Genomic DNA, 72,089 nt, shown 5'->3' on the forward strand with positions numbered 1-72,089 from the left:
TTTATCATGGCCAAAATGCACCAAACCAGCACCTCTTTCGGACAGTGAGTGGGAACCGGAGCACCCAGAGGAAACCCACTCAGACACAAGGATAACGTGCCGACTCCACACAGACAGTCACCCAAGTTGGGAATTGAACCCGGGTCCCTGGCACTGTGCCACCGTGCCGCCCTGATTAACTGAAACATATTTCAGCACAGTCATAATTCAGAAACCATCGTTAGAACAGGCCTTGGCTTCACTTATGAACAACTGATAATGAGCCGAGTAGAGAAACAACAGAGACAGGACATGCTGTAATGTGGCTGGGACATGGCCTGTTGCAATACAAACAGACGTGGGGGCCAGTTGAACGTAAGCAGCGATATGACATGTTCAAAATCATTTAATGAGGTTTTGCTGTCACTGGTAAAGTAGGATTTGTTGCCACTTCTATTTTTTCATCTGAGAATGTGCGAGTGAGCCCTCTTCTTAAATCATTGCATTCGATATGAGTAAGTACACATACAGTGCTGATAGGAAGGGAGTTGCAAGATTTTCATCCATTGACACTGAAAAAATAGTGATACAGATCCCAGTCAAGACGGTGTGGAGGTTTTATGGGCATTTGCAGATAATTGTGTTCTCATGCATCTGCTGCCCTTGTCATTTTAAGTGTAAGAGTTAATGTGTTTGGAAGTTGCTACCAAAGCATTATTTTGCTCCGATACAAGTTGTATATGGTTCACACGGCTAGAGTTGTACATCTGTGATGCAGAGAGTGAATGTTTAAAGTGGTTGGTGGGGTGTCCATCCAGCCGCCTGCTTTTTACTGGGTGGTTTCGAGCTTTTTGGGTGTTGGTTCAGGACCATACGCCAGGCAAATGGAGAATATTCAATCACAATCCTGACTTTTGCCTTTATATGATGGATAGGTTTGGGAAGTCAGGAGGTGAGTTACTCAACGCACAATTCCCAGCCTCTGACCTGCTTTTGTAGCAATATTATTTACATGACTGTCCCAGTTCAACTTTCCATCGATGGTAATTCCCAGAATGATGATAGTGGGGTTTCAGCTGTCGTCATTCCATTAATGGCAAACTCCCCTACCTGAAAGGGTCATTGGGTGTCACTTGGGTGGCGCGAATGTCACATGCCACTTTACAGCCAAAACCTGAATGTTTTCTAAGTCTTTCTGCTTACGGACACGGATAGCTTCAGTCTCTGAAAAGTTGTAAATGTGCTGAACATCGTGCAATCATCGGTGAACATCCCACTTCTGAGCTTGTATTGAAGCGTGAATATTAGGCCGAGGGCACTATCCTGAGGAGTTCCTTCAGCAAATGCCCTGTGACTGAGATGATTGGCTTTCAACAGCCACAACCATCTTACTCTGTGCTCGGTATGACTGAAGCCAGTGGAATGTTTTTTTTCCCTGGATCCCCATTGACTGCAGCTTTGCTCGGGCTTCTTGATGCCACAATCGGTCCAGCGCTGCGTTGATGTCGAGAGCAGGCACTCTCACCTCACCTCATTAAAGCAGCTATTTCCACTATATTTGGACTAAGCTTCAGTAATTTCTGGAGTGCTCCGAGTGGGACCCAAACAGAGCGTCATTGAGCAGAATACTAGTATTTGTAGTTGTAGCAGCATTGTTATTATTATATGATTATTATTTTTTTATATGATCCTTCATAGTTCCCATTACGTTGATCGAGTGAGGACGCATTGGGCGGTAGTTGGTCGGGTTGGGTTTGTCCTACCTTCTGAAACAGGTCATGTCTGCCAATTTTCACACTGTTGTGTATGTGACCGTGATGTAGTTATACTTGAATAGATTGGCTAAGGCTCAGCGAGCTCCAGAGCACAAATCGCTATTATTATTGCTGAAATATTGTCAGGATCCATAATCTTTGCAGTATCCAATGCTTTCAGCACAGGGTTAGGCCACAGATCAATCATGATCATATTGCATGGCGGAGCGGGCTCCAGGAGCTGAATGGTCTACTCCTATTCCTATCCTCCATGTTATCATGCTGAATGAGTTGACCTCCTTGGAGACTGGCATCTGTGATGTTCGGGGCACCGGGAGAGGCCGAGATGGAACATCTTCTGGCTGAAGATGGTAGCAATTGTTTCAGTCTTGTTTCTTTTCCCTTTTGCAGAGCTCCCCCATCATTAAGAATGGGGCTTTCGTTTGAGACTCCTGCTGCAGTTACTTGTTTAAATGTCCATCACCATTCAGGACTGCATGTGGCAGAACTGCAAAGTTAGGGTCCAGTGTAGTATTTATTGAGGCAGTGCCTTCTTCATGTAATGTAAACCATCAAGGTGCCAATTCCATCTGCTGGCAAAATTCTGCAATTACAGTTACTGTAAATATATCGCTGTCAGGTAGGATTTATGACAGTAATATACAAAGAATTCACATTCATAAATGTAAGATCACATCTCCTTCTGCGGAAAGTGCTCAAATTTAAGGTGCAACGAATTATAGATTAGATGTACGTTGCTGAATAATACAGGTTAAGTTGTGTCCCGCAGGAATCTGTCTTGAGGTCTCAATTATTTACAATAATCATAACGGCTTAGATAATGCCATAAAAAGTCAAATAATCCAAATGGTAGATCAAGGTAGTTTTTAGAAGGCAGAAAGTAAAATTTAGTGGATGCCCAGCGAGATTTGGGTGTTCAAGTGAATAGCTTCTTAAAATGCCACGAACTGATGCAGAAAATAGTCAAGCAGGTCAACGGAATTCTGGCCTTTGTATCTACAGGACTGGAGTATAGGGATGCAGATGTTATGCTGCAATTATGCAAAATCCTGGTTAGAGTCCACCTGGAGTACTGTGCACAGATTTGGGCACCACACCTTTGGAAAGATTTTGGCTTTGGAAGGAGTTGAACGCAGGTTCAGAAGAATTATATCTGGCCTTCAGGGGTTACGTTGCGAGGAGAAATTAGACAAATTGGGACTTTTTTTCTCGAATTCAGAAGGTTGAGGGGTGTTCTGACAAAAATCTACAAAATATTTACGGGGTAGGATAGGGCGGATAATTTTTTTTCCACCAGTTGAAGGCTCTAGAATAAAGGGCCATAATTTAAAAAAAAACAGGGCCAAGTCGTTCAGGAGAGTTGATAGAAAGTATTTCTACACCCAGAGAGTGGTGGACTTGAGGAACTCTCTTCCGCAAAGGCCAGTGGGTGCTGGTTCAATTCTTAAATTTATGTCTGAGATCGATTTTTATATTGAACAGGGATATCAAGGGATATGGGACAAGGGCAGGTACATAGAGTTTGGCGACAGATCAGCGATGAACTTATGAATGGGGGGCGAGTTCGAGAAGGTGAATGACTTGCATCTGCTTTTTGTATTCATTCTTGGGACATGGGCGTCGCTGACTGGTCAGCATTTATTCCCCAGAGCAAGTTGCCCTTGAGAAGGTGATGGTGAGCTGCCTTCTTGAATCGATGCAGTACATGTTCTGTGGGTAGATCCACAATGCCGTTAGGGAGGAAATTTAAGGATTTTGACTCAGAGATTGTGAAGGAACGGCGACATATTTCCAAGTCAGGATGATGAGTGGCTTGGAGGGGAAATTCTGCTCCTCTGTTCCTATGTTGCCAGGTCAGCATCAGAGCATAATGCCTCAATCCATGGTAATGTATATTTGTTCATTTTGGTTAGAAGGAGGAATGCTGACCAGGGCGCTGTTGGAGACAATAGGGCCTTTAATGTTCAGCTCAGCAAACATGGTGCTGGGGAAAATGTATTTGTTCTTCATTCCATCTGAAAGATAGTTGGGGTAATTGTCTCCTAAACCCCCCAGGAAGCAAAGGTGGAGTCTTAAGTTGAAGGAAAATGTGTGTGTCTGTGTGTGTGTGCGTGCGTTGTCTGAAAAACGTCATATTGTTTACAAATCAATTTCACAATGATAACCGACGTCCTTCCATTTAAAATAAAAAATAGACGCAGAGTAAACACATCAATTTCAGAATGGTTTCTTTTTCAAATGTCACCTTTGTTGATGACTGAGAAGGACAATTTTTGAGAGGTTGGCTCTGTTACAAGTGCTGCCCATGAAGCTACCAATTGTGGTTTAATGTTGTCGTTTTCTGTGTCATGAATGAGACCGAGGAGTTTTGATGGAGTGCGACTTTTTCCCAAGTATGGTAGTCCCTGCTCTGCTACCGGTGTTAAATGTCTTGATGAGGTTGACGAGGGTAAAGCTAAGTACATAGGGCATATAAAGCAGATATTTTCCAGAGTCAATCTTCCATTAAAAACACAACATTGTGCTTCATGATAATCCGGATCTTCAAACAGATGAATGTTTTCAGATGTGTCACTGGCAATGATGTATATATATCTGTAGTTGTTGCAGTGTCCTCTGCCGGCTTTTGTTTCCCGGTAGTGTTGTGCTTTTGAATCATCCATCTCCGGTGGAGCGCATCCTATCTTCCATTAAGAAAGAGAAGGTAATAAATGTTCATAGTTGGTATTTATTTTCACCAATTGCCATCCATTCACAAAGTTGCATACTTTTGTTCACCAGTTATCAACCATTCATAAACATTAATATATTTACGTTTTAATTTAAGGGATGTGATCGTTGCTGGCTCGGTCAACATTTGTTGCCTATCCCTAATTGCCCTTAGTAAGCTGGTGGTGAGCTAACTTGGTGAATTGCTGCGAAGCCTGTGGTGTATGTACTCACACAGTGCAGTTACAGAGGGTGTTCCAGGATTTCAATCGAGCAACAGTGAAGGAAAGGCGATATTTTTCCAAGTCAGTTATATGACTGACTTGGAGTGGAATTTACAGGTGATATTCCCAGGTAACTCTTACCCCTGTTCTTCCAAATGGTAACAGTCCTGTGGTTGGAAGGTGTTGCCTAAGGAGTCTTGGTGAGTTCCTGAAGTGAAACTTGTAGATGGTGTATAATGCTGCTGTTGTTTGTCGGTGGTGGAGGGAGTGAGCATTTGCAAATGCTATGCCAGTCAAGCCGCCTGCGTTGTCCTGAATGCTATAAAGCTTCTTGAATGTTGTTTGAGCTGCACTCATTCAAGCAAGTGGAAATAACTCTATTACACTCCTGAGTTGTTGTTTTGTAGGTGGTGGACAGGTTTGGGGAGTCTGAAGGTGAGTTACTCACAGCAAGCTGACCTGATATTCCAGCCGGAGCATTTAAACATCCAGTTAATTCAGCGATTAGCCAATGGTAACCCCGACGATGTTCATAGTGGGTGATTCAGTATCGTAATATAATTGAATGACAAGGAGCAATGGGTAGATTCTCTCTTTTTGGAGATGGTCATTTCCTGGCGCTCATATTACTAATAATCTGCAAATCACAAAAATAAATAAATATTTCACAAATTATTTTCAGCATTTTGTTTGGTACAAATATAATTGCAGTTTATTTATTGTAGTTTATTGAGATTCAAATTTATTGAGGTCATTTTGGCCTTTCTGTCACCAAAGAATCAAATCTGTCCCAGAATTCACTGGGAAGTTGAATTAAATCCGACCGAGGATAATAAGCAGCTACCCAGCAGCCTCTGCGCTTTATTGACACGTAATCACCTCATTATCACACATGAACCCCTGATATATAACTGGAGTGTGTAACCATTTTGAAAGTGACTGTATAACTGAAAGGACGTGTATCTAATGTTATATATAATTTATAATATCTAATGTGACGGTATAGAATCTTAAGATCCAGATTAATTATTCATAGAACAAAGAATCTACAGTGCAGAATGAGACCATTGGGCCCATCGAGTCTGGAGCGACCTCAATCCTACCCAGGCCCTATTCCAGTGACCCCTCATATTAACCCCACTAATACCCCTGACACAAGGGTTAAATCAGCATGGCCAATCAACCTGAACTGCATATGTTCAGACTGCAGGAGGATACGAGAGTACCCGGAGGAAATCCACACAGACAAGGAGAGAAACTGCAAACTCCACAAAGACAGTGACCTGAGGACGGAATTGAACCCGGGTCCCTGGCGTTGTGAGGCAGCAGGGCTAACCAATATGACAACGTGCCGCCCTTGCACACTGACACAGTACTGGAAAGTCATTTACCACTTGGATCTGTCCAGTGAGTTTCACAACATTTCAATTGCCTCATTATTTTTTTAGCCTGTTACCTTCGCTAACTTAGGTGATGATATGTTGAGTGATTTGTTGCACTAGAAAGGGCCATATGTTCCAAATATTACAATCCTCCCCCCTCAACCTAATCCCTCTTTCCATCTTGGATTTGAAGATTCTGAAGACATCGGTGAGGCTACACTTGGAATGCTGTGTACAGTTCTGGTCACCCTATTATCGAACGGATATTATTAAACGAGAAAGAATGCAGAAAAGTTTTACTAGAATGCTACGAGACCTTGATGGTTTGAATTGTAGGGAGAGGCTGGATAGACTGGGACTTTTTCTCCGGAGCATAGGAGGCTTGAGCGGATCTTATAGAAGTCTATAAAATAATGAGGTGCACAGATCAGCTCGATAGTCAATATATTTTCCCAATGGTAGAGGAGTCTAAAACGAGAGGGCATAGGTTTAAGATGAGAGTGGAGAGATACAAAATGGTTCAGAGGGGATATTGTTTCACACAGAGTGTGGCACGTTTCTGGAACAGGCTGCAGAGGTAGTGGTAGAGGCGGGTACAATTTTGTCTTTTAAAAAGGGTTCAGACAGTTACATGGGTAGGATGGGTACAGAGGGTTATGGGCCAAACGCGGGAAATTGGGACAAGCTTAACGGTTAATAAAAAGGGCGGTATGGACAAGTAGGGCCGAAATGCTTGTGTCCATGCTCTCAACCTCTATGACTCTATGACTCGAGTCACCATCAGCAGATGGAAAAAAAATCAGACTGCTCTTAGTTCATTTGTTCCCGATATCTCGGGGATTGGATTCACCGAGAAAATCTGGAAGGACTAAAGGTTGTCGCACAGCATAAAGGTCAAGCACAGCATTAAAGCAAAAGTTAAAGCATACAAAGCGGCAAAGATTAGTGGGAAGCCAGAGGATTGGGACGCATTTAAAAGCGAGGAGAGGACAAGTAAAAAAGCAATAAGGGGGGAGAAGATGAAATATGAGTGTCAGCCAGCTAGTAATATAAAATAAGACATGGAGAGTTCTTTTCAATATAATAAAAGGTAAGAAAGACGCAAAAATTGACATTGGACCACTGGAAAATTAGACTGGAGAAGTAATAACAGGAAACAAAGCAATGGCAGAGGAACTGAATAGTTACTTTGCATCAGTCTTCACGGTGGAAGACACCAGTGGAATGCCAGAGCTCCAGGAGAGTCCAGGGGCACAGGTGACTGTAGTGGCCATCACTAAGGAGAAGATTCTGGGTAAATTGAAAGGTCTGAAGGTGGATAAATCACCTGGACCGGAAGGACTACACCGCAGGGTTCTAAAAGAGATAACTGAGGAAATTGTGGAAGCATTGGTGGTGGTCTTTCAGAAATCACTGGAGGCAGGGACTGTACCAGAGGACTGGAAAGTAGCGAATGCAACACCATTGTTTAAGATGGGAGGGAGGCAGTACACGAGAAATTATAGGCCGGTTAGCCTGACTTCGGTCATTGGCAAGACTTTAAATTCCATTATCAAAGATGAGACCGCAGAGTACATGGAAGGGCATGATAAAGTAGGAATGAGTCAGCACAGTTTTGTGAAGGGGAGGTAATATCTGACAAATCTGTTAGAGTTCTTGGAGGAGGTAACAAGGAAGTTAGATAAATGAGAGCCAGTGGACATGATTTATTTAGATTTCCAGAAGGCCTTTGACAAGGTGCCGAAAAGGGGACTGTTAAATAAGTTAAATGCCCATGGTGTTAAGGGTAAGATCCTGGCATGGATAGAGGATTGGTTGATTGGCAGAAGGCAGAGAGTGGGAAAAAAGGGGTCTTTCTCAGGATGGCAGCCGGTGACTAGTGGTGTGCCTCAGGGGTCAGTGCTGGGACCACAACTTTTCACAGTATGCATTAGCGATTTGGAGGAAAGAACTGAAGGTACTGTTGCTAAGTTTGCAGATGATACAAAGATATGTAGAGGGACAGGTAATATTGAGTAAGCAGGGGGGCTGCAGAAGGGCTTGGACAGGTTAGCAGAGTCGGCAAAGATGTGGCAGCTAGAATACAATTTGGGAAAGTGTGAGGTTACGCGCTTGGAAGGAGGAATGGAGGCATAGACTATTTTCTAAATGGGAAAATGCTGAGGAAATCAAAAATACGAAGGGACTTGGGAGTCATTGTTCAAGATTCTCTTAAGTTTAAAGTGTAGGTTCAGGAAGGCAAATGCAATGTTAGCATTCATGTCGAGAGGGCTAGAATACAAGAGCAGGGATGTACCTCTGAGGCTGTACAAGGCTCTGGTCAGACCCAATTGGAGTATTGTCAGCAGTTTTGGGCCCCATATCTAAGGAAGGATGTGCTGGCCATGGAAAAGGTCCAGTGGAGTTTCACAAGAATGATTCCTGGAATGAAGACTTGCTGTATGAGGAACGGTTGAGTCCTCTGGATCTGTATTCGTTGGAGTTTTGAAAGATGAGGGGAGATCTTATTGAAACTTTCAGGATACTGCGAGGCCTGGATAGAGTGGGCGTGGAGAGGATGTTTCCACTTGTAGGAAAAGCTAGAACCAGAGGGCACAACCTCAGACTAAAGGGACGATACTTTGAAACAGAGATGAGGAGGAATTTCTTCAGCCAGAGTGTGGTGGATCTGTGGATCTCTTGCCGCAGAAGGCTGGAGGCCAGGTCATTGGGTGTTTTTAAGACAGAGATAGATGGGTTTGTGATTAATAAGAGGATCAGTGGTTCTGGGGAAAAGGCAAGAGAATATAGATGAGAAAAATGTCAGCCATCATTGAATGGCGGGAGCAGACTCGATGGACCGAGTGGCCTCATTCTGCTCCTCGTTCTTATGTCTTATGGACTTATGGTCTTATATACTGACACACTTGGAATAAAGGACCTGCTTCGATTTTTGAAGTAATAAATCACAAATATGCGACTGTCGAACAGCAAATTTTAGGACCAGCTATCATCACATCCATCCGTCCACTCACTGATTTCTCAATCAAAACATTCAGGCATCCAACTATCGTTCATCCCTGCATCAACTCAAGCATTCCTTTATTTTTGGGTCGATGGTGGCGTAATATTAATGCCAGTGTACCAGTAATCCAGAAGCCCAGGCCAATGATGTGGAGACACGAGATTAAATCCCACCCTGGCAGCTGGTGGAATTTGAATTCAATCAATAAATCTGGAATACATACTGACAGCGACCAGATAAACCTCTCTGATTCCCCAATGAAGGAAATCTGCCATCCCTACCTGGTCTCATCAGGATGTGACTGCAGATGGACAGCAATATAACTAACTGGGCAATGCCTTCTGAGATGCCCTAGCATACCACTCAGTTCAAAAGAAATTAGGCAAAGGGAATAAATGTTGGCCTTTCCAGAGATTCTCACGTCCCATGGAAGAATGAAGTGAAAGAAAACACAAGCATACATGTTTATCTAGTATAAAATATATCACCTCTCTGAATCAACTCTCATAATCTGCCTGTATTTTTCTTAATATCCATCCATCAATGTTTTGTTGTGTTGGAGAGATCATTATTGTTGCTAACAAGGTGCCGGAGAAGCTGAATACTTTCTTTTCAGAAGAAATGGGAAACATTCATAGATGTTTGCAACTTAAAAATAATTAAATTGCCTCCAGTACTGTTGCTGGGTAGATTTGTTTATAAATAGGCCCCATTGACAATGCTGAGAGTTTGACGTTGGCTTGCAGCCAAGTGTTCAGTACTGAGGAAACAGGTTTTTGATTTACTGAACAAACACCCTCAGATGCTTCCTGTAAATATTTTTGGGTATTTGGCAGCAGGCTGGACAGTTGCCAAATACTGCGTAGGACAGATTAACGTGAATCTGTAAGGATAACATGGGACTTCGTCAGTTATACAATACATGTCTTATTCCCAAAAGAAAGGCACATTTTAAATGTTTTTTCTTCGAAGCAAATATTTTAAATGAATGCACTTTTCATTATGTGATTAAAAAGTATCGGAAACTAGTCAATTGACTTGATGCTATTTCATTTGTATAGCTTCCAATGAAATGTCCTTCCAACAATTAAAGCCTCTTTATGAACAACGTATGCTGATGTCCCCAATCCCTCAGTCCCATGAGATCAGTGTAAAGGCACAAAAATGAAAATAATTAAAAGTAAAAGAAAATCATATATCTACCTTGAACAGCAGGGATTTCTGGAATATTCTCAATGTTCTGCACCTCATTAAAAACTTATACCTGATGTATAACGTGTTCTTTTGTCCAGCATAATCTGATTTCAATTATTTAACAGTCCCTCTCATAACTGCCAATGAGTGAAGAAATGACCAGTTCATAACCTGCTTCAGTGAAAGATAAAATATTTATTCTTGTGATATTGTGCATTATGCCGCAAAGTCCTGATATCCTGTGTTCCCAATACCAGCTGCTCGCCAATACAATGATCTGTCATGATTTGGATGCTGAAGGAGAACTTTCCTGATTGCCGTGTCCGTTCTAATTCATTAGCTTCTTTGTCAAAAGTCAATGTCAATTTTATGTTTCTCTGTCAACTCAATGCTTAATTGTAAGTCAAGAAGTTTTCTTTCACCGTTAATTTTCACAGGGTTAAGGAGCTGTTGGGGAAATATATGGTGTAACATTGTATCAGATACGGAGTTTATTTTGTTAATTTATTAGTGGGCGGCACGGTGGCATAGTGGTTACCATTGCTGCTTCACAGCATCAGGGACCGTGGTTCAATTCCCGGAATGGGTCACTGTCTGTGTGTAGTCTGCACATTCTCCAATTGTCTGCCTGTTTATTCCCATTGTCCAAAGATATGCCGATTAGGTTGATTGGCGATGATGAATTGTCCCATAGAATCAAGTGAATTAGCAGGGATGGGAATAGGGCCTGGGTGGGAGCGTTGTCGGTGTGGGCCCGATATGCTCCTAATGCACTGCAGGGATTCTATGGATATGGGTGCCGCTGGCTGATCAATATTTATTGCCCACTCATTGTCGAGGGCAGTTGAGAGCTAAACACATTGCTGTGGCTCTGTAATCACATGTCGGCCAGATGAGGTAAGGACGGCATATTTCCTGCTTGAAAGGACATTAGTGAACCAGATAGGTTTTTACACAATCGACAATGATATCATGGTCATAAGTAGATTCTTAATGCCAGACGTTTTTACTGAATTTAAATTCCACCATCTGCCGTTCCGGGATTCGAAGCCGGGTCCTGAGAACATTAGTTGAGTTTGTGGATTAATTGTCCAGCGATAAAAACGCGAGGCCACTGCTTCCCTTCTTCTTATATCCAGTCCCAAATTACAATGATAGCTATCCACACCTGAAACACAATCATCCCAGCATTAAGTTACATAAATCGATAATAATTCTTCTAATGAATTATATTTCGCTGTAAAGTGTTAGAGACACAGAATTATTGCAAATCAGACTGACATCTTTACCCTGATAAGGTAATGTCATCTGTGTATGTCCATTCCCTTGTGAAGGGGTGACGAAATAAAGGCACTTAATTTACAATGAAATTGTTTCTTTTCTCTAACAGATGCTCAAATGCAATTTCACTCTTGGACTAGCAGAGACATGACAATGGATTTCACTGTTACTCCCTCGGTGTCAGTCTGTCTCTGGAATGTTCCAGTGTCAGCAATCAATTCACCGGGAATAGTCCTTGGTGTTTTTGATATATTTTATTTGATTTCATTTGACTTATTATTATCGCATATATTAGTACACAGTGCAAATTATAGTTTCTTGCGCACTATACAGTCAGAGCATAACGGATATAGGGAAGGAAGGGAGAGAGTGAATATGTAATTTTGCAGTCATAGCTGTTGTGTAGAGAAAAATGAACTTAATGCGACGTCGGTCCATTCAAATGTCTGATAGCAGCAGGAAATAAATTGTTTTTCAGTCGGTTTATACGTGTCCTCAGACTTTTGTATCTTGTTCCCGATGTAATAAGGTGAAAGAGTATGTCTGGAGTGCGTGGAGTTTTATTTTCATAGGATCTTAGATATTTTTACAAGTGTGGAATCGGAGGTTGTGTTGAGCCAGCGAGAGGCAGAAAGTGGGCGCCCCTGAAACTCTTTGAGACTGACCTGCAAAGCCAACGCATTCAATGTTGGCAGAAACTGGATGGTCTGGGTCCGACAGGTCCCTGAACAGTGTTTACAGTGTCTTCTTCAGTACGATAGTCTTGGGTCAACCTACAATTCCTCCGCCCCAGGATTCAGGATCAATTTACTCCGCCCAAAGACACTTCAAACAACGTCAAGAGAAAATGCTGGAAAATCTCAGCAAGTCTGGCAGCATCTGTAAGGAGAGAGAAGAGCTGACTTTTCGATTCCAGATGACCCTTTTGTCAAAGCTTTGTCAAAAGGTCATCTGGATTCGAAATGTCAGCTATTTTCTCTCCTCACAGATATTGCCAGGCCTGCTGAGATTTTCCAGCATTTTCTCTTTTGGTTTCAATTCCAGAATCCGTAGTAATTTGCTTTTATACTTCAAACGACATCGTCTCTTTGGAAATAACTGAAAACCGAAGATTCCTATCTTTACCCTGTCTGTTCTGCCTCGACTCCAATTCCACTATGATGAAAATGACTCTTAGCCACTACTGAAATTGCCGGGCAGGCCATCCAGTTGTATCAAAGCTGCTATGGAAAAACAAATAATAAAATCATCCAGAGGGCAGGTTTCAACAAGGTGGTTCACAACAGCCTTCTCAGCAGGGACAACTAAATGTTGGCTTTGTCAGTGATGCTCACATCCAGAGGATCAATAACAACAGTGTAAAGTGCTGCCGATTCTGGAAATCTAAAACTAAAGTAACACAAATGCTACTCAGCAGGTCAGTGTACATCAGCAGATAGAGAACCAGATTCACATTTAAAATCGATGCCAGGATGCAAAATCTCATTGATTTAATTCTAAAGAGCAAGGCTGTTCTCCCCAATATTCTACCTTAATACTGATTCTTCAAACAAAATCACAAATTTACTGGCAATTTATCACATCTCGGTTTGTGGGAGTTTGTTGTACGTACATTACCTGTTGTATTTGCAACGTGATAGCAGTGACTAAATTCAGCAAAGGTACATCAGTGAGTTTTAAGAACTTAGGGACTACATGAAGTCGGGTAAAGGGTTCTGTAAATGTAAGCTCTACCAAAATGAAAGTTGTAATACGTTGGAAGTGCTGAGAGATTAATGCGAATATATTCATTCCTCTGCTGATCATAGCAGCATAGAATCATAGAATCCAGTGCAGTGCAGCAGGAGGCCATTCGGTCCATCAAGTCTGCAGCTGCTCTCCAGCAGAGCATCCTATCCAGGCCCAGCCTTCACCCTATCCCGACAACCTCACATATTCAGAGGCTAATGTCTCTAACCTACACATCGTTGCACACTAAGGGGCAATTTAGAATCGCCAATCCACCTTGGGCCTGGGAATGATGCCCTGCTGGACAGCTGGTTCGGACTTGATAAAGCGATGGTCTCCTTCTGCACTGTAGGGATTTTGTGATTCTACGTTGCTCATCCTTGGACTCAAAGGAGCAATTTATCGTACCAATCCACCTAACCTGTACATGCTTGGACTGTGGAAGGAAACCGGAGCACCGGAGGAAACTCACATGGACATGGTAGAATGTGAAAAACCACACACAGTCACCCAAGGTTGGAATCGAACCCGCTTCCCTGTCACTGTGAGGCTGCAATGCTACTTGTATCACTTAGTGATAACCACACTGGATTTTTTATTCTTCCCTCGTGTGAGTCTGATCACTAATTATGACAGGAATATTTCACACATCAGTTCTATTTGTTTTAGCTTGTCTAGTTGAAGCAATTTAGATCATCAATCAAATTAACATTCAATGGAATACCAGCCTGTTCACAGATACTTTATTTATTGTGACATCAGAATTTTCAGAACAAATTCTTATATAGAATGTATTTATTCATTTAATTAAATAGCATCTGCTGTAATGTATGTTAAAAAGGTTTCTATTCATTTTGAACCAACTGTTAATATTCTTAAAATAACCGCTATTTTGAGTTGAAACGAATGAATAAGTGACGGTTTATCTGTTTTTGCTGCCATGAACATTTCATTGTAAACAGTGAGGTATTTATGTAAATAAACACAGAAATAGAAATCCCAGATTAGATTGTTGACTGACAAAGAGACAACAAATATTTCCCCACCAACACAGCACAGAAATAGAGACAAACATGCAAATTGATCAACGGATTCCAGAAATGATTGTTTTATACATTAGTTATTCATCAATTATATGAAGAAAAAATATCATGACAATATCTATGTTAAGAATTAGCAAAGAATCCCTCTGATCCCGAAATGTGATAACACGGCAAATGTGTTCATGGAAATTCCCTGTGTTTCATCTCTCTCTCTCTGTCTTTCTCCTTCTGGTTCTAAGTCTTGTCTCTTCACGATAGTTCATCGTCTTCCCTCCACAATCTGAATTCAATGTTGCCCAATGTATTCTCTCAGACAGAGTAGTAAGGAATGCAACGCAATGAATTGGAATCCATGAGGGAGATTTACTCTAAAAGATCTCTTGAGCATTCTATGATCTTGGGATATTGTATACATTTCCCTCTGTATCTAACCTGTGTTGTACCTCGTAACAAGGATTCGATGTGGCAGTACCAAAGAAATTTTCCCTGTATTTATCCCTGCCCTTGGACTGTTTGACTGGACAGTGTAGAGGAATATTTAGTCTGCATCTAAACTCACGTACCTGCCCTTTGAATGTTTGATATTACTTGTAGAGGGATATTTAATCCGTATCTAATCTCTGCTGTACCTGACCTGAGTGTATTTTATGGGACTGTGCCGAGGCATCTTCCCCCTCTACCGAACACCAATTCAAACTTGCCTCCCGATTCTCTGATGGAAAAATGCAGAAGTGGTTTTACCGAGAAGAGAGTCCCTGGTCTGTATGCCTTCATTGTGTTTGAGCAGACTTTGTAGAGGGAGTTTCACTCTGTTTCTAGACAATCTACCTTTTCCAGGAATGTTTGATTTTGATAGTGAGAGGGAGGTTCACTTTGTATCTAAATCATGCTATTCCTGCCTTGGGAGTGTTAAATTTGGCAATGCATGGGGGAACTTTACAGCTAACCCCATGTTACTCCTGTCCTGTGAATTTTTGATGGGGCAGTAGGCCGTCTCTCCAAATTTCATGGGGGTTGAACCAGTCTCTTTATTAGACAGTAAATTTACCCTGCGTCAGCTTCTATTATATAAGGTCATGCCTCGGTTAATGTTGCACTAGACCCGATCTCTACACATATTAAACGAGATGCTTTCTCTGACTATACTAAATTAGACCTTGTCCTTGTTTATATTATGCATCACCATGTTTCAGTTTATTTCAAACTAGACGCTGTGTCAGTTTGTATGAATTTAGACCTGTCTGTTTGTATTAAAATAGATGGAGTCTTATTCCTGCACTTGACCTTATCCACGTTTATATTGCATTGGACATGGTCTCAGTTTTTATTGCACTGGACAATGCCAGTAATGAGGAAAGTGTTTAGGGGGACACAATTCTCGGCATCCTCCTGAACATGGAATGTTATGAGGTCTTGAGCACTGGAAAAGAAGCAGTGTTATCTGAAATCTACTTCTGCTGACTGCATTGAAAATGGATACTAAGACCTGTATCGCATGCACTGTCAACACAGAACAAAGAACAAGAAAAGTTACTGCAGAGGAACAGGTCCTTCAGCACTGGAAGCCCACACCGTCCAAATACTGTCGATCCAATACTGCCTGTTTCAGAATCCTGCCAGAGACCACTGTTTTTCATCCAACATAATATCTCTTCTTCTCGTAGAACCGCGGAGGAATGCAGACATAATTCAAATCGAGGCAAAGTTAAGTGCAGGCATGACACTGACACAGTCTCGTGAAATATGTACAGGGTCAGGATCAAATATTACTGAACCAGAGAGTGTGGCTCGTGCAATATAAACTGATTTCTAGTCAAGCAGTGTATTAACAGAGACAGACTCTAATTTAACATAAACGGGGTCCTGATCCAGCAAAATAGAAATGGGTTCGCTCCGAGTGCCATGTGGGGATGTTCAAAGGCCAAATGCTGATCTTTTCAGTGACACCCACATCCCATGAAACAAACATTTCAAAGATATATGACAATGTCGAGGAAAATAAAACTGAGACAGTGTCTAGTGCGGTTTTACTGGACATAGGAGCTTGTGCATATAAACTGATGTGGAGATGCCGGCGTTGGACTGGGGTGAACACAGTAAGAAGTTTAACAACACCAGGTTAAAGTCCAACAGGTTTATTTGGTAGCAAAAGCCACACAAGCTTTCGGAGCTCTAAGCCCCTTCTTCAGGTGAGTGGGAATTCTGTTCACAAACAGAGCTTATAAAGACACAGACTCAATTTACATGAATAATGGTTGGAATGCGAATACTTACAACTAATCAAGTCTTTAAGAAACAAAACAATGTGAGTGGAGAGAGCATTAAGACAGGCTAAAAAGATGTGTATTGTCTCCAGACAAGACAGCCAGAGTTTCACTGGCTGTCTTGTCTGGAGACAATACACATCTTTTTAGCCTGTCTTGATGCTCTCTCCACTCACATTGTTTTGTTTCTTAAAGACTTGATTAGTTGTAAGTATTCGCATTCCAACCATTATTCATGTAAATTGAGTCTGTGTCTTTATAACTCTGTTTGTGAACAGAATTCCCACTCACCTGAAGAAGGGGCTTAGAGCTCCGAAAGCTTGTGTGGCTTTTGCTACCAAATAAACCTGTTGGACTTTAACCTGGTGTTGTTAAACTTCTTACCATATAAACTGAGACAGAGCCCAGTAATGAATGAAACTGGACCTAAATTTCTTTAGGCTGAGACGGAGTCAAGTGCATTAATAATAATTACTAATAGATACAGGACAGTGACAGAGTCCAATGTATTAGTAATGATTACTGATACAGTACCTAGAATGATGTAAACTGAGACAGAGCCCAGTTTATTTGTAATAATTACTGGTACAGGGCCTAGACTGATACACACTGAGATACGGACAATGCAGCAATTAGGAGGTATTGCAAAATGCGATTATAGCTGAGACGTGACATAGTCTTAAATAAATAAACACATGGACGGGTGCAGCTTTAACGTAAACAGGATCTAGTTTATCAAAATCTAATGAACTATTACCATAATATCTGTGACAGAACCATGTGTCATGCATGAAGCAGTTGCTCCAGTTTAGTATGCAGTGGCAAATGTTCTGAGGCAGTAAGAATCGAGACACGGCCTCTTGTCAGATCAGCAGAAGCATGGCTCAGTACCGCCATAACTTAGAAATTATAATAAAAACAGGGCCTGTCTCTCATTTCCGAACACCTGTTATTGAGCCAAGTGCAGAAAATAGCTTAGACATGACCTCCTCGAATATGACCCAGGCACAGCCTACTGGAATAGACAGAGGCAGAAGCTAGTTGAATATAGGCAAAGATATGGTATGTTTAAAATTGTTGTGATTTTGATGTCACTGGGAAAGTCAGCTTTTGTTGCCAAATCATGAATTCTTTTGAGAATGTGGTGGCAAGCTTTGGGAAGCTGGTGGGTGGGGTGGTTTTCGAGCCAGCTACTTTCTCCAGAATGACATTGAGCTTTTGAGTGGCACAAGTCAGGCAAGGAGAGAATAGTCAATCATCTGTGTCGGCACAGACTTGGTGGGCCGAAGGGCCTGTTCCCGTGCTTGACTGTTCTGTGATATTTGTTCATACTCCTGTCTTTTGCCTAGTAGATGATGGATAGGAGTTGGGAATTCAGGAGGTGCGTTGTTCACAGCAGAACTCCGAGCGCCTGACCTGCTCCTGTGGCCACATGATTTAAACGTCTGTCTCCGTTCAGATTTTCACGAATTGTAATTCCCAGGATGTTGATAGTGGGCGAATTCAGCGATGGGTAATGCCATTTAATGTCATGGGGAGTGGTTTGGAATCTCCCTCATTGGAGACTGTCATTGCCTGCCACTTGTGGTGCATTAATGTTCCTTGTCATTCATTAGCCAAAGACTAAATGTTTTCGAAGTCTTACTGCATATGGACACAGACTGTTTCAGTATCTGAGGAGCCGTGACTGGTGCTGAACTTTGTGCAATCACCTGTGAAAATCCCACTTCTGAACTTTGATAAAGGGTGAAGTTTGGGGCTTGGTCACCAACCTGAAGAATTCCTGCTGCAATGATTGGCCATCAACAATCCTTTGTGCTCAGTATGACTCAGGCAGTGGACTCTGTTCCCCCTGATTCCCATTGACTGCAGTTTCGCTCGGGCTCCTTGATGCCTCAAACGGTCAGACGCTGCGTCGGTGTCAAGGGCAGGCACTCTCTATTCACCTTTTTAATTTATTTTTTTTAATCCAAATTTGGACTCTTTCCAAATCATTTCTGGAATCGAGTGCTCCTTGATTGCTCCCAAATTGACCATCTTGGTGTGTGTGTGTTGTGTGAAATACATCGTGTTTTATACAAATTAATTCCACAATGATCACTTGCATCCTTCCATTTCCACTACATGATGGACACACAATAAACACATCCAATTCAGATTGGCTTCCTTTACATATGTCACCTTTTCTAATGATTGAGGAGGCCAATTTTTGAAAAGTTAGTTCTGCCACAAGTGCTGCCCATTAAGCTACCATTCGTCATTGTGTGTTATCGTTTTGGTATCATGAATGGATATTAGGAGCTTTGGCGTAGAGCCAGTTATCACCAAAATCCTGTATTCCTTGCCCTGCTGACGGTGTTGAATGACTTCGCGAGATTGGCCGAAGTACGTTAAAGATATGGACACATATGGAACATGGAGAAGTTGTTGGCTGGAGTAAATGTTCCAACACAGTCACTACACTGCACATCAGGAACACCCGGTCTGCAAGTAGATGATGTATTTCAAGTGTGACCCCAGCAAAGATCTTACCCGTGATGTTATGACTGAGGTATGTTGGTAGTTGTAATAGTCTCTTCCATCGGTTTACTTTGCAAAAAGTGTGATAAATTTGAATCATGCCTGTCTTATGGAATGATGGGTGCCATGGTGGCACAGTGGTTAGCTCTGTTGCCTCACAGTGCCGGGGCCACTGGTTTGGTTCCGGCTTGGGTCAGTGTCTGTGCGGAGTCTGTACTTTCTCCCCGTTTATGCGTGGATTTCTTGTGGGTGGTCCAGTTTCCTGCACAGTCCGAAAAGGCATGCTGGTAATGTGTACTGGCCAGGCTAAATTCTCCCTCAGTGGACCCGAACAGAAGCTACAGTGTGGCGACTCAGGGATTTTACAGTGACTTCATTGCAGTGTTAATGTAAGCCTACTTGTGACATTAATAAATGAACTACAAACCTTAAATCTTCCAGCAAATAAGGAGAATGTCATAAATGTTCAGAAAGATAGTAATTATTTTCACCAATGACCATCCATTCGCAATTTAATAAATGCATTCACCAATTCTCATTCATTCACAAAGGTTAGTCTATTTAAAATTACTTGATGGAAGGTGGGCGACTGTCTAAGCTATAATTTAATAGAGTCAAAGTTTCGAGTCGGGATGACCCTTTTTTTTATTTGGGGGAAATTGAAGAGGGTGAGGACATTGGGAAATGATGAGGTGGAAAGGGATTAGGATATAGTTAGCGATTGAGATGTTGATTAAGTTCGTTAGCATGGAGAAGTTGATGATTTTTGGGATCGGTATGTAAATTGATGAAACTTGTGTGTGGCTCGAAATAGTGCATATAATTAAACAGTATCTATTTGAACTATTCCCATTTCACAGGAAAGTTATGCAGCTTCTCTGACACCTTGTTAGAAACAATGATGATCTCTCCAACGCATCAGGAATTCTCTGCCGAAGCGTCATCCAGACTCGAAACGTTGGCTCTATTCTGTCTCCACAGATGCTAGTCATGATGTGGAGATGCCGGCGTTGGACTGGGGTAAACACAGTAAGAAGTTTAACAACACCAGGTTAAAGTCCAACAGGTTTATTTGGTAGCAAAAGCCACACAAGCTTTCGGAGCTCTTAGCCCCTTCTTCAGGTGAGTGGGAATTCTGTTCACAAACAGATTTTCACTGGCTGTCTTGTCTGGAGACAATACACATCTTTTTAGCCTGTCTTGATGCTCTCTCCACTCACATTGTTTCGTTTCTTAAAGACTTGATTAGTTGTAAGTATTCGCATTCCAACCATTATTCATGTAAATTGAGTCTGTGTCTTTATAAGCTCTGTTTGTGAACAGAATTCCCACTCACCTGAAGAAGGGGCTAAGAGCTCCGAAAGCTTGTGTGGCTTTTGCTACCAAATAAACCTGTTGGACTTTAACCTGGTGTTGTTAAACTTCTTACTGTGTCCACAGATGCTGTCAGACCTGCTGAGATCTTACAGCATTTTCTGTTTGTTTCCAGTATTTCCTTCTATACAACTTTGCTTTGAATAATTTATTGATATTAACATTTATTGACACCTTTTTGTCACCAAGGATAAAATCTGTCCCAGAATTCAGTTGGAAATTGAATGAACACAGACCGAGTATCATGAGTAGCGACCCAGCAGACTCTGCGCTTTAAACTCCTGAATCATAACTGGTGTGATGATTTCCAAAGTAATCATACTAATTAAACCACCTGCACCAAATATGATTTTACTGAATCTTTAAATCCCGATTCATTATTACACAGTTTTGAGAAATAATGTAACACTTGTAGTTCCAGTGAGTTTCACAATATATCTGTTGCCACATTATTTATTTTACAGCTTGTTACCTTCACTAATTTGGGTGAGGGCATGGTGAGTGATTTGCTGCACATGTTTCAAATATTACAATCCTCCCTCCTCAGCCAAATCATGTTCCCTCTTTCGATCTTGGATATGAATATTCAGCATCAGCAGAGAAATGAACCATCCGTGCGGCAGGAAAATCCCCTCTTCTTTTCGTGAGGATCAGCTTGCTAACTCCCTCGAAAATCGGGTTTGATTTCACCCAGACCTTCTGGAAGTATTGAAGTTATTAGACTGACAGAAATGGAAACAAGGAACTGTTTCAATTTATGAACCAGTCAAGTACAAATATGGGAATGTGGAACAGCATCTTTCAGTTCCATTTAACAATGCATCCATCAATCCGTTCACTGATTCCTCAATCAAAATATTCAGGCATCCAACTGATATTCATATCATTCATTCAACGGTCATTCATTCCTGCATCAACACAGTCATTCATTTATTGTTTGCGCAGATGGTGACGTAATATTAATTTAATTGGCCCAGTGATCCAGGGACCCAGGACAATGATGTGGGGACAGGATTTAAATCGGAGCATTGCAGCTGGTGGAATTTGAATTCAATTAATAAATATGGAACAGATACGAATGGCGACCATCGGACCCTCTCTGATTCCCCAATGAGTGAAATCTGCCATCGCTACCTGGTCTCACAAGGATGTGACTCCAGATGGACAGCAAAATAGCTGACTCCTGAATATCTTCAGAAGTGGCCTAGAAAACCACTCAGTTCAAGGGAATTTGGGAAAGACAAAAAGTGCCGGTATTTGCAACCAAACATCCCATGGAAAGATAAAGGGAACGAAAATACAAACATACATGTTCATGTATCGTCTCTCTGAGACATCTCTCAGTTTGCCTGTAATTCTTTCTATCCATCTATCACCATATCCTGATGTGTTGGAAAAATCATCATTGTTGCTAACAGGGTGCCAGAGAAGCTGCATGACTTTCCTTTCATTAGAGATGGGAAAAATTCATCTAGATTTACAACTTTTAAAAATTAAAGTGCCTCCAGTACTGTTGCTGGGTAGATTTGTTTATAAATAGGCCTCATTGACAATGTGAAGGGTTTTAAGTTGGCTTGCAGCCAAGCGGTCAGTACTGAGGAAACAGGTCTTTGTTCTGCTGCGCAACGCCCCCAGATGCTTCCTGTCAATAACTTTGAGCATTTGACAGCAGTTTGGATTGCTGCCAAATACTGTGTGGGACAGATTAGCGTGAACCTAAATGGACAAAATGGGATTCAGCCACTTAAACAATAAATGTTTCATTCCCACAAGAATGACACATTTTAAATCGTAATCATTCTAATCAAATATTTTCATTCAATGTCCTGTTCATTATATGAGTAAATAGTATCGCAAAACAATAAAGTGACCAGATGCTTTTTCATTTGTATAACTTCCAAGTAAATGCCATTCCACTAATTAAAGTCTGTTTATTAACCACTTCATGAAATGCGAGAGAGAGATGTTGATGGTCCCAATTCCCCAGTCAATTGAAATCAGTGCAATGGCATAAAATGCATCGAAATATAATATGAAGAGAACAACATAAAACTGACATGAACAGCGGGAATTCCTGGAATATTCTGAACGTTCTGTATCGCATTTAAACAGCAGCGTCTCTTGTACCTGATTAACACCCTATTCTATTGTACAGTATAATCTGATTCCTGTTCTTGAAGAGTTCCAATCATAGCTGCCAATGTGTGGAGAAATGATCAGTTCATAACCTGATTCAATGGAAGATAAAACATTTATTCTTGTGATATTGTGCAATGTGCCGCAAAGTCCTGATATCTTGTGTTCGCAATACCAGCGAATGTTAGACAGCCGGTGGCCGATAGAGTGACCTGCAATGATCTGGATGCTGAAGGAGAACTTTAATGATCTCCGTGTCCGTTCCATTCATTAACTTCTCTGTCAAAAGTCGAGGTTAATTTTATGTTTCTCTGTCAACTCACTATTTAATTATCAGGAGGGCGGGATTCTTATTATTTTCAAAGGGCTGTCTTCAAGATTGGGGTCGTTTGACAAATATAAGGAGAAACATTGTATTGTGTGAGAGTTTCTTCTCATCTCCAAACCCAAATTGTACAGTGATAGCCATCCACACTGTAAATGCAATCACTTTGTTCATACCTCCTCATTTAGTTACAGAAATCGGTAAAAATTCTTCTGATAAATGATGCTTTATTATTGTAATGTGACAGAGACCCGGAATTGTTGACACGTAGACTGACGGTCTCTTTATTTTCCACAAATGTTATTTCATCATTTTCAGATTTGTGTTCTTCTTGGGGGCGTGGTAATAAAATCACCATATTTACAATGGAATTAGTTATTTTAAATAAAGAAATGATGAACTGCAATATCACCATCAGAAATAATGGAGACAATACAATGAACATACTCAGCCAAACAAATATCCCGACACAGATAAAATGTCCATTTTAATATTAACCGATTGTAAATCTGGAAGTCCATTCTGTTGGGGTGTGGAAGGTGGGACCTGGATCCAGTCGCCGCCTCCAGCAGGGAATCAACAGGCGGCGCCTGGAAAGCCGCCCCCTTCTGCCGGCTATTTAAATACCGCTCACCAGACCGGAATCCAACAGTCCGGGAGCTGGTTTGTTCACTGAGTTCCTGACACAACCATTTCCCCCAAATCACCAGAAGGATGAGGTCGGCGATTTCTCTCAGTTTGTTGCTGACTTTCTTATCCGGTGAGTAGTTTTTTTTTCATTGTCTAAGTCTCCCAGTTACTGTCTCAGTTTTAGTCCATCTCTGTAATATTCCAGAGTCAAAAATCATTACACCAGGATTAATCCTCGTGTTTTTTGATCTACTTTTACAGGTGTCCAGTCGGAGGTTGTGTTGACTCAGCCAGAGGCAGAGACCGGGCGTCCAGGAGGCTCCCTGACACTGACCTGTAAAACCAGCGGCTTCAGTCTTAGCAGCTATAGCATGCACTGGATCCGACAGGTTCCAGGACAGGGGCTAGAGTGGCTGCTGAGGTACTATAGTTCATCTAGCAACAACTACGCCCCAGCAATTAAAGATCGATTTACTGCGTCCAAAGACACTTCAAGCAACATCTTCTCTTTGGAAATGACGAGGCTGAAGACCGAAGACACCGCCATCTATTACTGTGCAAGACACCACAGCGAGAGGAACTAGGGATGGACCCGAACAAGAACAGCTCGAGAGGGAATTCAGCAACTTCCATCATAACCTGAAGGTCAGTGCTTGTTTTAAATGTAGTATTAACGACAGTGACCAGAACAAAAACACAAACCGCTTCTGACAAACCCAACTTAGTGAAAATTAAACATTAAACCAAGAAAACACACAGACATAATGGGCTGAGCTTTTCACTCTGTTTATATTTACTGTTAACAGTTTCAGCAATTACACACCTGGATATAATGCTCGTTTTAATATTTCTGATACTTGGAGGAGATGTTTCTAGATTGTGTTTTGTGAACTGCTGCATAAATTGTAAATTACATCGAAATAATGGTCTATTTGAAGTGAATATTGAGCGGCAGTACTGAACAGAGACTGAGTGCAGTTTTTGTGCGAGTGTCTGTCACTGTGATACAGCAGTGGGTCACTGTGCTGAGCACAGCGACATCCTCATACAAAAACCTCATGGAAAGAGATTGCTCAAATTGGTGATCAGTACCACAGCAGGATTTTCAAAGTAAACGAGGCTTCAGTGAAATAATGTGTGGAAGTAATATTAGTTTGTGAAAAGGTATAAAAATCTTCCCATAAAATCTATATTTACCGATCTGCTAAATCGACACAGAGAGTTTAAAAGCATTCCGATCCCCTTTATAAATACAATGACCAGGACAAGCTGAAATATCTCACTCATTCGCTCGTGGATGAGGCAGAATCAGATTTTTGAGACAGCAGTGAAATTAAACAGTTAGCAGTCGGGCACAGTATTTGTCATGCTGTGTCTCACTGTGATACAGCAGTGCACAGCAATTACTGTCGATACAAAAACCCCTCAGCATTAATTGACCGAGACTGGGGCAGTGCTCTGTTTTCCAATCCAGCATTGTTTACAGTGCTGTATTATTTATGTCCCAGCACTACACAAATAGCGAGAATTAATATGGGAAATTTATGATAACTATTTGATTATCAGTTGGTGTTTTCAATACCTTGATCATGTGATCCTCTATGAAATATAAAACATTAAGGTTATTTATGTAGAGCGAACGGTATCCACCAGTACAATAATAATTTCATGAAAATGCAGTGATTTGCTTTCCCTCTGGCTTGTGACTTTTTAAAATACTGATGGATTTCTGTCTATTTTGTGCAGAGATGGTTATTGTATGACCCAGCCTAGAGAATGTGACACTGTGACGCCATGGGCTACTGGGGACAAGGGACCATGGTGACGGTGACTGCAGGTAAGAACCATGCATTTATTTAGTCAGTGTTTTATTTGAGTTTTTGTTTTATACTTTTTCTCGATTTTATTAATTCATTCGTTCAATGTAATGTGGTTTGGTGGATTCTGTGCTGAAAATCTTTACAATGTTTCATGTGATCCTGCTTAAAATGGGGGTTATAGAATTCTACTGTTAATTGACAAAAGGTGATACTGAGTGATTCAGTCTCTTGTTGTGATTTGGTGTGTATCTGCTGAGGACATTGTGTGGCTGGGTTACTTTAAATTCCTTCCTTTTGTTAAGCAGTTCGGCGTTTCTTCAATGTTTAATCTCGGTGACATCTAGTGGCTGCGAGTTGCACCATCTACTGCACAAGTGTTTGAAATCTAACCCAATATTAACAAAATGTGTTAAAGTTTCTGCTTTAATGTTGCAAACATGTTCCGCTTAATCACAATCTGGTTTTGTTATGTAATTGTTGTGCTCATTTTAATTATTAGTTGCTTTGGTGATGGTTAGATTGGCTGGATTTTAAATTGAGATTTTCTGCCAATGTGAAATTTGATTCTGTTGCAACTGTTTGTAGAATTGAGCTGCTTCTGCATGAACCGGGGTTCAGTCCCTCAGTGCTGCGTGTTTCTGGTGAGGAGGTTGGCTGTCTGGGTGACTTTGAATAAGTAAAATTTGTGAAATGGTTCGGAGATTCTGCATTGTTTACACTCGGTGACACTGAGCTGTTACACATTTTGTGATTGAATACAAACAGTCTGCGGGTTTTAAACTACTTGACGTGTGCCTGCAGACAGAAATTAGGCAGGCTTTATTGTATTTGTATTTTTTAAAATCGTAGCTGATAATTGCAGGTTAAACCAAACCACGGTTTATGCCACTCATCCAAAACATAGTTTGCCACTGCATTCACAATTTGGGATACATGCCATGTTTAACCTCGGTGGCATCTGACGGCTGCAGCTTTTACCCACCCAATATTTTAATATGTTTGAAATCTGTTTGAAATATGACACAATATGAATAGAATGTGGTAAAATTTCAATATCAATTTGTTGGACATATTCCACCTCCTCGCAATGCTATTGCTCTTATTCCAAATTTCTGTTTAGTTCAATCATTCATATATTTGGTGACGAGCTGTTTTGCCGGATTGAATATTGAGATTTCCTTGCAATCATATTTTTGATTTTGTTGAATGGATAATTGAGTTGCGTCCCCGTGAAACGGATTCATTCCCTTATTGATGTGTTTTGGTGTGTTTCTGTTGAGGAGGTTCTGTTGTTGGGTCACTAAGAAGGTTTAAAATGTGTGAAATGTTTTGGTGTTTCTGCATTGTTTAAACTCGGTGGCACTGAGCGGTTACACGTTTTCTGGTTAAATGCAAATAATCTATGAGTTTGAAAATCCTTGTAGGGAGAAAATAAGCAGGTTGTGAAAGAAATAAAATAAAGGTATTACAGCATTTTTATAAATTTTAACTGACTCTTAGAAATTAAAATAAATCATGTCTTACAACGCTCAATCGGACACTAAGTGGTTGCTGTTAAAACAAACTTCTCATTAACAAGTTTGATAATAAAATTAATATAAATCAAACTGTTATTAATCGGTAACATAACTACATATTCACAAAAGATTACTTTCTATTAATATCATTTCGCATTAATCGGCTTTAATAGTTCTGCTGTGCTTTGCATACAATTAACATGACCAAAAAGGTTTCTCGGCTGAAAATATTTTGTGGTAATTCCAGAAACAATTTCAATGATAACATGCTGTTTCCACAGCAGCGCTCAGTTCAACAAGGTACTTTGCATTAATTGTTATATCCCCGATGAGGTTCGCATTCACTTAAATATGAGTTTGGAGAATAATTGGCAATAAAACGCTATTTGGAAATTTTTGTGCCCGATTATTACATTGTTTCTGTGCAGGCGCAGCATTCCTTCCAAGTAATTTGTAGTTGGATGCAGAGGTAATTAATCACTAATCTCATCTCAAAATTTGTGAAATGGTTTGGTGTTTCTCAATTGTTTCTGTATTGTTTCAACTCGGTGATCCTGAGCGGTTACACTTTTTCTAGCTAAATGAAAAAAACAAACTGCGTTTAAAGATCCTTGTCAGGATAAAACAAACTGGTATCGGAAAAAATAAAATAAATATATATTTGAGCATTTTATTCATGTTAACTGATGCTTGCAGATTAAAGTAAATCATGAATTACAATTCTTACTGTGTCACTGTATCTCTGTTAGGGACATTACACTACACTGGATCTGTTATATCTGATGTGCTCATTTTCAGAAAAAAAAATATTTTTTCCCTAGTTTTCGAGATTTGAGATAGACAGGGAGAAATAGTTAAAAGTCGAAGGGAATTTTGAAATGAATATCAGTTTAATTTAAAAGAAGTTATTGATTTTTGTTGTTGTAGTTTGAAAATTGATCAATTAGAATCCCACAGTTTGAATAAATTTGACAGAGTAAACACAGTTTTCTGACAGGTGGAATTCGCTAACACTAAACAATTGTTCATATAACGGTGTTTGAATTGTCGTAAGGTGTCAACAGAAACTGGCTAGAGATTTACAATTTAATACTTGAAATTCAAATAATTAATTTTTTATAATATTATAATATTTTTATATTAGTAATATTTGCTCTGCATTTAATAATAACATCCTGTCTCCCATTACTGCTGAACATAGAATAGAATTATTGGATGAATAAATGACAGAATAGAAGAATTGATTCTATTTGAGCATTATGTTTAATTAGTATTAAATATTATACGAAGAAAAAGTCTCGACTTATTTTGTGCATCATGTTTCAGTGTTGCAGAGGATTTGAATCAATTGTCCTCATTGTGTTTTTCATTGTTTAATTCAGAACTTCTTAATTTAAACAATATGTTCAGTAATTAAATTATATGGATGGTCCAAATTATTAAATCTAGGAAGCAGCTTCATTGACCTCAAACTGCCAGGCCGTTACAGTGTATACAAATTCAGAAACATGCATTCTTAACACGTTTGCAGGTTATAATAGGGCATTTGGAGTAAAAGTGGAAATGAAAAAACATGACAATGTTATTCGATTGAAGCAAATGAATTACAGATGTCTGAATCTTTCCATTCAGTAATTTGAAGTTTATTGTTTAAGGTTTAATTGGAACCTAATTACGTCACAATGTTAGAGGCAGGGAAAGTTTTGAATGATTGAAAACTGATTTTATTTCGGAGTACAAATCAGCTAACAGGAAAAGTAACCGGCAATTAACAAAACAAAATATAATATTGGTGCCAATTAATTCAAAACAAAATACCTTGAATAATGCACGGGCGTGCAAAGTATCATCCCGTTTCAGAGAATGTTTAATTGTATCGAAAATGAATTCAGAAACAAAACCTTTCTTTCATCAGCTATGCTTAGCTCGATAAGGTGTTTTACCTCGAATATTTTGTTGATTACATTTAATTAAGAAATTAGGTCGAATCAGGTAATGATTGTCAATGTAAATGTTTCTTGGTTTATTTAACCCTTACTGTGTCACTGTATCTCTGTCGGGGACATTGAACTGTCCTGAATCTGTTATTTTTGATTCCTAATTTTCAGCGAAATTACATTTTTATATAGTTTTCGAGAAGTGAGACAGACAGAGAGACATAATTAAAAATCGACAGGAGTTTTGAAATGAATATCAGTTTTATTTAAAAGAGGTTATTGATTTTCTGCTGTAAATTGATCATTGATCAATTCGAATCAAACAGTTTGAATTAAATTGACAGATTGAACATACCTACCTGCTGGGGAATCGATTGTTGCACCGTTTGTGTCTGTTCTGTTTCTGCGCGCGTGGTCACTGTGTTGGGACAGGAAACTGCCTGACTGGTTGTAAATCTTCTGGTTCCTTCTGCTGTATTTCAGGGAGTGAAATTTGATTTATTTCTTCAATACACTTGTATCAGTGAGAAATGTGGCAGTTTGACTTGATGTTTGACTCGGCGTCTCAGAAATGAGATCCCTACAGCATATTGTGACCACCAGAGAGAGCAGAAACGTCAGATTGTAGAGGGAGAATTGGGTGATTTTTAACCAGTGATGAACCGGCCTTGGGAATGTTCGATGAGCAAATGCAAAGTGAGATTTACTATATTGTGCTCCGTAGTAAAGCAGTCCATGACCTGTTTGGTATGACAGTTGAAGGGTCAAATTCATTTGCATCTTATTTTTAATCTTCTAAAGGCATTTTAGAGTCATTTGCTCGGCCAGAATTTTTAATCATCAATAACTGTTCCTTGAGAAAGTGTTGATATGAAGCATCCTTTGAATAACTGCAGTCCATATGCTGCAGGCATCCGCCGTGCTGTTAGGCGGAAGTTCCAGGATTTTGACCCAGGAGGAACTGAGGTATTGTTTCAATGATGTGGAGAGGCCGGCGTTGGACTGGGGTAAACACAGTAAGAAGTTTAACAACACCAGGTTAAAGTCCAACAGGTTTATTTGGTAGCAAAAGCTACCAAATTATTTTGCTACCAAATAAACCTGTTGGACTTTAACCTGGTGTTGTTAAACTTTTTACTGTATTGTTTCAAGTCAGGATGGTGTGTGTCTTGGAGGGGAGCTTGCAGGTGGTAGTGTTCATATATGGCTGTTGCCCTTATCCTGTTAGGATATAAAGGCAACGGGTTTGGACAGTGTTTACTATGGAGCCTTGGTGAGTTGCTGTAGTGCATCTTGTATATAATACACACCGCTGTCACTGCTTGTTAGTGATGGAGAGAGCGAATAGGGTGAATGAGGGGGCGGATAATCTTGTGGGTGGCTTTGCCCTGGATTGTGTCAAATTTCTTGAGTTTTTACAGGTTTCCCTCATTGAGGAAAGGGGAAATTATTCAATTGCGACTGATTGCGAAAGATTTAAATGTTTTTCCAACTCTTGGCCCGCGCTCCGTATTGTGCTCACTTGTCACTCCCACTTACTGTGTGAATGGGTGAGTGTGTGTGGAGTGAGTGGCTTTTCCAGACTGAATCAGCCAGATAGAGACTTATACACATCACACACTCTCACACACATAAATACACACATACACACTCTCATATGCTCTCACACATGCACACACACACACACACACATACATACTCACACTTACTTTCTCTCTCATAGGGTATCTCTTACACACCCATACACATTCTCTCTCTCACGTTACACATACACTCTCTCAAATACAAATACATACATAGTCTCGCTCTCTCCATCAATCTCCCACACCCCCATACACAAAAGCGCTCACATCCCCACACACCCACCCATTCTCTTTTATACAGAGACACACACTCTCACATAAGCACAGTCTCACACTCTCGCACACGCACTCTCACATGCACTCTCTCTCCCACTCTCTGTCACACACGCTCAAGCTGTCTCACATTTATTCACACGCTCTCTCACAATTCCTCGTGCACACGCATCTCTCTCTCTCTCTCACACAGACGCACATACTTCTTTCTCTCTTGCACACACTATCTCACACCTCTACATTCTTGATCTCACACACTGACTCTCTCACAAACACTCCCTCACAAACATAGACACATGCACACACTCTAACACACACTCTTACACACCGACACAGTCTCTCACATAAGCACAGTCTCGCGCACACATTCTCTCTCTCTCACACACACACATGCACTATGCCTCTCACATTCCCTCTTCCGTACACTCTCACTTCGTCTCACACACATTCCCATGCCCTCTCTCTCTCTCTCTCTCTCTCTCATACGAACACTTGCACATGTATTCTCTCACACAGGCACATATTTCTCTCTCTTTCACACGCTCACTCCCTTAGACATTATCTCACACATGCACAATCTTGCTCTCAAACACTGTCTCTCACAAACACCTTCTCTTTCACACGCACACAATCTCGCACACAGTTTCTCCTTCTCTTACACACGAACACACATGTATATACAATGTATCTCTCTTTAAACACTCCACCTATCACAGACACATGTTCTCTGAACAGTCAATTCACTCACACACACTCACGCATTCACTCTGTCTAAGTTTCACACTTTTTCTCGCTCACACACACTCTCCCCGCCCCTCCACACACACACACACATACACTCAAACACATTGCTTCTATCTCCCACACAGATTGTACATATCTTTCTCACTCACACGCCATCCCATGCACAGTTTCACACACTGATGAACATATTATTTTGCTTTCCAATAGGCACTCCCTCTCACACACACTGTCTTTCACATGAACACAACACTCTCCCACACACATCACCTCCCTCTCAGACACACACACTCTCTTTCACAGACATCGTGTATCTCATATAGACACACTCCCTTTCACATCAACATACACACAATCACACACAGAAGTACTCTTCCACACAGACTCCCCACACACACTCTCCCCGCCCCTCCACACACATACATTTTCAAGACACACTCTCACACACAAAGAATAACCCTTCAAACACACATTCTGTCTCTCACACACACATTACCTCACACACCCTTTCTCTCACGTGCACTCTCCCCTCTTGCAGGCACAGCCCACTGTCTCACACATGTGCAAACACAGTCTATCACACACAGGCACCCTCACACACACATTCACCCTCTCTCTGTCTCTCTCTCTCTCGCTCTCTATCTCTCTCTTTCTCTCTCTCTTTCTCTCTCTTTCTCTCTCTCTCTCCCTCACACACACACACACACACACACACACACACACAAACACTCTCTCACACACTTTCCATCCCACATACGTCAGAGTGTCTGTCCTTGACATCATAGAATAGAATCATAGGATGCTACAGTGCAGAAAGAGGCCACTCAGCCCATCGAGTCTGCACCAACAGCAATCCCACCCAGGCCCTATCCCCATAACCACATATATTTACTCTAACTAGTCCCCCTGACACTAAGGGGCAATTTAGCACGGCCAATCTACCGAACCCACACATCTTTGGACTGTGGGAGGAAACAGGAGCACCCGAAGGAAACCCAAACAGACACGGGGGGAACTTGCAAACTCCACACAGACAGTGACCCAAGTCGGGAATCCAACTCTGAGGCAGCAGCGCTAATCACTGAGCCACCGTGCCACCGCCCCCACTCCCCCCCGACCGCCCTCCCGCCAGCCCCCCCCCCCACCCCCCCCCCTGCCCCCCCCCCCACACCCCGACCCCCCCGGCCCCGGTAGCATTTGAATGAGGGTGGGATCAAGGAGCCCGAGTAAAACTCAAGTCAGTAAGAATGGGCGGGAAATTCTTCTCTGTTCGGAGTCATACTTAGCACAAAGCAACATGGTATTGGTGGTTGGAGGTCAAACATCTAAGTTCAGATTTCACTGCAGGATTTGGGCAGGGGAGTGTTCTGGGACCAACAATCTTCTACTGCTTCAACAGTGACATTCCATCCAACATGAGGTCAGAAGTAGGGATTTCCATGAGTTACACCAGACACAAACACCCAAAAAATAAGAAGGGAATTGGCTGAGACCAAGGCCGCCTGGCTCCCCAATACTGGTGTAAACTTGGTGTTTGATTCCTGTGCGACCCATCCTAGTTTTGCTGTCAGCTTCCCTACAGCTCCCTCAGTCTGACTATTTGTTCACTGGTACGTGTTTCTTAAAGAAAGGCACCGACATTAAAGCAGCTACCCGGTGATCTACCCTGCTGCCTGACTTTACACAGCCCTGTTACAGAAAGCTGATCAATGTGGAGAATCGGGAAAAGATCGATGGAGAGGAAGAGGAGGATGTGGCTCACTGACTCTCTCACCCTGGCCCACACTTTCTGACTCACCCTCAATCTCTCATCCTCACTCAAAGAACTTCACTCCCTCACCCTCACTTACCCACCTTCCCTCGCTGACCCACTCTCACTCATTCATCCCCACTCACTCATCCCAACTCACTCATCCCAACTCACTCATCCCAACTCACTCACCCTTGCTCACTCATCCACCCTCACACGCTCAATTTCACACACTCAACCTCACACACTCAACTTCACACACTCAACTTCACGCACTCAATCTCACGCACTCAACCTCAGAAACTCACTGATCCTCATTCACCCCGGGTCACTCACCCTCACACCCTCACTCACTCAAAATCACTCACACACATTCGCTCTCTCACTCTCACCCATCCTCACTCACTCACCCTCATTCACTCACATTCACATCTTCATTCACTCACCAGCACTCACTCACTCACACTCACTCGCCCTCACACACCCTCACTCACTCATCCTCATTCACTCACTGTCACTCAGTCACCCACACTCACACGCTATCACTCACTCAACCTCACTCACTAACCCTCATTCACTCACTCAGAGCCTCAGTCACTCACCAACACTCATAGTCACCTTCGTTCACTCATCCCACTAACCCACCCTCACTCACCCAGTCTCACTCACTCTCACTCACTCAGCCCACTTACCCACCCTCACTTATCTAGTGTCACTCACTCTCACTCACCCTCACTCACCCCACTTACCCACCTTCACTCATCCAGTCTCAATCACTCTCACTAACTCACCGCCCTTACCCTCCCTCACTCATCCCGTCTCACTCACTCTCACTCACCCTCATTCACTCTCCCCACTTACCCACCCTCACTCACCCAGACTCACCCCCACACACTCAAGCTCAGTTACCCTCTCTCTCTCACGTACGCCACCTGACCCATTTAAACTCACTGAGACTCACGCACCTACATTCACTCACACACCCTCACATATTCACCATCACTCAAGTTCACCCACCCTAACTCACAGATCTTCAATCACTCATCCTCAGTCAAACGCCTTCACTCACTCATCCTCACTCATCCACCCATCCGTATTCATTCTCCCTCACACACTCTCACACACCACCCTCAATAACACACCCTGACTCACTCACTCTCTCACCCTCACTTATTAAGTCACATTCACTCCTCACCCTCATTCACTCGCTCTCACTCAACCACCTTCACTAACCTTCATGCATCCTCACTCACTCACCCTCATTCATTCTCTCTTACCGACACTCACTCACCCACCTTCACTCACCCACCCTCTCTCACACACCCTCATTTACTCACGCTCTCTCACCCTCACCCACACTTACTCACTCACCCTCAATCACTCATCCTCACTGAAAGAACTTCACTCACTCACCCTCACTTACCCACCTTCCGTCACTCACACACCATCACTCATCCACTCTCACTCCTTCAATCACTCACCCTCACGCACTCACATTTTCTCACTCACACTCGCTAAACCTGTGTGTGGAGGCCTGCAGCGAGAGAGAAGAAAGATCTCAAGCGGCAGTTTGGTGTTCAAATGTGGGAGCTGCCCTGCGAATATGGAGAGCTGGGGGGAATCCCTGGGGGCTCAGGGCCAAGGACAATGGCAAAGAGCCGGGGAGAACAGGAGGCGTGCTAAAGGGCAGAGAGCCGAGGGGGAAGGGCAGAGAGCCTGAGGAAAGGGACCACAGCCGGGCAACAGGGCAGAGAGCCGGGGGAAAGAGTAGAGAGTCAGGAGAAAGGGCAGAGAGCCAGGAGAAAGGGCAGAGAGCCAATAGAAAGGGCAGGGAGCCAGGTGAAAGGGCAGAGAACCAGGAGAAAGGGCAGAGAGATGGGGGAAAGGGCAGAGAGACCAGGGAAAGAGGAGAGAGCCAGGATAAAGGGCAGGGAGGCCGGGGAAAGGACAGAGAGCCGAGGAAAAGGGAAAGCGAGCCCAGAGAAAAGGGCAGAGAGTCAGGGGGAAAGGCAGAGAGTCAAGGGGAAAGGGCAGAGAGTCGGGGGAAAGGCTACGGAGTTGAGGGAAAGGGCAGATAGCAGGGGGAGAGGGCACAGAGCTGGAAGGAAGTGTAGCGAGCCAGGTGGAAGTGCGGAGTGCCGGGTGAAAGGGGAAAAGAGCCACAGGGAATGGCAGAGAGCCAGGGGAAAGGACAGAGAGCCGGGGAAAATGGGCAGAGAGTGGGTGATCGACAGGCGAAGTGAGGAGGTGCAAAATAGAGCGAGCACCACAACCAGATCATCTGTAATCTCGGTGAATAATGGAGGAGACGTCAGGTCCCGAATGGCCAACTCTTGCTATTAATGTATGACCCTTCAATTAGTCAATGTTGCAATTATTTGAATTTGTAATCACATTTAGAGCTTCCTGGTCATTCAGTATGTATTCATTCCGGAGATATTTTTGAAGCAAAGTCACTAATCTTCGTTTTGTGGATTGAGGGACAGTGAGTTGGAGAGAGGAAGGGGTATATGTCAGTTTGAACACAGCCAATTTCCAAAACTACAATGTGGAGATGCCGGCGTTAGGTTGGGATGGGCACAGTAACGAGTCTGACAACACCAGGTTAAAGTCCAACATGTTTATTTGGAATTGCGAGCTTTTGGAGCTCCTTCATCAGGTGAGTGGATGATATGAATGAAGAGACAACTTCTTCATCACAAAGTGCTGTTGTTTGAGAAATAAATAGCAGTTGCAATAATGGAGAAAATCTTTGCTCTTCTCTGTTAATCCAATGAATGATATGTCATTTTGAGGAGCAGAATGTTTTTCTTTCTAATCTGATAGAGGTGGAGACAGGGATATGAGTTTCTACAGAGATGACGGATCTCAGATGATAGAAATAACAGAATCACAAAGGTGGATGTACGTTTTGATCGGGAAATATTAGGATTAGTTCATAATTCTAGACAAAGTTTGAGATAGAAACATAGAAAATAAAGCAGGAGTAGACCATTCGGCCCTTTGAGCCTGCTCCGCCATTCACTTTGGTCAGAGCTCATCAATATCCTGATCACACCTACTACCCATATCCCTTGGTCCCTTTAGCCCCAAGAGCTTTATCTAATATAGAAACATAATGGTAAAAACAGGTTTGATGACTTAATAAACGCAAGTAAGAGTCTAACTTGTTCAATCGACTATTCTTTCCCAGCGACACCGTCTCCGCCCACTCTCTACAGCCTGGTCTCCTCCTGTCAGCAACACAACTCCGCTGGCTCCATCACCTACGGCTGTTTGGCGATGGACTACTCTCCAGATGTCACCAAACTGACCTGGAAGAAAAATGGGCAGCCGATCACCAATGGGTTTAAGACTTACCCGTCAGTGAGAAACACGAAGGGAACCTACACCCTGAGCAGCCAGTTGACCATCACCGACTCAGAATGCCCCAAAATTCACTGTGAGGTTCGACACAGCGGCTCAGTCAAGAGCATTGGAATGCAATGTAAGTGTTGTGGAACCTGGGAAAGACAGGGACGCTGTGATTGAACTGTATAAGGCTTTAGTTATAACTGATCTGTAGCACTCCGAAAAATTGGAATTGTGCAAAATCCAGGTAAGTGTCTACTGACTGAAAAGTTGCTCAGAACCAGAGGGCCATAGAAATGTTACTGTACAGAAGGAGGCCATTTAGCCCATCATATCTGTACTAGCCAAAATGGAGAACAAATAAACTATCCAGTCATTTTCAGCCCATTTTCCAGCCCTTGCCCTGTAGCCTTGCAGGTTAAAGCACTCGAGATCCAGACCCAGATACCTTTTAAATGAGCATGCTCCCTGGTAATTGAGCCCTCCACTTGGGGAATGAATTATTTCTGTCTACATCATGCCTCAGCCTCCTCTTTTGCTGAGGAGAACAACCCCTCCCTATCCAATCTCGCCTCATGGCTGCAATTTTCAGGCCCTGGCAACATTCTTGTAAACCTCATCTCTCTTCAGAGTCATTATGTCATTCCTGCAACGTGGTGACGAGAACTGTACAGCAAACTCCAACCGTGGCCTAACTAGCGTTGTATGCAGCTCCATCATTGCATCACTGTTTTTGTATTCAATACCTCACATAATAGAGGAACTAATCCGATATGCTTTCTTGATCAATTTGTCCAGCTGCCCTACCATCTACAAGGACCTGTGGACATGCACTCTAAGGTCTTGCATTTCCTCAATCCCTCTTAACCTTCCAGTTTATTGCCTTGCGTTGTTTTCCCTCCCTAAATGCATTGTGTGGCACTTTTGACGGTTGAATTCCATTCGCCATTTCCCTGCCAATTCAACCAAACCATGGATATAATTCTCAAATCGGCAGCGATGGTGCTAAAATAAAAGAACTAATTTTAATTGTTGTCAATTGAATCTTCAAGTAACGTCTAAACATGTGTTTGTTGAAGGCGACACCACCCCAGCCGTTATCCGCCCAACCGTTATCCTCACCGTGAGTTCCAGAGAAGAAATCACAAGCAGAAAATTTGCAACCATCGTCTGTTCAATCATCGATTTCCAGCCAAAGTCAATGACGGTGAAGTGGCTGAAGAATGGACAACCCATGGATTCAGGAATTGTCACCTCTCCCGCCTGTGAAGTGAATGGGAACTTCTCGGCCAGCAGTCGGTTGACAGTCTCCGCTCAGGAATGGATCAGCAAAGCGGTCTATACCTGCCAGGTCACTCATCAAGAATTCACTCAGAGTCAGAACATCAGCGGATCTCTGGGTAAGAGACTCAAACCGAGGATAAAATATACCAATCCGATGTTAATCAGAATTAGGGGTCTATTAAAGTTAGTACAAAACACAGAACAACTTCTAATTTACTGGCATGTGGTTTGCTGCATTAGGACAGTGCCCCATTCAGAATTTCATCACAACAGCAATTTTTGTTATTCCTTCATGAGATGTGCATTTATTTCCCATCCCTGAGGTCACTTAAGTGTCAACCACGTTGCTGTGGACCTGGAGTCACATGCATGCCAGGCCAGATAAAGACAGCAGATTTACTTTTTTGAAGGGCATTCGTGAACCAGGTGGGCTTTGACAACAACGGCTTCATGATGATCATTTGACTTTTAATTATAGATTTTTATTGAATTCGAATTTCACCATCTGCAGTGGTGAGATTCGAATCCGTGTCTCTTCAATTAGAGTCTTGTCCTCGGTCTCTTGGATTACAAGTCCATTGACAATCCCACTGCCTCCCCTTGAAAGAGTGTTTCTTTCTATTTTGAAGTAACACAGTGAGCGAGATGGCCTTGATGTCAGCTTTTTTCCTGAGACGGCTGGTAAGATTTGGAGAAACAGTTGGTGTTGGACTGTTTCACAGGTCACAGCGTAGGGCTAAAATGTTGGAAAGTGCATTCACCCTAATAATTAATCAATGACAAGTGCTGTGTTCCTGAGTTGGGGCATGGTTGGGAATGCTGCAATGCTGATTCATGAGAATGATACCGCTGCTAAAATATTTTAATAAAGAGAATAATTTCACAGAACAAGCTGGTTTTCCATCGTCTATAGAAGTTTAAAGGCGATACTTAGAGGTTAATATCACGAAAGCGACTTTTTCTGCTTTAGGGTGAATACTGCTGTCCTGCTTCTGAAGAGGGAACTTGGGTTGATTTTCATTTGTCATTTACAGATCCTTCCCAGTGCCATGATCAAACAGTGACGATACAGCCACCACCAATAGAACAGGTCCTACTGGAGGCAACAGTGACCTTAACCTGCATCATTTCTAATGCTCCTTATGGAGTCAACGTGTCCTGGATCCGAGACAGGAAGTATTTGAAATCAGAGATTGCCGAAAAGCCAGGAGCGGATCCTGACAGCGTGGTCAGCAAATTAAACATCTCGACAGAAGCCTGGCTGAGTGCGGCTGTGTTTCACTGTGTGGTGAGCCATCAGGATCTACCGACTCCTTTAAGAAAATCCATCCACAAGGAAACAGGTGAGCTGAGAGATTGAAGCAATAAATGCGTCACTGTGTCTATTTCCAGTGTCAGTGTACTGGTCAATATTCAGTATTCAGTGCATTAATGGTGTCCCCTGAGTGGAAACTCCACTAACTAAAGACTCTGGTCCTGCAGATAGTTTTACGGGGAAATTTGATGTGTTGATGAATGAAAAGTGAACTGAAGGCGATGTTATTGGATTTAGATCGAATAAGGAGGGAGGAGCCTGATGTGGAGCATGAAAACCAATAAAAAAGCAGATCAGTTGGGCCGAAGAGCCTGATTCAGTGCTGTAAACTTTCTGAAACTTTCCCAGTCCAACCCGCTGAGTTATTTGAGAAAACAATTGCGTTCACCTCTCCTCCAAGCTGGAAGTCAAAAATGGAAACATTTAAAATCGAAAGCGAAGCACATTTTTCTGATACCCAGCCAGCAGTTTCATTGTCTCCAGAATCCTCCAGTTTATTGACATTTATTGTACTTTTTCTGCAGATCCAAATCCGCGGGAACCGTTCGTCTCTGTCCTCCTGCCCTCGGCAGAAGAAGTCTCCGCTCAGAGATTCGTCTCCCTCAGCTGCTTAGTGAGACGTTTCTCCCCGCGAGAGATCTTCGTCAAGTGGACCGTCAACGACAAGCCGGTGAATCCTGGGAACTACAGGAACACCGAGGTGGTCGCGGAGAGCGGGAATAGCTCCTTCTTCATGTACAGCCTGTTATCCATTGCAGCAGAGGAGTGGTCCAGCGGTGCTTCTTACTCCTGTGTGGTGGGACATGAAGCCATCCCCTTGAAGATCATCAACAGAACAGTTGATAAATCCAGCGGTAAACCCAGTTTTGTGAACATTTCCCTTGCACTGATGGACACCGTTAATTCATGTCAATGAGAATCATTCGCGAACATTAAAAACTTCAATAAAAATAATAAAATATTTTTCCTCTAACGATAAATGAAATAGCCAAACGCTTAATTGATTGTTTTTCAGTTTTACTTCCATTAGATATCTTTGGTTTGAGTCAGATATTTTCAGGTCTCAGGCCCAAGTCTTGTTGAACCAGTGCACCCAGCTCAGATACACCCTGTGTTCGAGACAGAGTAGAGCACATTCATTACAAGATTCTGCAAAATATCTTCACCGACTTTCCTCCCTGAGGAAAAATCCGACAATTTGAACATTTCTGACAAACGAACACAACATTTAGATCTCGGTGTTCCTGCTTCTCTCGTTGTCCATGCCTTTACGCATTGATGTCATATTTAAGCTGCTGCACACACCCACTGGAGTGAGGGTCACACAGAAACATGGAGCAATAATCCCCCCATCAGAGAGAGGGAGAATGAAATTGTGAACATACCGGATTCCTACTCACCCAATAAAGAGAGGGGAGGAGCAGTAGCTAACCCATGTACCATCACTTCCTCAATGAAAAGAGGAGGAATGGCCTTATTTAATCCACAGTACCTCCACCTCCTCAGTGGTTAGAACCATCAGGGACATTGCTTCACCAGGTAGAGAGAGGGAAACTATGAGCTCACTCTCCTCACTCTCCCCAAGTAGCGTGTTTGGAAGGGAACGGCTCTCTACTATAAGGACTCAGTTGTCAACAGTACAAATTAGCTTCCGTTTACTTGCTGCAGATTTTGAAGTATCATTATCAAAGTGTCATTGAAGTATATAATACACATATACTTATATATATATATATATATAAATATTATATATATATATATATATCTATATATGTGTGTGTGTGTGTACTTATATACATATATACTTATGCAACATAATTTAAAAATGTTGCCACACTCTTGTTCCTGTTAATCATGTGCTGGAATTGATTTCCCAGAATACAAATTTAAACAAATAATAGAATCCTCCCCAGTTTTCACTGTTCTGTCACTGAGGTTTCTGAGATGCATCAATGAATTATTTCATTCGCTCTCCTGATATCACCGTGCCACTCACATAAAAGAAATTTATACAGCAAACACTGAAAATGTGCTCCATTATTCATATTGTTTGGATTATGTTCAGTTAATGATTGCCGGTGAAACTTGAAGCAACAGTTAAAAAATACACACACTGACAATACCGCACAGAACTGTCACAATTATAAATACACACATGGGCGTACACATACACACACACACACACAGACACACACACACATCGACACAAATGCACAAATACACGCACAAATACACATACTCACAAATATGCACACAAATGCAGAAAGACACATGTAAATACACACACACAAATGCATGCACATATACAGAAATACGGACAGGCGCATTCAAATACAGACATAGAAGCACACATACACAGCACATACACATGCACAGAACACACAGATGCATGCATACACACAGATACACTTTCACACACCATAGGTACATGCAATACTTGCACAAACGTACACACATGCAGAGAAACAAGAATGCGCACACAAATGCACTCATGGACAACGCAGGCACAAACAAAAATACACACACAAATACACACAGACACAAATACACCCACACAAAAATACACCCATACATAAATACATCCGTACACAAATATACATAGGCACACACACATATTCCCTCTCTCTCTCTCTCTCTCTCTCTCACACACACACACACAGACACACACGGATACATAGACTCGCGCTTGGACAGTCACTAAAACAACAACATACGTAGATAATCAAATATGTACAAACGCACACATATACACATAAAACACACAAGTACATACACATTCACATACTTGAGTAGGTACACAGACCCAAATACAAACACATACATGCAGAGACACAATACAGACAGATACACACGCATGCAGACCCACATAAATACACAAGCACATACATCATCTCAAATAAATACATATATTAGCACACATTCACGCTGACAGGAATATAGATATAAAGACGCACAATGTTATACACATTAACAAACATACATGGAAATATATATAAACAAATTAGCAGACTGCATATAGATGAACAGACTGCAAAACATTTACACGCAAACATGTGGACGCAAACATTAACATGCTCATACAGAACAGAACACCATAGCACACATTACTACACATCGAAACACGAACATACATCAACACACCGTTATAAAGAACTATCAACACGTATATACATGTACTGACCTGTTAACAGACATGCACACAGAAACACACGGAGAGACAGACGCACACAGAAAGGGAAACAAACATTACTAGAGTCACAGAAATTAACACATAGCAATAGGCATAAACACACGTGCGCCCATTAAGAATGGCATTAATACATATTCATAGACTTCACACAATAATAGAGTCATACATACACAATGACAGAAGAATAAAATATACACACAGATGCAGACAACTTCACAAATCAACAACCATAGGCAAATGAACAAGTACCTTAACACTGTTGCACACATATTAACTCAGAGCCAAGAATAATGCAGACCAGGAGATGCTCATGCACACGCACACAAACGCATGATCTTAAATACAAATGGTAGGCAAATGATGAATGTAAAATTTAAAGGTGATTTTTTAATGCACATATCCACAGATTAACTATCCAAATGTACAATGAACAGACAAACACGTTGAGAAGCTGAATTAAGCTCATGATCTATTTCCACCATAAAGAAGCACAGATCGGAAATTACATCCCAACTCTTAAACAACAACATTTAGTTTATAAATCAGTAACCATCTGTGAAAACAATCATTGATCAGTGAACGATATCAGTCATAACATTGTTCAATAAGGGATAGTGGCAAATAGTTCAAAAATAAACTGATACTCAATTAAACATCTTCAGTGTTTTCTGACATGGACTGTCCAAGGAATGTCAATAAAGATCAGGTGTGAAAATAGTTACGGAGATCGGTTACTGAGTGTCCTGAATTTAACAGTAGATATACATTGAAAATTAAATTCGAGATTAAATGAACAGCTTAAAAAGGAGAACGGGGAACATAAAAATAACAATAAGATCACCTGGATAAATAAAGTAATCTAATTTCACTTCCTGGTCTCCGTCCCCTAGACTCCATCGACCGCGTCTGGATTGACGACAATGAGGATGATAACAGCAACATCTGGACAACCGCTTCTACATTCATCGTGCTGTTCTTCCTGAGCATTTTCTACAGCACTGCGGTCACTCTGGTGAAGGTGAGATGATTCAATTCACTCACATTCCAAACTGGCAGAATGGATTTGAAAAAATTCTCAATGTTTCGCTGATTAAAAACTCTAACATTAATGTCCCGCATCATCAACATCTGCTTCATTATTGTATCTTTCTTTTACAGATCAAATGATGGGTTGAATTTTGGAAGCTGCAGATTTCCCTCAGCTGATTATCAAGATCTCTGTATGGATCAAATACAATATCTGCTCTCGGTGACTCTATCAGTAAAATTCTCTCAGTTTATCATTCTGAATCCGTAACTGAGGCAATCATAGACGTTAATTCAGTTTTCAGTGTGAAATGTACGAGGCATTTTTTGTTATAATGTAATTGTGGTTAATAGTTTCCCCGTAGTTTAAAGATCATGTATAAATAAGAAACTTTTCTCGCTCCTTATTCACATTTGATAATTCCTCTTTCTATTAAGGTCCTGTTTTCTCTTTCTGGTGTATGTAACAGATGTACAGATACTGACGGATTCCTTGTGCATCTGTTCTGTTCTCAATGTGAAGCTCGATCGTTATGTTCACTTTTCTAACTTTAAAAGAATAATGTTGCTGTAAAATATTCTCTGAATTTTTAAAATAAATATTGAATGAAATTTTAACCATCTCTGGCTTGGCTTAATTCCGTTCTCCAAAACACGTCAACTCCGCCCCATTTTCCCTATTACACGGTTTCCCCTCTTTCCCAGATCGGGATTTTCCCCAGTCATGTGTGGGATGTGGTTGAACTCAATGCCCTTTCGTGAAAGAGTCACTGCGCCACCCAGTGGCCCATCCGTGTAAATACACCTTCATCGCTGCCTTTTTATGATAAAATCCAGATACAGAATGAATGAATAATGAGGAGAACCGCGGTGATTTCAAGCATAAACTGGTCTGTCACTGACGAGTTTCAGGTAATTCTAAACAGCAAAACGCTCATTCATTCGAGGCCGATGCAGGACAGTGTGTGGCAGAAGATAGTTTCCTATACACTGTCCCTTAAAAACACTATCAGTGTCGCTGCAGCGTGGGTTAACAGAGTGTATCTCTCTATATATCGTCCGATGAAATACTTCCCAGGCAGGCAAACCACAAGCTAGATAGAGAACACAAACAGAACAGATGTGCAAACCATGGGGTGAAACCAAGAGAATGAGGTGTATTTCACATAAGCACATCATTGATTGCAAATTTCCAAATTATGACTAATGTTGTGGGATAATTTGAGATGACCAATACTGTCGTTAACTACAGACAATATAAAACTCACGAGGCAGGTATCTCTGTGTGAGGAGGTCAAAATGAACATTCCCACCGGCTCATTTCCAAAACTGGATAGACACGTGATCCTGAGTCCCAGTACGGTCTATTCTATGTCTAAACATTGAATGTCCCCATTCATAAAGTTGCAAAATGCGTTCCCTCGCCAGAAACTTTTAGATATTAGAACATAGAACATAGAACATAGAACATAGAAAGCCACAGCACAAACAGGCCCTTCGGCCCACAAGTTGCGCCGATCACATCCCCACCTCTAGGCCTATCTATAGCCCTCATATTAATTCTGCAACTACTAAGGTTCCCAGGCCATTGGCTCTCAACTCTTCGATTTGTCATCATACCTTACAGTGACGTGCTTTTGGTTGAAATGAACAATAATTCATTCAATACATAAATTACATTTAAAATATGAGCATATATGTTTTATAATCATAGTTATTTATTTAATTCTCTTATTGCATCCACATATTTGTAAAGTATTTGTTTCATTCCCATATTATCCTTGTTTCAACAATCATTTAACTCTTTGTTTGTAGTGTCTTATGTATTCTGTCAAAAACCTTGTAAATTGATGAATAATTTTCCCCTTCAGTCGTATTTAAGATAACCACATCATCGAATACAAATTTTCAAATTATGACTAGATTGGGATCTTTGGGATTGACCAGAGAGAAAAAAAACGCAGAAGTTTCAAAAAGCTGGGGCCCATTTGAAAAAAATAACTACTTATTTTCCGAGGCTGGGGCCTTCTGATACAGATGTTTCAGCTTCACAATTGGTTAAAACACACCAAGACAGATTTTTTCTCTTACTGCTCCATGACATAAAAAAAGACTCCACTGCCCAGAAAACACACTGACTGTCTGGTTGTAGCCATTAAACGTCTCCCAGTGCCTTCTGTTTCTCGTATGCATTTCTCCCTGATCAGATCCATTGCCCCTGATATTAATTCCCAGAATTCACTGAGCATCACCCTAGGGACCCCCTCTCCCTGTTCTGTTCTCTCTGACACCATCCACCTGAAATCATGGAAATCCTATGGGATCTGCTTTGTTCCCATCTGCCATGTAATGTGCAATACTGGTTTGTAGATAACTTTTCTTCCGTTACTCCTCATATACCATATGTTAATTCTGAATGCTGCTGGATGAGATTGATGTTGTAAATGGCTTTATGTTTCTGACTTTACATGGCAACATATCTAGACCCATGACCATCGGAATAGGTTTTGGGCGGCCCATCCCTGCATTCTCAGTGAACTGCAACTGACCCAAAACATTTGTTTCCAATGCTCTTACTGACGCCACACCCCGTTCACCCAGCAGCACTGTGCTTGCTGAGCTATTATGAACCATTGTCTAGTTACACTTCAATTTCAGTACTCCCTCCATAATGATCCACTACCTCGTTAGCCTCGTCAGCCTCCCCACCCCCTATCCTTGTAATATTCAGCACCCCTACAACTACCTGAAATGGTAACGTACATCTAAATTTGCCCTCCTGTTAATTCCAGATATTAACGATGCATCATTGCAGTTATCATTTTAGCTGCCCGGGCCCTATTCTCTGGAATTCGCATCTTCAACGTATAAGTTTTTCTCTCTCTTACTTTATCTGAGATTTATTGAGATAACGTACTTCTTTGATCAAACATTTAGCACTCTTGAGTTCTATACATTTCTCTCGTTCAGTTGAACGGTTCACCCACACAGCGTGTGTACAATGTGACCATTACAATTTATATTCCTGCATTCTGGTAAACAATTTTTCAATAAACGTGAAGTGCAATATACTGAATTGCGTATTGTCATATTTCATAATGCAAATGGAAGTAATGCACTCTTATTCACTAAACAAATGAGACTTTTTCACCACAAGAAAAATGAGTAATTTCGGCGAGATTCATCTCTTACCTGGGACACTAATAGCAGCGAGTATAGGATAATAAACAGCATAAAGTGGTCAATTCTCTGGCCCATGCGTCGCCTTTCAGAAACTAATTGAATTCTGCAAGTTGCACATGCTATCTGCGCAAGAGCAAAATACACTCTCCTTTATACCAGGTGAGAGTCTCCTGAAGAACAGTTAAATTACAACATCCACTTCATTAATAGGTCGGAGAACAAACAGATTAAACGATGATTTCATGCCTTTCATTTGTTACATTATTAACAAATGAACCCATTGCCGATGTGGGTGAATTGCTGTCTGCAGAATCTGCAGTCCCTCCTCGGCCCACACCGTCCTGGCATCTCCATCAATCAGAACCCCGTTTTATATACTGAGCTGAGGTCCCATCTCTGATGAAAAAGCATCTCTTCCGATCCTACCATAATAACAAAGAACAAAGAACAATACAGCACAGGAACAGGACCTTCGGCCCTCCATGGCCGCGCCGCTCCCCGGTCCAGGATTGAATCCTGAATCCAGGATCCCCGCCCAATTTTCCAGCCTATCTACATCCTAATATCCTATCCACCGAGCTGTCCCTCACAGCTACGATGCTTTGTTCATCACAACCTATTAACTCACCCCCACCCCCCCATTCCAGACCATGTGATCTCCAGGGAGAGGCGAAAACACAGAGTGAAAACCCCAGGGCCAATATGGGGAAAAAAAAATCTGGGAAATTCCTCTCCGACCCCCTGAGGCGATCGAAACGAGTCCAGGAGATCACACTGGCCCTGATCAGAAAATGCTTCCCAACCCTATTCATTTCCACTTCTGCTTTACGAACACCATCTGAATTCCCTGCCCCCGAGACAGGTTCCCAACTATCCGCAGTCTCGCTCTGTACTGGCACCAGCAAGATGATCATAGAATGAAGCCTTGAAACGAGAAACAAGGAACAATTAGCCCGCGCCGCTCCCTGTTCCAAACTAGACCACTCTTTTGTATCCCTCCATTCCCACTCCGTTCATATAGCTGTCGAGATAAGTCTTAAACGTTCCCAGTGTGTCCGCCTCCACCACCTTGCCCGGCAACACATTCCAGGCCCCCACGACCCTCTGTGTAAAATATGTCCTTCTGATATCTGTGTTAAACCTCCCCCCCTTCACCTTGAACCTCTGACCCCTCGTGAACGTCACCACCGACCCGGGGAAAAGCTTCCCACCGTTCACCCTATCTATGCCTTTCATAATTTTATACACCCCTATTAAGTCTCCCCTCATCCTCCGTCTTTCCAAGGAGAACAACCCCAGTTTCCCCAATCTCTCCTCATAACCAAGCCCCTCCATACCAGGCAACATCCTGGTAAACCTCCTCTGTACTCTCTCCAAAGCCTCCACGTCCTTCTGGTAGTGTGGCGACCAGAACTGGACGCAGTATTCCAAATGCGGCCGAACCAACGTTCTATACATCTGCAACATCAGACCCCAACTTTTATACTCTATGCCCCGTCCTATAAAGGCAAGCATCCCATATGCCTTCTTCACCACCTTCTCCACCTGTGACGTCACCTTCAAAGATCTGTGGACTTGCACACCCAGGTCCCTCTGCGTCTCTACACCCTTTATGGTTCTTCCATTTGTCGTGTAGCTCCTCCCTACATGATTCCCACCAAAATGCATCACTTCGCATTAATCAGGATTGAACTCCATCTGCCATTTCTTTGCCCAAATTTCCAGCCTATCTATATCCTTCTGTCGCCTCTGACAACGTTCCTCACTATCTGCAAGTCCTGCCAGTTTTGTGTCGTCCGCAAACTTACTGATCACCCCAGTTACTCCTTCTTCCAGATCATTTATATAAATCACAAACAGTGATTTATATAAACTATAATGTGCTTATAATTGGCGGATCAGTTGACGTGTTTGGCTTCTTTGTTAGCTTTCTGGTGTTTAGTGCTCTATAGTTATACAAAAATTTAAACAGATTTAAAATGGAACAATTTGAAGCAACTATTCGCTAACATGGGAGGATGCATGAGGTGGAGACCATCGCATGCAAATACTGTGCTCTGTGGAAACACCACACCACTTTAGTTGTTCCGATAAACCACACACGTTGAAAGGGCTTTCAAATAGCCGACCATGAATTTAGGATTTCTAGTAAAGGAACAATTGAAACATGGCCTGCTGTATATAAATGAATTTATCGTCAGGGCAAGTAATTACCGATACATAGTTTAGAAGTATTAGCACCAAGTGCAGTGAAAATGGAGACACTGTTGACATAATATAGAAATTAACATTTTTAGTATAATAGTAAACGAGAGAAAACCTCACGAAGTGCGAGCAGCACCAAGGTGTGATGGAGTATGATGGAATATATAAAGACATATTGTCCTCTTACAGTCATATCAGAGACAAGGTCGAGTGAAGTACAAATGCAGTCGTGGAAATTAATTGGCATCGAGCTCTTCAGCAACAAATGATCGTTCTGATGATTGAGCAAGGACCTAGTATCATATAAACGGAGAAATGGCCATGTCAGATAATTGACCTCATGCTCACATGACCTTCCTAGACCTGCTGCAGTGCGTTACTGATGTCCAATGCACATTGGAATAGCAACACTTTATCTTCCGTTTCAGAACACTGCAGCCGCCTGGATTCAACATTGAATTAAAGAACTATGGTTCGTAAACTTCCACCCTTAATTTTAACACCCACCCCCAATATTTTTGGATTGTTGTTTGTTGATTTTCCGCTCCCTTGGCCTGCACCAATACAAGCAAATCCTTCCCCCAACTTAGCCCCCTGCCACTGTTTCGTAAGTTCCATCATTATTTATCTTACCTTTTGCCACCATTAACATTCTTTATCTCTCCATGGCAATATTAGGATTCCCCTTTGTCTTACGTCCAGGATAAATTTGCCCACATTTACGCTGTGCCGAACTATCCATGTTTTTTTCTATTCTGCCCCGCCTCCTCCGCTTCCTTTCTGACAATATAATTTATTTTGTTCTGGCGAAAGATCATTTATATCTGACAGGTTAACTCTTTCTCTCGTCACAGAAACTGCCGGACGTGCTGAGCTTATCCAGCATTTTCGGTTTTTATTCCAGATCTCACAATGTAGTGACTGCGATCATTGAGTCAAACTCAAGAAAGGACTGACCTCGATGTCCGTTGTGCTCCAAATGTCTCCCGACTGCTACAATGTTTTCCTTCTCCATGTTTTATGTCTCTGATAAATAATGATGACATTCGCACTTTAGAGAGGAATGATCTAAGATCAGGAAAACATGATATGGAAGCAGTTTGGTCGAGGTAAAAAATGATAAAGGCAATAAGTCATTTGTGGGCGTGGCCCCCTAAATGCAACTGTATGTAGGGCAGATTAAGAAAGAAGAGATAATGGGCGCTTGTCAGATTGGTACAGCAATAATCATGGAGCATTTCAATCTACATATAGTTTGGAAAAATTAGCTGGGCAAAAGTACCATTGACGAGGAAATAATAGATATTTTTCTGGATAGTTTCATCGAATAAGGCGTTCTGCAGCCAACTGTAAGCAGGCTATATTAGACCTGGAATGGTGCAATGAGATAGTGTCAATTGATAATCTTTTGATGAAAGCACTTCTTAGAAGCAGCGATAATAATACGTTTGCTTAGAGAAGAATGCATCCAAGACTATTATTTTAAACTTAAATAAGGGTAATTATGAGGGCATGAAAGCGCAGAGTGAGCTGTAAAATGTCCTTAAACGATAGATCAATAGAGGTTCAATGGCAGACATTTGTGTAGATATTTCAGAACACAAAATAATACATTCCAATCAGAACGAAAAATTGCAATGGAGGTCTATCATCAATGGTTATTTCAAAAAGTTAAAGACATCATTAAGTGAAAGGAAAAATCAAATTTGTGCAAAGACAAGTAGCACATCAGGAGATCAGAAAGAACATAAAGCACTTAAAATAGTGGCAGAATTATAGAAAAGTAAGGAAACACTGGAGTGCGAGCGACAGCTAGCTATTAATATCAGTACAAAACGTAAGAATTTATATCGAGTTTAACTAAGGATAGAACACCGTGAGCGTTGGTCCATTAAAAAGAGCACCTGGGGAATTGGTAATGGAAAGCTGGGCTATGGCGCATTAATTAAACAGGTATTTACATTGGGCTTCAATATCGTGGACACAAGTAACATCCCATAAATAGCTGTAAATAAGAAAATGGAAAGGAGGGACGAATTCGGGAAAATCAGTGTAAGCAGGAAATGGTATGGAGCAAATTGTTGCGTCTGCTGGCTGACAAATTCCGGGGTCTGAATGGCTTTCACCGTCAGGTTCTGAAAGAAATGCCTGGTCAGATTGTTGATTCGTTTCAATATCTAAAATTCTCGAGTTTCGGGGAAGTTTCTGTTGGATTGGATGATCGCAGATGTAATATATTAATTCAAATTGGAAGGTGGACAGAAGGCGGGAAACCGTGGGGCAGCAAGTATTACATGCGTCACGGGGAAAATGCTAGCAGAGATTATTGAAGACGTTATAGCAGGGCACAATTCAAGGCAATCCAGCAGGGTCAACATGGTTTTGTGAAAAGGACATCATGCTTAACACATTTATTAAAGTTTGTTGAAGGAGTCACATATTCTGTCGTTGAAGGCGTAAACTGTACTTAGATTTCCCAAAGGCATTGGATGAGGGGTGACGTCGATGATTATTGCATAAATTAATAGCTCATGATGTAAGGGGTTACATACTGGCATGGATGCAAGATTGGCTATTAAACCAGAAACACTGATTTAGCATAAGTGAGTCTTTCTCAAGGTACAGGATGTGACGAATGGTGTGCCACAGACTTCAATGTTGGGGAATGAACTTTTTACAATTGATGTAAATGACTTGGATGAAGACAGTGAATATATCGATGCTAAATTTACTAAGAACACAAATATAAATCAGAAAGTAAACTGTGAAGAGAACGTAAGGAGGCTATAAAGTGACATAAATAGGTTAAGTGAGTGAACAAAGCTCTGGCAAGTGGTGTATTATGTGGGCCAATGCGGACTTGACCATTTTTGCAAGAAGAATATAAAATAAGCTTACTATCTAAATGGTGAGAGATTGCAGAGCTCTGAGGTACAGAGGGTTCTGGCAGCCCTGGTGCATGAAACACAAGGAGCTAATATATCGGTACAGCAATTAAGAAGAAAAGGTCGAAGAATATTATCAACGTGATTTGAACGGGTGGAGAATGTGTGCATATGCATGGCAGATGTAGTTTGTTGCGGATAAGTGTGAGGTTACCCACTTTGGCAGCAATGATAGGAAGGCATGTTATTACTTGAATGGGTCTAAATTGGGAGAGGTGGATACACAGTGAGACCTTCGAATCCTCGTGCATCAGTCGCTGAAAGTTAGCTTGCAGGCACAGCAGGCAGCAAAGAAGGCAAATGGTATTTGGGCCTTCATAACGAGAGGATTTGAGCAGAAGGATAGGGATGATTTGCTGCAATTCTGTAGGGCGTCGGTGAGGCCACCCCTGGTATATTGTGTGCAGTGTTGGTGTCCTTATCTGAGGTAGGATATCTTTGCTATAGACGGAGTACACCGAAGGTTTACAAGGCTGATTCCTGAGATGGCAGGTCTGTCATTTGAGTAGAGAAAAATTGGATAGGATTATATTCATTGGAGTTCAGAAGAGCGAGAGGGTATTACATAGAAACTCTTAAATTCTAACAGGATTTACAGGGTAGGTTGAGAAAGAATGTTCCCGATGTTGTTAAGGGTAAGATCCTGGCATGGATAGAGGATTGGCTGACTGGCAGAAGGCAGAGAGTGGGGGTAAAGTGGTCTTTTTTCAGGATGGCAGCCGGTGACTCGTGGTGTGCCTCAGGAGTCGGTGCTGGGACCACAATATAAATTAACGATTTGGAAGAATGAGCTGAAGGCACTGTTGCTAAGTTTGCAGTTGATACAGAGAAAGGTGGAAGGACAGGTACTATTGAGGAACAAGGGGAGCTGCAGAAGGACTTGGACAGGTTAGGAGAGTGGGCAAACAAGTGGCAGATGGAATACAATGTGGAAAAGTGTGAGGTTATGCACTTTGGAAGGAGGAATGGAGTCATTGGTTATTTTCTAAATGGGAACATGCTTAGAAAATGAGAAACACGAAGGGACATGGGCATCATTGTTCAAGATTCTCTTGAGGCTAACCTGCAGGTTCAGTCGGCAGTTAGGAAGGCAAGTGCAATGTTTGCATTAATGCCAAGGGGGCTAACATACACGAGCAGGGATGTACTTCTGAGGCTGTATAAGGCTATGGTCAGACCCCATTTGGAGTATTGTGTGCAGCTTTCTGCCCCATATCGAAGGAAGGATGTGCTGGGCTTGGAAAGGGTCCAGAGGATATACACAAGAATAATCCCTGGACTGAAGCGCTTGTCCTATGAGGAACGGTTGAGGACTCTGGGTCTCTACTCTTTGGAGTTTAGAAACATGAGGGGGCGGGGCGGGGGGGGGGTTCTTATTGAAACGTACAGGATACTGCGATGCCTGGACAGAGTGACCATAGAGAGGATGTTCCCAATAGTAGGAACAACTAGAACCAGAGGGCACAACCTCAGACTAAAGGGCCGATTCTTTAAAGCAGGGAAGAGAGCGAATTTCTTCAGCCAGAGAGTGGTGAATCTGTGGAATGCTTTGCCGCAGAAGGCTGTGGAGGCCAGGTCATTGAATGTCTTTGAGATAGAGATAGATATGTTCTTGATTAGTAAGGAGATTAGGGTTTATGGGGAAAAGGCAGGAGAATGGGGATGAGGAAAAAAACCCAACCATGATTGAATGGCGGAGCAGACCCCATGGGGCAAGTCGTCTAATTCTGCTCCTCTGTCTTATGGTCTTACGATCTTATGCTGGGGAACTCCAGAAATAGGAGTCATAGTTTGAGGATAAGGGGTAAACCTTTAAGAACTGAATAGAGGACACATTTCTTCACCCAAAGGTGGTGAATGTGTGGAATTCATTACCACAGACAGTAGTTGAGGCCAAAAAGTTGTCAGATTTTAAGAGGAAATTAGGAATAGCTTTTGGGGCTAAAGAGATCAAGGGATATGGGGGGAAGAGGGGATCAGGATATTTAATTCGATGATCAGCCATGATCAAAATGATTGGCGGTGCAGACTCGAAGGGCCGAATTACCAACTCCTCCTTCTAGTTTCTATGTTTCTGTACGTTTCTATGTGTTGCAAAGAAAGATGGATATGCTCCACTTGTACAGGGCATGGGTGAGGCCTCATCTGGAGGATTGTGTACAGTACTTGTCTTCTTATCTTAAGAAAAAATGTTAATGCATTGGAAAGCAATCAGAGCAGGTTTACTAAATGGTTACCAGGTGTCAGCGGGTTATGTTATGAGGAAAGGATTGTGATGTTAAGTTTGTATCCACTCGAGTTTAGAAAAGTAACAGGCAACTTCATTGAAACCTTTAAGACTCTAAGGGGCATTAACAGGTTGGATGTGGTGTGGATGCTGCTTTTTTCGAGTTTTGTAGCTGTGCTGGATATTTCTGGGTCTCTATATTCCTCGGTTTGTATATATCTGGGCTCTTGGTTATGTCTCTGTTCCCAATACGGTTGTACTATCCACGGGAGGGCGCTCTTTGATCACTGAGCAAACATTATGGCCTCGTTCTACAGAAAGTGACTATTTGCAGATATGAAAATCTACGGCGAAAAGAAATCCTAACCTATCGCATTACATCTTCTTGGCTCTTTCAATTTTCAGGTCCGGTACAGACAGAGATTGTTGTTTCTGCTTCTGGATTTTAGCCTGGAGCCACGGTGGTCAAAATATTCCTGACTTTGGTTTTTATCCTGAACACAGGTCAGTGAAACTGCAATCTTCTTAGAATATATTGCGATTCCTGTGCAGTTTCCTTTTCCCCTCTCTGGGTGATTAAACTCTTCCTCTTACTCCTCACGTACTGTGCGCCCGCTGCTTATTTTCAAAGATGAGTAACGGTGACTCAGTGTCCCAGTCAGAACCAGGAGTTGAAGCAGCAGAGGGTGAAGATTCAGCAACACCCTGCAGTTACTCTGTACCGAGTTCAGCTAGAGAATATGGCCTGTTCTGGTATCACCAGTATCCACAACAAGCTCCTCAGTATCTGCTCAGAGCCGATAGTTATGGGTATAAGAAGACAGCTCCCGGCTTCGAAAGGTTCAGCGTGAATCACAACCAGAAACGAAGTACTTTTCACTTGTCCATGAAGTATTTGAAGGTGATGTGGAGATGCCGGCGTTGGATTGGGGTAAGCACAGTAAGAAGTCTCACAACAACAGGTTAAAGTCCAACAGATTTACTTGGCAGCACTAACTTTCGGAGTCTCAGGCTCCTTCATCGGATGAGTGAGTGAGTGAGTCATACACCTGATGAAGGTGCCTGAGACTTCGAAATCTAGTGCTGCCAATAAACCTGTTGGACTTTAACCTGGTGTTGTGAGACTTCTTACTGTATTTGAAGGTGACAGACAGCGCCGTGTATTACTGTGCACTGAGGCCCACAGTGAATGAGGCTCCCGCGGGCCTCATACCCAAACCGGGATAGGTCGGCAACCAAGTGTTCGGTGTCAGGAAAACATATGGGTTTGAATTTCATAGAAAAGGTACAGACAATGAACGCTGCATTGAGCCGCAAGTGAGTGGTTTTCCCTCGGTGAGATCAATGATTATCACTGCTGGGAACTCTGACATTTGGCACTCAGATTAATCCTGGATCAAATCCAATCATTTCCTGATCCCATTCACACAACTCTCAGATCTCCCGAGCAAACAAGTTAATCTATTTGTACATTTAAACTTTTTGCATCATGTGACTCTCTGTCAGGGAACACGGTTTAAAAGTGACACAATATCAAAGGCACACTCAGAGTTGTCACAGACTTTCTGGGTTAAAATAGTGACTGACTGAAATTAGTACTTTAACGGTCCAAGAGCGTCCCACAAGAACTGCATCTCGATATGGAGATGGGTGATTACTTTTCCAGCTGTAAGTAAAAGAGCCTCACAACACCAGGTTAAAGTCCAACAGGTTCATTTGATAGCACGAGGTTTCAGAGCGCCGCTCCTTCATCATCGTTCATTAGAGGCACTCACCTGATGAAAGATCGGCGCTCTGAGAGCTCGTGCTACCAAATAAACCTGTTGGACTTTAACCTGGTGTTTCTGAGACTACTTACTTTGCCTACCCCAGTCCAACGCCGGCATCTCCACATCATAACGAAAACAGCAACTATGAATGTTCATGCTCCCTCATTATGCCTGCGCAATAGACTGGTTTAGAATTATTTATTTAACCTTGCACCTTTATTACAGAAAATGATCACCCTCAGGAACAGTATAGACATCCAGTTCGAAGGAAAGCGAGTTAAACCGAGTTAGAAACAGAATGAGTGATTTGTTGTACCTTTTAGTACTTTATTCCGAATCAAGAAAACCAATAAAGTCCAATCAGAGTGACCACATGAGGGACAAACCAGATCCAAGCTGACAAGAAAATAATACAAAGCTCATCTTGGGCTTGATCAGAGAAGATTCAAACTGACGGGATGAGGCATTGCACTCCCTCCCGGGCTTGATCTGAGCTGCATCGTCCCCAAAAGGCCGACGTGGCTTAAAAAAATTGCAGCTGACGCTAGCCTGACCGCTTACACTTGATATTAGCCAAAAGGCCGAGAGTGAACGAGTGCTGTGAGACAGAGCAACAGAGAGGGACCCCCAGACAGATACAACGGGGAGGACAGTGATTGGAGCGTGTCAGCTGTATTAACCTTAACGGTGATTGGTCCAGAGCTGACGTCATCTCAGGGAGACAGGCAAATTGCAGCACTGAGAAACACCCCCCACTTTCCCAATAATTGAAGCTGCCTGTGATTTGAGTTTACCCTGTGATAAGAGACGAGAAGCAGCAATATATTTTAAACAGTGTCACTGTTTACTGTCCAATCAGGAACCATGTGTTCCCTGTGTGCTTTACTGATAATAATGGTCATGCTGCGCGGTGAGTCTGAGCTCAAATCCCCAGTGTGTGTTTCATCGGTTATATTCACTCAGATTTCTCACACATTCTTTGTGTTGTTACAGGAACCAGTGGCCAAGATTCCGTTTCCCAGGAGCGCCTGAATTAACGGTTCAGAAAGGACAGACGGTAATTTTGAACTGCAATCGCACAACAAAAGGCTCTATCCCGACTCTCTTCTGGTACATGCAGTATCCCGGGGAATCGCCGAGATACTTATTGGAGATACATAGCACGGGGGACGGGGAAAAGTCTTCAGATTTCTCCCAACGGTTTTCTGCTGATTTGTACCAAGACAAGAAAACAGTTCCTTTAAATATCACCGGGGTCCGACTCTCTGATTTAAAATAAATCCAAGTTATTAACAACCTGAAAGAAACAGATGCAGCAGCGGAGAAGTTTTCCCCTGTGCCATGTACATCAAACACATTCGAACATAACGCAAAGATGTGTCTGCAGAATATATACCACGCCGTAAATTGAAGAAATTATGAGGGAAATGCTGAGAAAATAATATTTGATATTGTGTTGCAGGCGTTAAAGGAAGTACAGAGCATAGGCAAATGCAGCAACTGGTGAATATCTCTGAGGGAAGTGCATGACCGACGTATTTGTCTGAGCATAAAGACTTATCCAACGATTCGGATTTCCCAAAGCTTTTCCTGTGATTACAGCAAGCTTTCAAAAATTTTCTTTCCGGGATGTGGGCGCCGCTGGCTCGGCCGGTATTTTTTTACGCATCCCTAGCTGTGCTTCGCAAACTTTCCGACGCTCTTCTCAATTAGGGCTTTACATTCAGCCGATTTCCTTACCAACAGTTCTAGTGCCGAGAACACACCAACCTGCCCTTAAAGATCATTTATTTCTTAACGTTGGATCTATTCTCTCCCCACAGATGCTGTCAGACCTGCTGAGATTTTCCAGCATTTTCTGTTTTTGATTTCTAATCATGCACTGAAAATGTAGGAGAAATTTCTTCATCCAGAGATGGTGCATCTATAGAATTCATTAACACAGAAAGTAGTTGTGGCAAAAACATTGTGTCATTTCAAGAAGAAACTAAATATAGCTTTTGGAGTTAAGAGATATGGGGGAAGGCTGTATCAGGGTATTGAATTTGGTGATCAGCCATGATCAAAATGAATGGCAGAACAGACTGACCTACTCCTGCTTCACGTTTCCACGTTTCTGTAAACTTTTGTACATTTTATGTTAAGAATTCTTAGTTTTAAGATGTGTTTAATATATAATATTTAATGATACTGGAAAAATGAGAGATATTTGATCTGCCTCAGCTGCCAGCTTCAGTTTACACAATTGACAGATATTTCAAACCTTAAATTATTTATTCCTTTGCTCTGAGTTTTTTTTCTGAAACATCAGAAAAGTGATATAACTCGTTCCAGGCGACTCCACATATTCTATTCTCAATGTGAATGGCGAGTGACCAGCGATCCGCAAATAAACAGCAGCCTCGCTCAATGAATGTAATAATCAGACAGTATTTGTTTTCGATGTGAACGGTTTTGATGGTGTTTGTATGGATTGCACTCAGTGTCTGAGGTCACAGGAGTGTATTGACTTGTCAGTGTGTAACCCGCTGTTGGAAACAGCTCTCAACAGACAACAGCTGTGACCTAGAAACCTGTGGCAGTTTTTGTACGAGGATTACACTCGGTCCCATCATTGTGAGACTCACTGCACAGTAATAGATCGCGGTGTCAGACAGCAGCAGCTCCGAGATGGTCAATTGGTACAACTTATCCGACTGCTGGACTATATCAGAATACCAGGTCTGAGCGAAATCCGCCTTCCATTCAGCACCGCCGTACACGTCCCTCCGGACCGCAAACTTGGGATGTCTGCCTGGATATTGACGGTACCAGAACAAATAATAAGCATCGTCGGTATAGGTGCAGCTTAAAGTGACATCTTCTCCCTCTGTTCGAGTGAGTGCGGATTCCTGCTGAGAAACAGAATCTCCACCGCTCAGATCTGGAACACAGAGATGAAAAAAAAATATTGATTGAAAGTTCAATTGAACCGAGGGTGAAAAATCAGAGTTTAACATAAAAATTAGTATTAAATTCTACCACATTCGCTCGAACTTATCTCTGTCCCCGTTTACAATCCCCAGGAGAATCCTCCCTCTCCCCTCAAGTCAAATGCCCCGTCCCTTTCCCTTTCAGTGGTTTCTCTAGTTTGCCTCAAATGCATCTTTTCTCGTCTCCTCAACTGTTCATTATGTCAATGTCAGTCAACTTCCACAGAACTCTTTCTAAAGAACTTTCCCTGTAATTTCCAGTTGATCTTTTTGTTTCACTTATATTTATGGGACATAGATTTGGAATGCTTCCCAAATGGAATCATCCTCTGCCTGTCCACTACACTACACCTCTTTGATTTGATTTATTATTATTTGATTTGATTTGATCATCACTGACTGAAGTCAGTCAGGTTTCCCGTTAGTCTTCTCGTCAGGAGTGAAATTAATCATAATCCTGATATTGTTTTCTAATAGCTCTCACAAAGTAAAAGTAAACCCTGGTACAATCTCTCTAAATTGCCTTTACAGTGAGCTTTTAGAATCTATTCTCCAAATAACAAGGCCACTCACAAACATGCATTTGGGCTCTAAGGCAGGTCTAATATTTGTTTGAGATGAATATCCTGCTTTTCAAACTTAATCCTCTATAAATTACATTCCTTTTTACTCCCTTTTAAAGATTGAAATTTCTTACCAACAATGAATGTCACCCAGAAAACAGCGCGAACGGAGATCCACATTGTTGCTGCTCCTGGATTCCAGGGACTTGTGTCTCCGAAACCTACAGAATATCGAATAAGATAAAGCTGAGAGCATTGGATGAGGCTAGTCTGACCTCACATCCTGCAGAACCAATGGTAAGAAGAGCTGAGATCACTGGATCGAGAATAAAGAGTTGATTGGATACCACCATCTGCCAATTGATTTATTCCTGACAGACTCATCAGGCGGTATCCAGTCATCCCATCGGCTCTGTTCTACATAGAGATTACTGCCTTCTTCAACCCGTGTCAAACCATTCGCGTGGAAGGTATCTGACTGTTGCTGGAAATACTCTCTGAGGCTTTTGTACGGTGTTTTAGCAGTAATCTAACCCTTGTGCCTCACGGCACAGTAACAGTCCGCCCTGTCCTCCACATTGAAGGCGCTTATATTCAGGTCACCGTTCTGTTTAGACTCGTCAACAGCCGCCAGATATCGTCCTGAAACTTCATCTTCCCTCAGCATTGCTAATAATCCATCTCAGTGGCTGTGCCGGTTTCTGTTGGTACCATTGCATGCTGTAAATATGTTTGTCTTTACATTTACAATGTAACTGCACCAAACCCCCTTCTGATGCCGTTATTGTCACCAGTGACTGAGTTGCTGGATCTGCACACAGTCCGTCTTTGAAGGTAGAGGAATGAAATATCAAGAGATAATTTAAAATTCCCTGTACCTGTGATAGTTTGTGGTGTCTCCCATATACGCCTCATATGGATATGTCTGGTGGTTAATCATATCACCATCCGTGCGTATTAATATATTTATCTGGCTTGATGAACATTTCCCAGTACTTTCTGTGAAAGAGCGCCGCCACTGTGATCAGATACATGCCGAGTGAATCTCACTCAGTGAATGGGAACGGAATGCGTCAGAGATTGAAAAGGAGAGAGGGAACTCAGCCTCTGTTCAAATGATTGCAGTGAGTGTGTGTGAGAGTGTCTGTGTGCGTGGGCTAGTTTGCGTGTGTGTGTGTGTGTGTTGGGGAGAGGGGTCTACTGTGACCTCACAAGTCTACCATCCATACAATTTTCAGTGATAATATCACGTGAGTTTCTGGCGCCCAGGCTAGAATGTGGCGCCCTCTGATGGCGGGTTCTGCACGCTGGAATTTGGCTGTTGACTGGATTCTTTACTGCAATACATACCAAGACACACATGCTGCCTAAAAATCTAAATTGGGCCCCTTTAGACACTGTTTTTGTTTCTGTTGATATTTATTTGGGGAAATTATGCTAAATCTTTGAAAATCATGGCTGGAGTTCGCTGTTCAAATCTTGTGTACGACGAAATCGGAAGTGCGCCCATACTTTGGAGTAATTGTGGCGGTTGCAAATCAGAATTGTGTCAGGGATTTGCACAATTTGGTTTCTTTTGCTTATGACTAAGAATGTACAAAAAGCGACTTAATTGACGTGTTCAGAATTTTGCCCTTTTCAGAGAGTAAAATATAGCATTATAGGTCCATTTAAAGTCACCTCTTCTTCCGTTTTAACTGCTGCGGACAACGGCTAAGTGACCGAATCTCCATGAGCAAATCTGGAAAAGGTTGCTTTTTCGAGAAGAGATGGACTCTGAAAAATGATTCTCCACCCCAGGTGCAGTCTCAAATTTGAAAAACGTAATAAACAAAAACGCGGTAGAATTTATGGTCGGAAATTGTTGAACACAAACATGAGTCCTGAAGACTCACAGGTGGGAGAAAGCTTCACTTAGTAGTTCCATGTCTTTGCCACCAGAGGGCAGGACGATACCGTGTTTTGTTCAGTGTCGGGGCTGATTGCAGCCTCACCACAGTGGCCAGTAACAATATTGAGAAAATGTAATTAAAAGAACAAATGTCGTAACAGAAATATTTTAGCATTGATAGCAAACGTATAATGTTTCACGAGATATATTTTGAGTTTTAAAGTTGCTATTACTGTTGGTATCCTGCAAATATTCTTCGTTCAGCTTGGCACTCGGCATTTTTGGGTAGTACATCGGGTAATATGTGTCCCTTCTACACCAAAGCGCCCAGTTCCAAACAGTCGAGTTAGCAATATTGGGCGGATATTTTGCTGGAGCTTTCTAGTGATATGGTGAGTAATTTCAACAATTTCAGCTTTCGCCAGAGATGTCTAAACTGCTTTGCGAAAGAGGAATTAATTATATTTTGGTTACGCTTGATTTTGTGCAGGCTCGGTGGTCGAGAGGCATGATTATTACTTCGGGTATTTTAGTCGATGAGACGTGCGTGAGGTCCCGGGTTCAAATTTCAAACGAGCCCTTTAATTGTCTCCTTTTGACCAAGTAAAATAATGTGATTGTTTATGGCGCAAACGGCGGGATTACTTTCTGCTGGCCAGCTCCGAAAAAGGATCATAGAGGCACAACGTTTTACAGCACGGAAAGAGGCCCTTCGGCCCATCGTGTCCGCGCTGGCCAGCTGTCATCTGGACTGAAAGCTTTAGCTCTGTTTCTGTCTCCTCAGATATGCCAGAACTACTGGCATAACCCAGCATTTTCTGTTTTTAATTCAGATTTACAGAGTCCGCAGTATGCTGCATTATCTTAGAAATCCTACAGCACAGAAAGAGGCCATTCGGCCCATCGAGTCTGCACCGACCACAATCCCACCCAGGCCCTACCCCCATATCCCTACATATTTTACCCACTAATCCCTCGAAACTACGCATCTCAAGACACTAAGGGCAATTTTTAACCTGGCCAATCAACCGAACCCGCACATCTTTGGACTGTGGGAGGAAACCGGAGCACCCGGAGGAAACCCACGCAGACACGAGGAGAATGTGCAAACTCCACACAAACAGTGACCCAAGCCGGAAATCGAACCCAGGTCCCTTGAGCTGTGAAGCAGCAGTGCTACCCATTGTGCTACCCTCTTTATTAGGCTGTATATCGATAGCTATGGGAGGAAGCCGGAGCACCCGGAAGAAACTACAGGGAGAAAGGGCAAACTCCACACACACAGTGACCCGAGGCGAGAATTGAACCTGGGACCCTGGCGCTGTGAGGCAGCAGTGCTAACCACCCAAAATGTATCTGTACAGAAACAGCCAGGATCAGTTGATCAGTTGGCAGTGTTGGACACCGAAGTGTTAAAATTAGCTGCACCTCAGATGGAATTCGAACTCACAATTTCTGGCTGAGGAAGCTAATGCCTTACCCACTAGGCCACTATGGGTGCGACTGTGGCAGCTTATAAAAGTTGCAAATCTCCATCTTCACAGAGAGTGACTAAGCCAGGAATCGAAACAAGGTTTCTGACGTGGTGAGGCAGCAGATCTAACCACTGTGACGCCCTCTCCCACAAATATTCTATGAGATTTGATAAATTGCAGGTTTTGTTTATGTATTTGCAGTGCAGAAGGTGGAATTGATTCACATGGGGTTTGGTTTGAGAACCTGAGCACAAACTGCAGGGAATCCATCAGCACATCACACTCCATGGAAAATCAAGATACGTTCAGCAGGTTTGGCTTTGTAACTGGACACTCATTTTATTCCCATTCACATCTTCAGCTAACTCCATGATTGCGAGTTCAGGGAGCTGGCTGGATGTTTCTTTTTGTTCATGTGGGTGTCTCATGGTTAGATCAGCATGTACTGCCCTTGAGAATGTGGTGGTGAGCTGCCTTCTTGACACGTTGCAGTCTATTTGTGTAGGTACACCAACAGTGCTGTTAGGGAGGGAATTCCAGGAATCTTACCCAATGACAGTGAAGGAACGGTGATATATTTCCAAATCAGAATGCTGAGTGACTTGAGGTGTGTGGGGGAGGGGGGGGGGGGGTGCAGTGGATCGGGGGAGTGGAGAGAAACCCAAGTATTCTTGGGTTTCAAAGATGCTGTCAGAGGTGCATTTGGTGAGTTCCTGCATCCTCCAGACAAGTGGAAAGTATCACACTCCTGATTTGTGCCTTGTGGTCTGGTTTTTGGGAGTCAGGAGGTGAGTTACTCGCCGCAGGCTTCCCAGCCTCTGACCTGCTCTTGTAGCCACCGTACGAACTGATAAACTGTGTGCTGAATCACAGTAAGAGCATCTTCTTTACTGCACATTTTGTTGTGAATTTTCACCACTTCCCTTTTTTCCTGAATGTATTTTGAGGCATAAGTAAGAGCCAATGTATTTGATTGTAAGATATTCTACTCAGGTAATATTCGGCAGTGGATTCACTGGGGGGAGTAGTTGGGGGTTGAGTCGCGTTACTGTCGCTAGGCTAATAACGCAGAGAAGCCGGTTGAAGCATAGGGAACAGGGGTTCGAATTCCAACACTGCAGATTGACTGAATTCAAGGGCCATTAGGGATGCAAATAAGTAAATAAAATATTAATTAAGCAACCTTTCCTCACTTAAACGTATTGTTTTCTGCCCGGTTTTGAATCGTCTGACCAATACGTAGCAAATGTTGCAACCCACAGGTACGTGGGCTGGTGGCGCAATGAATGACGCGTCTGACTGCGGATTAGAAGGTTCCAGGTTTGACTCCTGGCTGGCTCGGTGCCAATTTTAAAAGTAGCTCGTAAACTCCATTTTAGTTTCGAAGAAAAAATGTATTTTCTGTAACTTTAGACCAATTCAGACAAATGTTTACTAAATCCAGTCAGCTTCTATGAAGAAATTTATCTTAGGTCATTACTTTTCAAAAAGGTTGGCTATTTTAAGTACGATTCCACTGATAAACTTTAATTAAGTATATTTAAACTACATTCTTTAAATGACGAATTTTCGTTAACTTATTTGGAAAAAGTATTTTAAGCCATCTTTTAAAAAGTTGGGAATTTCTAGATAAATAACGTGGAAATCTTACATTTTTCAGAAGGGTCAAAATAGTTTCTAATAAGTGGATGAAAATTTGTAAAACTCTGTGGAGGAATTTAATTTAAATATGTTTTGTATTAAGAAGTTCACAAAATACTCAAGTTCCATCGAAAAGCTTTTTTCAAATGTTGAGAGATTCTAGTTAAATTCCATTGAGGAATTTCTTTGAAGTAAGTTTAGTTTAGAAAAGTTAAAATTAGCGAGCAGGTTGTGGTTTATGACCCTGCGATTATTCTCCATTTGAGCGAAGAAGATTGAGGAGTGATTTAATCGAGGTGGACTAAATTAGGACAAGTTTTGAGGGGGAAGAGGCAAATTTTAAGATTTTTGGCAAGGCAGGCGCAGAGAAGATTTGGAAGGAACATTTTTCCACAGCGAGCGCTGAGAACCAGAAACTCATTGCCTACGAGAGTGTTCGATGCAGTTAATTTAGGTAAATATAAAATCTGAGGCCGGAGATGGATTTCCTGAGAAAGGAGATGTTTCCAGGAACATTCTGAGGCAAGTATAAAGTTTATTTACTAGTCACAAGTAGGCTTACATTCACACTGAAATTAAGTTACTGTGAAAATCCCCGAGTCACCACCCTCCAACGCCTGTTCAGAATCTCCTCGATGATATTGAATCTGGAAGATCAATCTATGGAACCAAACCCCTTCCCCTTCCCCCGCCACCGCCCCCACCCGCTGCTGTGATGTTTGATAAGAACCCCGCTGATGTTAAATGCGAGGCATCCCAAAATCAAAAAATGGTATTTTGGGACATTGGTTCTTAGTTGTGTATGTTTTCAATTTGATATAATATGAAAAGAGATATGCAAAATATTGAAACTATCGAATTGGAACTTCCGACATTGTTACAACCACATTAACTGTTTCCCCTCACTGCCACCACCTCCCACGCTGCGTCGGTTAAGGGGCCAATATTGCAGTGAATTCTCGTCTCTCGAAAAAACAACTTGACTGATTCGCTGAAGCTGCTCTGACGTAATGAGTTGGAGAGCAGAGTCTGAGAGCTGATTGGATGAATTGGCCATGATGTGGAGTTGCCTGCGTTGGACTTGGGTAGGCAGAGTAAGTCGTCTCACAACACCAGGTTAAATTTGGTAGCACGAGCTTTCGGAGCGCTGCGCCTTCATCAGGTGACGGATGAATTGGAGAACAGGAGACCGTGGAGCTGATTAGACGTCACCAGTTGATTATTTCAAGAATGAACCAATCGCTGGAGAGACCGGATATATATGAATATATTCACAGAAACAATTACAGATTCACCCATTCTGTTTAATTCGGCAATAAACTTGCTGCTAACATGTACGGTCTCGTTTTGTATTAAGTTCTCACTGTTTCAGCTCTCTTACTTGGTCAGTCAAAAATTTACACAATCTTCCTCTTGCAAGCAACTTCGACGTTAATTTAATTTCACTTTGTTGCTAGTTACAATGTGATCCGTTCCCTAATGCTATTATTTACAATCAAATGATAATGACATCTTAACGCTTGATGTTTCTAAATTTCTGCAGGTGTCATTGCTGCAGACTCGATCTCACAGGAGCCGGTGATAGCGGTGGAGTTTGAAGGAGACTCGGTGCCCATTAAGCTCAACTGCTCAGCAGCTGGTGCATGTTACATCCAATTGTACCGCCAGCACCCAGAGAAAGCTCCCACCTTCTTTATCCACACCTCTAATTATGGAGATATTTCCAGTGCCGAGGACATGGGGCCCCTATTTTCTGTACCTATCGATAGGTCGATAACAACGTGAATTTCACCATCCGTGAGCTGCGGTTGTCTGACAGCGCGGTGTATTACTGCGGACTGAGACACAGTGACAGAAACCAGAGGAAGCCTCGTATAAATAAAACTGCCACAGAGTGACAGGATGAATGGAGAATCGAATGGTAATAATATTGAACTTCTATAAATACAGCATGATTCACTCTGTGGTGCCTCTATACATTTTCAGTATTGCTAATATTCATAACAGGGGAGGCATTGTCCTAGTGGTCTTATCGCTAGACTATTAATCCAGAAACTCAGTTAATGCTGTGCGGACCCGATTCAATGAAAACAAAATTGCAATTAACAATCTACTGACCACCATGAAACCACTGTCGATTGTCGGAAAAACCCACCTGGTTGACTTTACTTTAGGGAAGGAAATCTGCGCTCCTTACTTGATCTGGCCTAAATGTGAGTCCAGAGCCACAGAAATGTGGACTCTCAACTACTGATGGGCAATAAATGCTGGCCAACCAGTGGCACCCATGTCCTACACACAAAATAAATCACTGGAATCACGGTTGAAACTGTCCTGACATTAAGGAATGGATGTATTAAGGAAAAAAAACAAGGACATAACTATTTATCCTTCCAAAGCTTCCGTGTCACAGGAAGAAAATAAGCGTTTTTTATGGAATGTCAATTATTGAACATGTTCAAGAAATCAATAGCGTTATGGAGCCTACTCACATAAAGGGATATGCAGATAGCGCTGGAAAGTGGCGATCAGGCTGATCATCCCTGATCTAACCGAATGACGAAGCAGAATCGAAACACAGAATGGCCTACTACTGCTCCCATGTTCCTATACCTTATTTTTCTATATTTCTATATTCTTCCCCAAATCAATCTCTAAATACAATTCAGGAAGCATTTGGTATAAACATATTTCGAGACTACAACGAATACATTGAATCTGCAGAAGGAAGGCCATTTACCACACACCACCAACCTCCTGACCACTGCAGTAAATCAGCAGTAAATCGCATGCCATTGGGGAAGGAGGGCAGTCATTTATCTCATTTTAAGCCACGAATTCAGAAATCCGCAAGCTTCCCAATTTGATTTGATTGTTAGGAGAGCACTATTTGGTTTTGGACTGTGTTACATTGGCCACCTTCCATTGTAAGTGATGACAACCGTCTGCCTAACCAGCTGTTCCCTCATCTGTGTCCCAAATTTAAAGTTACTTGGCCCGTGCCGTTCAGACTCATAGTCACTGTCCAATTTAAGGCATATTTCCGGAGAAACCCATCACAAATCAGATTGCACTTTAAGCTTCATATTGTTGATTTCACGCCCTCCTTGAATCATTCTTCCATCTGACTCATTCATTCTCCTGCGCTCTATGTGCTTCTCCCACTGTACCTCCCCGAATTCTCTCACTAACTTACCATTTTCCTTCCGTTTCTGAATCTGTTTATCTCCCTGTTGCTGCATATATTTCAACCTCACTATATATGAGTCGATTTCAATGCCGGTCTTTCTGTCATTTCTATGCTCCTCATTCTACCTCTCGCCCTCAGGTTATATAGATGTTTCTCTCTCTGCCTTTCTACTTCTATCTATCAGTCTGTCCTGCTACGGGTCATTCTGCCTTCTCCATGGAGCTCTATATATAGCTTTCCTTGAAACTTCTTCAACGGCCACTTTGAAAAGAAGAACAGATATTTTTCCTGAATGAGAAATCAGCTCTTGCTCTGATTTATCGAAGATTTTCGATGTTCCAAAAAAGATCCAAGTGTTCATTTGGTATATGAATCCCAGGAGATCATCTGTATTTAGGCGATATTAACTGTAAAATGTAAGGATAGTCAATAGTAACCCATACAATCTGCGATGCCACCACCTGAATTGCTATACCTCGCCTTCTGAAGGAAATGTAGCCCACTCACTGTATGGGCTGTATTTCACTTGTGAAGAATCGCATCGTTACCACAACAGATGTGCTCATTCCTTTTGAGATACTGTGGATGTTGATCGTTACGAAGGAAATCCCACAAGTTGAAAGGCCATGCTCTGTCCTAATGTCGAACATTATTCCACATCAGATACAAGTGGGCTTCTCCACACGCTCCTGAGGCAAAAGTAACTCTGAACATCCCAATTATGTGCAAAATCGCAGAAAGCATTTTTGGTTTTTTGTCAAGCTATGAGAAATAACACTACCAGTTCTCACGGGAGCAGGGTTGAACTAGCTAGATGGATTCAGAACTGGCTTGGCCATAGAAGGCAGAGGGTAGAACATAGAACAGTAAAGCACAGTACAGGCCCTTCGGCCCTCGATGTTGTGCCGATCTTTGTCCGAAACCAAGATCAAGCTATCCCACTCCCTATCATTCTGGAATGCTCCACGTGCCTATCCAATAACCGCTTGAAAGTTCCTAAAGTGCCCGACTCCACTATCACAGCAGGCAGTCCATTCCACACTCCAACCACTCTCTGAGTAAAGAACCTACCTCGGACATCCCTCCTATATCTCAAACCATGAACGTTATAGTTATGACCCAAGTAACAGCTACATTCACCCGAGGGAATAGTCTCTGAACGTCCACTCTATCTATCCCCCTTATCATCTTATAAACCTCTATTAAGTCGCCTCTCACCCTCCTCCGCTCTAAAGAGAAAAGCCCTAGCTCCCTCAACCTTTCCTCATAAGACCTACCCTCCAAACCAGGCAGCATCCTGGTAAATCTCCTCTGCACTCTCTCCAATGCTTCCACATCCTTCTTATAGTGAGGTGACCAGAACTGCACACAATATTCCAAATGTCGTCTCACCAAGGTCCTGTACAGTTTCAGCATAACCCCACGGCTCTTAAACTCAAACCCCCTGGAGTTGTCAGCATTTCTCCACTCCACCTGACGAAAGGACAGCCTATTCCGAAAGCTAGTGGCATTTGCTACCAAATAAACCTGTTGGACTTTCACCTGGTGTTGTTAAACTTCTAGTGGTGTCCCGCAGAGGTCAGTGCTGGGAACTCTGCATATATATAAATGACTTGGAAGAAAACGTAGCTGGTCTGATTTCGTAAGCTTGCAGATGATACTAAGATTGGCTTAGTTGCGGATGGTAATGAGGATTGTCAGAGAATACAGCAGGATATAGTTAGGCAGAGAATTTGGCGGGAGAAATGGCAGGTGGAATTGAATCTGGACAAATGAGAGCTGATGCATTTTGGTAGATCCAATTCAGATGGGAGCTGTAAAATAAATGGCAGAACAATCAGGAGCATAGACACACAGAGCGATCTGGGAGTACAGGTCCACAGATCCTTAAAAGTGGCAACACGTTCGGAAAAGGTGGTGCCGAAAACATATGGCCTGCTTGTCTTCATCGGACGGGGCATCGAGTATAAGAGTTGGCGAATTATGTTACAGTTCAATGAAACGTTGGTTAGGCCACATTTAGAATACGGTATCCAATTCTGGTCTGCACACTACCAGAATCATAGAATACCTACAATGCAGAAGGAGGCCATTTGGTCCATCGAGTCTGCACCGACCACAATCCCACCCAGCTCCCATCCCGATAACCTCACATGTTTACCCTGCTGATCCCCCTGACACTAAGGGACAATTTTAGCATGGTCAATCAACCTAACCCGCGCATCGTTGGACTGTGGGAGGAAACCGGAGCACCCGGACAAAACCCACGCAAACAACGTGAAAACTCCACACACAGTGACCCGAGGCTCCACACACAGTGACCCTATTAAGATGGGTATAGAGGCATATGGGCCAAATGCGGGCAATGGGATAAATTAAGGGGCTTAAAAAAAGGGCTGCATGGACAAGTTGCGCCGAAGGTCCTGTTTCCATGCTGTAGTTCTCTATGACTCTATAAGTCTATGAGGCCGGAATTGAACGCATGTCCCTGGCTTTGAGGCAGCAGTGCCACCATGCCGCTGGAGGCTTTGGAGAAAGTGCAGAAAAGGTTTACCAGGATGTTGGCCTGTTATGGAGACTATTACCTATGAGGAGAGATTGAATAAACTGGGATTGTTCTCCCTGAAAAGAGAGAGGCTGAAGCGCGACCTGATAGAAGTTTATGCAATTATGAGAGGTACAGATATGGTGAACAGTTGGAAGCTTTTCCCCATGGTATAACTGGCAATTGCGAGGGGGAACAGGTTCAAGATAAGGGAGGAAAGTTTCAGTGGAGATGTGCGGGGGAAGTTTTGTTTACACACAGAACGGTGGGGGCCTGGAATGTACTGCCAAGTGAGGTGGTTGAGACAATTACGTTAGCCACATTTAAGACTTATCGTGATGGGCATATGCACAAACGGGGAATAGAGGGATGTAAGCAGTTTGTTTAGATAGATAAATTTGATCGGCGCAGACATGGAGGGCCGAAGGGCCTGCTCCTGTGCTTTTTGTTCTTTGTTCTTGTTCAGATTGCGCGTCAGCGTGAGTAGGCATTCAGTGTTGAAATGTAACCTCGCTCTCAGGGAGTATGTAAGATAAACCTACACTCATACGTGACAGAGGTGGCAGTTACAATCAGTATTGTCTCATTGAGATCAGGTTGATCGCAAACATCGTTGGCACCGAAAGTGTGCACTTGTACAGACAACTAAACTAAAAGAGGACCCAAAATCGATCTTATTGGCGGCAACAGTGACGGGCGGTTCATTCTTTTGACCGAAGAGGAAGTTATTACATTTCCACTGTTGTGAATGCCGCGGCATCAGACATTGGAGTGTTTGATGAGCAGTGACACACGGTGAAACTGAGGCACACTGGGTCAATGCGAACCAGCTACAGGTTCATTACAATCAATCAATACACATATGCTCATTTTTTCTGAATATGTTGACATTTTTAGAGTGCACTTTCCCACAGTTTTCTTCCATCCGATAAGAAAAAGGGAATTAGATTCTCCTCTATGTGCTGACTATTTTGTTCAGCATATATCCACAGTCTCCATACCTTATGAAGTTTAAAAATTATTTGTCGGTGTCACAAGTAGGCTTACACTGACAACTGTAAATAATTGACTGTGCACATCCCCAAGTCGCCAACTCCCGGCGCCTGTTCTGGTTCACTGAGGGAGAATTTGGCATGGCCAAAGCACCTACCCAGCACGTCTTCGGACTGTGGGGGGCGGGGGGGGGGGGGGGGGGGCGGATGTGCAGACTCTGAACAGGCAGTGACCCAAGCCGGGAATAGAACCCAGGTCCGTGGCACTGTGAGGCAGCAGTTTTGCAGCGAAATACCTATTTGAACTGTCCTTATAGAGACTTTCCTTAACTATAGTGCCTAATGACCCATTCACTCTGTAAAGGAGTTGACTGAGTTCGACGACTGGCTCTCAGATTTCTCTCTTAGTCATGATGACAAAGGATGTGGTTCCCGTCACTTTCCCCACCGGGAAGGGAAGACTCGACTACTCTTTCGACAACTCATATGTTCAAATATGAATCACCGGTAAAATGATTAGGTATGACGCAAACCTTTGTCTCGTCACTGGACACAGGTGAGGTCCCAGAGGATTGGAGGATAGCTAATGTGGTCCCGTTATTTAAGAAGGGTAGGAAGGATAACCCGGGTAATTATAGGCCGGTGAGCTTGACGTCCGTGGTGGGGAAGTTGTTGGAGAAGATACTTCGAGATAGGATGTATGCGCATTTAGAAAGGAATAAACTCATTAACGATAGTCAGCATGGTTTTGTGAGAGGGAGATCATGCCTCACTAACCTGGTGGAGTTTTTTGAAGAAGTGACCAGAATGGTTGACGAGGGAAGGGCCGTGGATGTCGTCTATATGGACTTCAGTAAAGCGTTTGACAAAGTCCCTCATGGTAGGCTGGTGAAAAAGGTTGGATCTCATGGGATAAAGGGGGAGGTGGGTAGATGGGTGGAGAACTGGCTTGGTCACAGAAGACAGAGGGTGGTACTGGAAGGGTCTTTTTCCAGCTGGGTGCCTGTGACTCGTGATGTTCCGCAGGGCTCTGTATTGGGACCTCTGCTGTTGTGATTTATATAAATGATCTGGAAGAAGGTGTAACTGGGGTGATCAGTAAGTTTGCGGACGACACAAAATTGGCAGGACTTGCA

General features: G+C 42.4%; 1 gene segment (V, D, J or C); it reads left to right on the forward strand.

Annotated features, from left to right (window-relative positions):
* The first annotated feature begins 23,592 nt into the window (after positions 1-23,592).
* On the forward strand, positions 23,593-40,419 carry LOC144485698 (Ig heavy chain C region-like). The segment is given in 7 exon segments: positions 23,593-23,698; positions 23,830-24,151; positions 25,362-25,405; positions 36,383-36,682; positions 37,635-37,940; positions 38,859-39,167; positions 39,664-40,419. Coding segments are annotated over 7 exon segments (1,719 nt in total).
* The last annotated feature ends 31,670 nt before the right edge of the window (positions 40,420-72,089 follow it).

Source organism: Mustelus asterias, unplaced genomic scaffold (genome assembly GCF_964213995.1).
Source record: "Mustelus asterias unplaced genomic scaffold, sMusAst1.hap1.1 HAP1_SCAFFOLD_211, whole genome shotgun sequence".
NCBI lineage: Eukaryota > Metazoa > Chordata > Chondrichthyes > Carcharhiniformes > Triakidae > Mustelus > Mustelus asterias.